Consider the following 72,089-nt stretch of genomic DNA (forward strand, 5'->3'; position numbering starts at 1 on the left):
GCCATTCCAGAGAAATGGCTATCCCAAGAACAACTCGAATGGTGGTGGGCTTAATAACCAGGCTAAAGGTTTAAAAAAATGATATCCTCCTCTTGGTGAAAACCTTTGGCAACAAGGTGAGCTTTGTAGCGAGTGACTGAGCCATCAGGATGATGCTTAATATAGTAAACCTATTTGGATCCAACAATATTGAAGTGGGACTATGGGGGAACAATGTGCCAGGTATAGTTATGGATGAGAGCTTGATATTCCTCCACCATGGCAACCCGCCAATCAGGAGACCGATGAGCCTGTTTAAAGGAGGTGGGTTCTGATTCAAGCAACACAACATTGAAACATGCTAAAGAGATGAGATATAACGTAGATAGGAAGGTTCAGGGTTTAAGGGATTCAGTCATGGACCTATTAACCATGTGATGAACATGATCGATAGAACACGCGAGAGGTTGGACTGGATCAGGAAGAGTTGGCAAAGTGGGAAGGAGTGATTCAGATGAGGTAGTTGAGGTAGGGTGGAGAGTTTGACCAATGGTGGGCATTCCAGACGGAGGACCACTCAGTAGGGTATGGGAGGATAGTTCTGGCATAGGAGTGGGTGGGAGGAGGATCTCTGGCGGATTTGAGGCAGATTCGACTGCATGGGGAAGGGTAGTGGGAGCGGTTCCTATGGTTGAGTGGTCAGACCCAGTAGAAGCAGGGTCAAGAACAACAAGGGCATGAAAGACCCAATGAGAGAGCTCAGCTGGAGAGAGAGACTGGTTGATATTTTGGAATACTCTTTTTAAAACAATTATTTTCAATAAAACTTTGGAAAATCGTCAACCAAAAATATAAAAACCGACTTTCCACAAAGTGGTAAGTACGGGTCGATCCTCAGGGAACAGGAATTAAACACAATATTTCTATAAAATTCAATTTATTAATGCCAAATGTCAACCTACAATTACAAAGTTAATACAACTGCAATTAAACACTAAAAGAAAAGTAAACAAGCAATCAGTCTTCTGCTCCACACCAAGGGTATTTCCGTCGTTTCGCCACTTAAAGAATCTTCTCACTTGGACAATATCCCTGGACACTAAATATGTTTTTCAACCTAAAGATGCAGAAAAATACAAAGTTAGTTTTCTATTCGAATAACGAAAACAATAACTAAGACTAGTTCTAATTTTACGAAAATTGTAAAGCAAATACTATTTATCAAGCAAAAATTAACTAAAATACTAAATTAATGCTAAAATTACTCAATTTAACTCTACTAATGCTGTATGATGATGATGCAACTCCTAAAATGCAGAAACTACTAAAAACAAATCTAAAAGGCCGAAATTAAGAAAATTACGAAACTGCCCCTAACTAGTGTAAAATAGCATTCTGACAGGTTATCGGAAAACCACTGTTTGACAGGGCAAACGAGGTCCGATTTTCCCGAAATTTGTTCTGTTCTGCAACTAACAGATTGAACAAAACGACAGTTTTTACAGAATTGAAAAACAGTATCGGGAACTCCAGATATAAGCGTTTCAAATCTGAGAAAAATCAGGATATCGCCAGTCCTGTAATTTAAAATCCAGAAAAAGCGGTTTTCGCAAAACGCTTAAAAATCAAACCAACTCAACTCCGAATGAGCTGAAATTTGGTCTGCAGTGAAATAACACGTCAATAAAGTGAATAGACGAAATTTTTTTGGAAAACACAGAGTTTATGCACAGAAAATAATGCTAGTGCGATAGGGCAAAAATCTGGTTTTTATTTCAATGCACTATTCACTATATGAATCTATTTTAAACACTATGAACGTAATCTAACTATAATGCAGACTTAAATACTTCTATATGACATAATATATGCTGATATTGACTATGATAAAACTAAATGAGATTTAAATGACAAATGATATGCATTTCATGACTTTGCCTTGAATGAGCTAATGATGTAAATGTCCCTAAAATACTAATGCAAGAAAGTAACTATATGCATAAGACATGCAATACACATAAACTAGATACGACTATGCTAACTAAACTATTAATAAGAAAAAGACATTAACAATAACACATTCAATCAACCAATGATAAAATCTAACTAAAATGATTACATAAATAACTAAACTAACTATTCTAAAGACAAGATGACTGAAATATAAAGGAGAAGAGACCACTAACGACCCATGGGGTGCAGCCCTTGGAATGTGACTATGGTTGACTCAACTAGGCTCTATCTTAACTTAGCTAGGCTCGGGTTTGGCTAAGGTTGACTCGACCTTGGGTTGGACTAGGACTCGACTAGGGCTAGGTTTTGACTTGGTTAGGTTACTAAGACTAGGTTGGACTCAGTTGAGGGTTGACTTAGTCAACGAAGGTTGGTTTAGTCTAGATGGGTTCGGTTTTGAGTTTCCTTAGTCAACTAGGTTCGGTTGACTCCAATGGTCTTGGATTTAGGTTTAGCAAGACTAGGGTGAACTCGGTTTAGGTAGGCTTGAACTAAGTTTGACTCCACTAGGTTTGACTAAGGTTGGGCTTTGGTTTTAGACTTGACCTAAGTGCGGTTTAGGCTTTGACTTGGGCTAGGCTAGGTTTTGACTAGACTCAAAGGGGGTGTAGACGAGGTGTTGACTCGACCTAGGCTCAGTTTGACTAGGTTAGGTCTAGACTAAAGTAGTAACCAAAGTTCACGATTTTAATGGAGGAGGTTGGAAAAAGGAATGTAATAATTACCAATATTCAAACTTTGAAATGCTTTGGATTCTCAAAAATCGCCCCATTTAAAGAGGGGGTTACACTCCTTAATTGCCTTTAATGCCTTTTTGGAAATCTGAAAAGGCCAATCTAGAAATCCACGATTTTTGCTTTTCAAGATGGAATTAAAATGCTTTTAATGCTCTATGGAAATCGTGTAACCTAGATTGGAATTTTGGTTTAATTGCAAAACACTTTCCAAAGTTAAGGAGTAACTCCTTCTTTAATGCACATTCAAAATTCAAATCTTCCTTAAATGCCTCACACGATTTTTGAAGAATATCCTTTTTCCAAAAGCTTTCCAATTTTCAATTACTTTAATTACCTCCCTTCTCAAAAATCGCCAACTTCAATGGATGCTACTTTCTAAACTAATAGACTTAATTATACCTAGGGAACAAAAGAACATAAATGGAAAATCGATTTCCTAGGAGTTAATGCTAACCTAATTCCAAAACTTACCTAAATACAACCCTAAAAACGGCTAAAACAATAAACCCTAATACATTGAATCTAGACACCTCCCTAACTCAACTAATGACCATTAAGACTTTCTAAAAATCGACCAAGAGCTCAAGGAGAGCTCTAATGGCTGCCGCCCACCTTGGGGAAGAAGAAGAACTACACGAAAATAAAAAAAAAAATATAAAATTATAAAATAACGAAAAGCAATAAAACCAAGTAACTACTATTTTGATAAAACTAAGTTAGAAAATACTAAAAATGACTCCTAATTACACAAAGGCTAACAATAACATCACTATGCTGGACTTAAAATCATAAAAAAAATAAAGAAAACTTGATTTTTATAATTTTCAATAATACACTCAAACACCAAAACGAAAAATGATTAAAACAATTAAGTAAATCAATCCTAAAACAATTGAACGACTAACACCAATTTATGCTACTGTTAACACACTAAACACACAGCAAGCAACACAACTTACTACTCTAAACCCCATTTTAACAAAAATATAAAGATCGGCTAGAATATCCCTAGCCGATTTTTTTTCTTTTTTCAAAAATAAAATCAAAACGAAACACACGCACAACCCACTACTTAGAATAAACTAAAATGAAATTTTCGAATGAGATTTTCAGCAACACAATACAAGACACAAGCTGGACAAAACAAAAATAGCAAAACAGAAAAAATATTTTTGTAGAAATCAAGAATCGGCTAGAAAAAGTCTAGCCGATTTTTCTTCTTTTCAAGCAAAAACAACACCCAAACAAACCTAACGACTAAGATGAATCAAAATGAAATTTGTGTCTGAGATTTTCTAAAAAGAAAACACCTATAACACGCTGGAAACAAAAACCCAAATCGACTAGAAAAGCCTCTTGCCGATTTGCACGTTTTAGATAAAAACGATGGAAAAACACAAATCGAATACACAACCAATGAAAGAAAACCTAATCTAACGTGCTGGTCTGTGCACGCATGCTATTCTAAGGTTGAAATAAAAAGAAAAACAAGAAACATACAGAAAATAACAAAACAAAAACCACACACACAAATCGGTTTTATCTAGAAGAGAAGGAAGAAGAAGACCTACCTTTTGGAAGATCCGACGACCGGGGGGTGAAGAAGAGCGGACCGTGGCTGGATGTAGACGTCTTATACAGTTCAAGGATGCTGTACTTCACCAAAAACGGCACCTATTGCAGCTGCTACACGTTGGAGATCCACCGATGATGGCATGTGAGCCGATTCGCGATCGGAGGGTGTAGAAAGCCGGATGGAGGTAGGGCCGGCTCACCTTGGTGGTGTGTTGCGCACTCCCGCCCAAGGTTAATGGTCTCCACCTCTGCTACACCTGCAAAAGTACAGAAAAATGGTGAAAAGACAGCAAGAAATAAGAAAGAAAAGAAAAGAAACCAAAGAAAGCTTGAAAATATGCTTGAAAATCAAGCATAGGTCGATCTTCAATGGCCAACACTTGGGGAAGATGGAGAGGAAGGAGCTGCTGCTGTAGAGTCACTGTAGGGGGCGTCCAAACACAGCCAAAGACCCCTAGGGTTCTTGAAAAAAAACTATTTATAGTTTTGACATTTTTCAGAAAGAGTGTTAAAAAATAAAATATTGCTAGGCGCCACTTTCTGGGGGGTTTTTAGAAAAACTTTTTGAAATGGGTATGGATAGGTGTGTGGGTTGGGTTTTGGGCTTTCTAAGAGTTGATCCAAGGTCCAATTGACCTAATTGGGTCGGATATGGATCCGATCCACCTCGAAATCCGTGCCCAAACACTGAAATAGCCATAACTCTCTCATTTTAACTCCGATTTTTCTGAAATTCGAACCATAGCCCCTTACTATCAAAACACATCTAAACATGGGTTTAAAACCTTAAACTTGATACAAAACGCATGAAAAACTTGTTTACATGATGTGCATTTCATGCATCATCAAATACCCCCATGCTTGAATGTTTGTTAGTCCCTTAACAAACCCTAATCATGATATGCACTGAAGACAAGAAATGCTAAGCATGAATGCATAATACTACCTCACTTTCGTAGGAATCACGGTTGCATTTAGCGTATGCAACAAGCCCTTTAAACCCCTAGCTTACACTAGTGGACGAGTAAGGTCTCGTGAGGGTTTGCAACGATGCTACCCACAAACATCAATAAAATGCAAGGATGATCTTTCAAAAATATTAGGCTCTTAAGAATGCAGTTGTAACAAATATTTCATGTAATTGACATTCTCAAAACAAGTTTAAAAATCTCATGCCTCCACAGTAAAAATTCTTTTCCTTCACTTTTCTAATATTGTAGCTAGTTCATGATTTTTCTCCGAAAGTCAAGTATTCTCATGTTTTACTCATTTATTCTCACTTGTATATTTTCTGCACAGTAATGCACCTATATACTTAAGCAATGAAAATTTTCTCATTCAGCACATTCTTTTTCTTTCATTTTCAACTTTTGATCTCTTGTGCATTCTTCTCATATGAGCACTATTTCGAATAGTCAGTTTTCGTGACCCGTGTAGCAAGCTTTGGGTCAGTGACTCCCAAGTCGGCCGACCTTAGGGCACTAGATACAGAGTATCCCTCGGACTTAATTGCTCGAGTCACTAGACCTTCTATTCTAATAGTTTACGTATAGTCTTCCTCTTGTCATGTGCAATGTCTCTATCTCTTAGGCTTTCTATGCAGTCCATGTAACAAGCTTTCGAACCGGTGGCTCCCAAGTCAGTTGGCTTTGGGGCACCAGGTGTAAAACACCTTTCAGATTCTACTTACTCGAACTACAAAGGCCACAAATATAGACTTAGACAAGAAGATGATCTCCTTCGTTATCCTTTTCGTTAAGACACTCAAACACTTCATCTCGTGTCTGAGTTCCACTACTAGGATTCACGAAGACATCAACAACTAAACGTAGCTCTATTCTTTTAAACTCATTTTTCAAACATATCTTTCCATTGCTTATTTCTTCCTCAAAACATACTGTGCATACTTATACAAAAGTGATTCAAAATTTTCTAACAATCAAATACTATCTTTTCTTTGAATTATCTCATAAACAACTACTACATTTGATTCAGTTCAGAGAAAAAAAAATTTATGGGGCTTAAAAATTTTTAAACTGTTAGATTATGCCAAAAACAATCATATATGCTACACTTTGTTCTTAAATGCCTACTTTGATTACCAGTCATACAAATTTTTTTTTTTTGTGTGTATTTTTTTTTTTTTTTTGCATGCATCTAAACCACCCCCCCATGCTTGAATGACACTGTCTCTAGTGGCATACAAAATGAATAAAAATGTAATGCAAATGCAGACTAAAAGACACTAACAAAAATATGGGAGAAAGGATAGATACAACCTGCTTTGCTCTGAGCTTTTGAAGTTGATTTTCCTCTGATTCTTGAATTCTTTGAAAACTCTTCTCTGTACCTGGTAATTGACACACTAATTGTTAAGTTCATCCTGCATACATCAAAACACAAATTAGCACATGTGAAATGAAATACTAAATAAATAAAAACTCTAAAATGAAAAATAAATAATGTACATATGATACATCCCTCTGGTCGAATCTTCATGCCTTCGTGAGATGCACTATCTCACACTCACCATCCTGTAAGGCATCTGAAATGAATGGCTTCAGTCTTTGCCCATTTACTTTGAATGTACCTTGGGTCATAGGATCGAATAATGTCACTGCTCCATGGGGAAATACTTCTTTTACAATGTATGGACCTGTCCATCTCGATCTTAACTTCCCTGGGAATAAATGTAAACGAGAATTGTATAGCCACACTTTCTGATCTGGCTCAAACACTTTTCTGACAATATACTTATCATGAAATGCTTTAGTGCGAGCTTTGTATAATTTGGCATTCTCATATGCATCATTCCTGAGTTCCTCTAATTCTGAGAGCTGCAGTGCTCTCTCTTTGCCAGCCTGGGTGAGGTCAAAATTCAATTTCTTTATAGCCCAGAACGCTCTATGCTCTAGCTCGACAGGAAGATGGCATGCTTTCCCGAATACAAGGCGATACGGAGACATGCCAATGGGAGTCTTGAATGCAGTTCTATATGCCCAAAGTGCATCATCTAAGCGCTGGGACCAATCCTTGCGGTCCGGACAAACTGTCTTTTCTAAAATTCGCTTAATCTCCCTATTGGACACTTCAACCTGTCCACTAGTCTGCGGATGATATGGAGTGGTGAATCTATGATTGACAGAATATCTTCTCAGCAGAGAAGCTATCTGAACATTTCTAAAATGCTTGCCACCATCGCTAATCATCGCACGTGGCACTCCAAAACGACTGAAAATGTTGTGCTTAATGAACTTAAGCACTACTCTGTGATCATTGGTCTTGGTTGCCACAGCCTCGACCCACTTGGACACATAATCAACCGCCACCAGAATATATAAATTTCCGAATGAGGGCGGAAATGGTCCCATGAAATCAATGCCCCAAACATCAAAAATTTCGACTATCAAAATCGGCAGCAAGGGCATCATGTCCCTCTTGGACATGTTTCCAATCTGCTGACATCGCAGGCATCGCCTACAGAACTCATGAGCGTCCCTGTGGAGTGTGGGCCAATAAAATCCTGACTGCAAAACCTTTGCAGCCGTCTTCCTACTACTAAAATGCCCTCCACAGGCTAACGAATGGGAAAAATTCAAAATGGATTGGTATTCCTCCTCCGGAACGCATCTCCTAATGATCTGATCTGCACAGTATTTGAACAACTCCGGTTCATCCCAATAATAGTGCCTCACCTGAGATAGGAACCTCTCACGCTCATTCTTGTTCCAATGCTCAGGTATCTGCCTCGAAACCAGATAGTTCACAATATCTGCAAACCAGGGTAACTGCGATGTACTGACTGACATGATCTGCTCGTCGGGGAAAGAATCACTGATCGGTCTCTGATCCTGCGTGGTCTCCATGATCAGTCTGGAAAGATGGTCTGCTACTACATTCTCGCTTCCCTTCTTATCTCGAATCTCGAGATCAAACTCCTGTAGTAATAGGACCCAACGAATTAATCTCGGTTTGGTGTCTTTCTTATTCAACAAATATTTCAATGCAGAATGATCAGAATAGACAACCACCTTTGAACCGAGTAAATAGGACCTAAATTTATCCAATGCGAAAACTACCGCAAGTAGTTCCTTCTCTGTCGTAGTATAATTCATCTGTGCATCAGACAGAGTTCTACTCGCATAGTAGATCACATAGGGCTTCTTATCAATGCGTTGTCCTAGAATGGCCCCCATAGCATAATCAGAAGCATCGCACATAATCTCAAATGGGAGAGTCCAATCTGGAGGTCTCAAAATAGGTGCAGTAATCAAGGCCTCTTTGAGAATCTCAAAGGCCTTCATACAATCCTCACCGAAAACAAAGGGCTGGTCTTTCTCCAATAACGTGCAAAGCGGTCGAGAGATTTTGCTGAAATCTTTTATGAACCGCCTGTAAAATCCCGCATGCCCTAAAAATGATCGAATCTGCCTCACAGAGGTGGGTGGAGTCAAACGAGAAATGGATTCCACCTTCGCTCTGTCAACCTCAATACCACGCTTGGACACAATGTGTCCAAGTACAATCCCCTCCTGAACCATAAAATGGCTCTTTTCCCAACTCAGGACGAGATTGGTATCCACACACCTACTCAGTACTCGAGCAAGTTTGTGGAGGCAATCTTCAAAAGAAGAGCCATACACAGAAAAGTCGTCCATAAAAACTTCCATCACATCATCAATCATGTCCGAGAAGATAGCAAGCATGCACCTCTGAAAAGTAGCCGGGGCATTACAAAGCCCAAAAGGCATACGTCTAAATGCGAAGGTGCCATAAGGACATGTAAACGTGGTCTTCTCTTGGTCGTCAGGATGGACAGCTACCTGATTGTATCCTGAATATCCGTCTAGAAAGCAGTAGTAGCTCTGTCCTGCGAGTCGCTCTAAGATCTGATCAATGAATGGCAATGGGAAATGATCTTTCCTAGTTGCCACATTCAACTTCCTATAATCGATGCAGACTCGCCATCCTGTAGTGGTCCTCATCGGAATTTTCTCACCCTTCTCATTCTCAACCACAGTGAGTCCTGACTTCTTTGGCACAACTTGAATCGGACTGACCCACTGACTATCAGAAATAGGGTAAATGATTCCGGCATCCAACCACTTCACCACCTCTTTCTTCACCACTTCCTTCATGTTGGGATTTAGCCTTCTCTGCATATCCCTAAATGGCTTGATTTCCTCATTACAATGGATCCTATGCATGCAGAATGAAGGATCAATCCCCTTTAGATCAGCAACTCCCCATCCAATCGCTGCCTTGTGCTCTCGAAGAATAGTCAGTAATTTTTGTTCCTGCTCCTCAGTGAGCAAGGACGAGATGATCACAGGCAGAGTCTCATCATCTCCGAGGTATGCATACTTGAGTGAATCCGGTAAGGGTTTCAACTCAAGTTTCGGAGGTGACTCGATCGACGATTTGGCGGGGGTCTCCGCAAGTGGTGGAAGAGGTTCCCTGACTGCTCCCCAAGGTGGTCTCTCCGACGACACTCTAGACACATCTACACTATCTACACCGCTATTCTTCTCTATATGGTACAAATCTAAAGAATCCTCAGTAATGTACAACTCGGGCTGCTCCTCCACTAACTCCTGTGCAATGTCTACATGAAAGCAGTCCATGTCTCCTGCTGGTCCCATCGCGGCATTGAAAATATTCAGCTTTACCTTCCTATTGCCGAATGAGAGATCCATGGCTCCGGTCCTACAGTTGATGCACGCATTGGCAGTCGCCAAGAATGGTCTGCCTAAAATAATCGGAGTCTGGTGCTGGCTGTCTACTCCTTCCATATCAAGGATAATGAAATCGACTGGAAAATAAAAGTCATCCACTTTAACTAGCACGTCTTCCAAGACACCTCTCGGTACCTTGACGGAACGATCTGCCAGTTGAAGTGTAATCGGAGTCGATCTCATCTCACCTAGCCCGAAAGAATCAAAGAAATATCCGGGCAGAATGTTCACGCTTGCTCCAAGATCGAGCAATGCGCGTTCTATCCGGATGTTCCCTATAGTACAAGCAATGATAGGGGCTCCAGGGTCCTTGAGCTTTGGTGGTGTCTGATGCTGAAGTACTGAACTCACCTGCTCAGTCAGATGGACCCTGTTAGGAACTCGCTCTCTGGATTTCCTCTTTTGCGTACATAGCTCCTTCAGGAATTTGGCATAAGCCGGCACCTGCTGAATAGCATCGAGCAAAGGTAGGTTGATCTGTACATGCTTGAAGATATCAAGCATGTCCTGGATCTTCGCACCTTGCTTCCCTCTATAACCAGGAGACTCTAATGCTTTGGGATAGGGTGGTGGGGGAATATACTCTGCTGGCTCCTCCTCTTTGCGAGAAGGCTCACTCCTATCCTTCTTCTTCTCTGAGGATAAAGATGATGAAGGTGATGATAGGGATGGGGATGATGATTGAGCCGACGTAGGTGAAACAATGGTCTCTGGCTCCTCTATCTTCTCTCTACTCTCAACGTGATACTCATGTTCACTCCTCAAGGCCATAACTGATTTAGCATGCTGCTGTGTCTCAGTATGAAATAGGCCTCCAGTCATCTGGTCCTTACCCTTCGGGTTCATGACAGCCTGACTCGGCAATGTACCCTCGGGTCTCCTACTAATAGCCTCAGCTAACTGTCCCATTTGCGACTCTAACTTCGCAATGGACTGCGTATGCGAGCTCAAAATCTGGCTACACTTCTCGAAGGCGTTCTGATTAGAGGTTTTCACCTCTTGAAATGCCTGGAGAAGTCTCTCCTCAAAAGATGTCTGCGGGGCAGACTCCTGCTGAATCGGGGAAGGAACTGAAGAAGAAGAAGACTGCGAATAGTTCGGTCTTTGAAATGGCTGAGTAAAAGATGACTGCCGAACTGGCTGAGAGGAAGAAGGCAACTGTATAGAAGACTGTGGATTCTTCCAAGAAAAATTGGGATGGTTACGCCAACCCGGATTATATGTCGATGAAAATGGGTTATTTGGCGGTCTAACGTAACCCTGAGCTGCCTGAACTTGTTCTTGAACAAATTCAGGGTACTGAGCTGCCGAAGGGCACTCAGTGATCTCGTGTGTCGGACTGGCACAAAGAGTACACACCTGCTGTGTAGTGGATGGTCCTGAGAGAAGCTGGTCCAGCTTCTGAGCAATCATGTCTACTTTACACTGCAGTGCAGTAGATGGACCAATCTCAAGAACGCCAGCTTTCTTCTGAATGCTGGGTGTGGCTCTATCAGAATGAGAGCTCGAAGCATGGTGGAGTGAATTCTCGGCCAATGTATCAAATAGCCTCCATGCTTCGTCCTCGCTCTTCAGCATGAATGTCCCACCGCATGAAGAGTCGATCATCTGACGATTCTTGTCAGACAATCCATCATAGAAACTCTGCACCAGTTGCCATTTCGGCACCTGATGATGGGGGCATTTCCTGAGGAGATCCTTCATTCTCTCCCAGGTCTCATGAAAGCGCTCACCATCTAACTCTGAAAAGCTAGTGATGGCTCTACGATATTGGTTCGTGCGACCAATGGGAAAGTATTTCCGAAGAAACTCCTGTTGCAACTGATCCCAGGACTCTATTTCTACAGAATCTAAGGACTTTAGCCAATACTTGGCTTTGTCCTTCAATGAAAAAGGGAATAGAGTCAACCTCAATGCATCATCATCGAAATTCTGTATCTTAACAGTAGAACAGATTTCGAGGAATTCATCTAAGTGTCGGTAGGGATCCTCATGACTAAGGCCATAAAAGGATGGAAGCATTTGAATAATGCTGGCCTTAATCTCATAATGTGGCGCTCCTACATCGGGTCTCCGAATGCAGGATGCCTGAACATAGTCTGTGGAAATGAAGTATTCCCGCAGAGGGCGTGAAAGAACTGGGGGTGGAGGTGGAGGATCCATGTCAGCCATTGTTGCCGAACTTCGATGAGAATGTAAAATTCTCTCTGGGTTGTCAACAAATGGGTGTAATGGGGTTCCTAGACCTCGTCGACCTTGCATACACTGGTACTAAGACCAGATGTAAGCAAACGACCTAACTAAAAAATTAAACTAGCACAGATACTAAAATGTAAATAAGCAAATAACAGTAACTAAAAACAAACAAATATGCTATATAGCTATGTCAGAATTCTATACTAAATAATTAAATACAAAGTAAACTATTCTAAAATGCTAAAACAAATAAATACAGGAAATCACAAACTATGTATTTCTAAAACCCACCTGTCTAATCGCTCCTTGCAGAATGATAATTAAGTGAATCCTAAAAAGAACAATATGTGAATCCTATATTTACTAACTATGTTAATCCTATGTTCACTTACTAATCCTACTAACTAAAAAGAAAACAACTAATTAACTAACTAAAACAAAATAATAATAAATTAAACTCTAAGAAATAAAGTAATTAATTCGCCGTTCCCCGGCAACGGCGCCAAAATTTGGTTGATATTTTGGAATACTCTTTTTAAAACAATTATTTTCAATAAAACTTTGGAAAATCGTCAACCAAAAATATAAAAACCGACTTTCCACAAAGTGGTAAGTACGGGTCGATCCTCAGGGAACAGGAATTAAACACAATATTTCTATAAAATTCAATTTATTAATGCCAAATGTCAACCTACAATTACAAAGTTAATACAACTGCAATTAAACACTAAAAGAAAAGTAAACAAGCAATCAGTCTTCTGCTCCACACCAAGGGTATTTCCGTCGTTTCGCCACTTAAAGAATCTTCTCACTTGGACAATATCCCTGGACACTAAATATGTTTTTCAACCTAAAGATGCAGAAAAATACAAAGTTAGTTTTCTATTCGAATAACGAAAACAATAACTAAGACTAGTTCTAATTTTACGAAAATTGTAAAGCAAATACTATTTATCAAGCAAAAATTAACTAAAATACTAAATTAATGCTAAAATTACTCAATTTAACTCTACTAATGCTGTATGATGATGATGCAACTCCTAAAATGCAGAAACTACTAAAAACAAATCTAAAAGGCCGAAATTAAGAAAATTACGAAACTGCCCCTAACTAGTGTAAAATAGCATTCTGACAGGTTATCGGAAAACCACTGTTTGACAGGGCAAACGAGGTCCGATTTTCCCGAAATTTGTTCTGTTCTGCAACTAACAGATTGAACAAAACGACAGTTTTTACAGAATTGAAAAACAGTATCGGGAACTCCAGATATAAGCGTTTCAAATCTGAGAAAAATCAGGATATCGCCAGTCCTGTAATTTAAAATCCAGAAAAAGCGGTTTTCGCAAAACGCTTAAAAATCAAACCAACTCAACTCCGAATGAGCTGAAATTTGGTCTGCAGTGAAATAACACGTCAATAAAGTGAATAGACGAAATTTTTTTGGAAAACACAGAGTTTATGCACAGAAAATAATGCTAGTGCGATAGGGCAAAAATCTGGTTTTTATTTCAATGCACTATTCACTATATGAATCTATTTTAAACACTATGAACGTAATCTAACTATAATGCAGACTTAAATACTTCTATATGACATAATATATGCTGATATTGACTATGATAAAACTAAATGAGATTTAAATGACAAATGATATGCATTTCATGACTTTGCCTTGAATGAGCTAATGATGTAAATGTCCCTAAAATACTAATGCAAGAAAGTAACTATATGCATAAGACATGCAATACACATAAACTAGATACGACTATGCTAACTAAACTATTAATAAGAAAAAGACATTAACAATAACACATTCAATCAACCAATGATAAAATCTAACTAAAATGATTACATAAATAACTAAACTAACTATTCTAAAGACAAGATGACTGAAATATAAAGGAGAAGAGACCACTAACGACCCATGGGGTGCAGCCCTTGGAATGTGACTATGGTTGACTCAACTAGGCTCTATCTTAACTTAGCTAGGCTCGGGTTTGGCTAAGGTTGACTCGACCTTGGGTTGGACTAGGACTCGACTAGGGCTAGGTTTTGACTTGGTTAGGTTACTAAGACTAGGTTGGACTCAGTTGAGGGTTGACTTAGTCAACGAAGGTTGGTTTAGTCTAGATGGGTTCGGTTTTGAGTTTCCTTAGTCAACTAGGTTCGGTTGACTCCAATGGTCTTGGATTTAGGTTTAGCAAGACTAGGGTGAACTCGGTTTAGGTAGGCTTGAACTAAGTTTGACTCCACTAGGTTTGACTAAGGTTGGGCTTTGGTTTTAGACTTGACCTAAGTGCGGTTTAGGCTTTGACTTGGGCTAGGCTAGGTTTTGACTAGACTCAAAGGGGGTGTAGACGAGGTGTTGACTCGACCTAGGCTCAGTTTGACTAGGTTAGGTCTAGACTAAAGTAGTAACCAAAGTTCACGATTTTAATGGAGGAGGTTGGAAAAAGGAATGTAATAATTACCAATATTCAAACTTTGAAATGCTTTGGATTCTCAAAAATCGCCCCATTTAAAGAGGGGGTTACACTCCTTAATTGCCTTTAATGCCTTTTTGGAAATCTGAAAAGGCCAATCTAGAAATCCACGATTTTTGCTTTTCAAGATGGAATTAAAATGCTTTTAATGCTCTATGGAAATCGTGTAACCTAGATTGGAATTTTGGTTTAATTGCAAAACACTTTCCAAAGTTAAGGAGTAACTCCTTCTTTAATGCACATTCAAAATTCAAATCTTTCTTAAATGCCTCACACGATTTTTGAAGAATATCCTTTTTCCAAAAGCTTTCCAATTTTCAATTACTTTAATTACCTCCCTTCTCAAAAATCGCCAACTTCAATGGATGCTACTTTCTAAACTAATAGACTTAATTATACCTAGGGAACAAAAGAACATAAATGGAAAATCGATTTCCTAGGAGTTAATGCTAACCTAATTCCAAAACTTACCTAAATACAACCCTAAAAACGGCTAAAACAATAAACCCTAATACATTGAATCTAGACACCTCCCTAACTCAACTAATGACCATTAAGACTTTCTAAAAATCGACCAAGAGCTCAAGGAGAGCTCTAATGGCTGCCGCCCACCTTGGGGAAGAAGAAGAACTACACGAAAAAAAAAAAAAATATAAAATTATAAAATAACGAAAAGCAATAAAACCAAGTAACTACTATTTTGATAAAACTAAGTTAGAAAATACTAAAAATGACTCCTAATTACACAAAGGCTAACAATAACATCACTATGCTGGACTTAAAATCATAAAAAAAATAAAGAAAACTTGATTTTTATAATTTTCAATAATACACTCAAACACCAAAACGAAAAATGATTAAAACAATTAAGTAAATCAATCCTAAAACAATTGAACGACTAACACCAATTTATGCTACTGTTAACACACTAAACACACAGCAAGCAACACAACTTACTACTCTAAACCCCATTTTAACAAAAATATAAAGATCGGCTAGAATATCCCTAGCCGATTTTTTTTCTTTTTTCAAAAATAAAATCAAAACGAAACACACGCACAACCCACTACTTAGAATAAACTAAAATGAAATTTTCGAATGAGATTTTCAGCAACACAATACAAGACACAAGCTGGACAAAACAAAAATAGCAAAACAGAAAAAATATTTTTGTAGAAATCAAGAATCGGCTAGAAAAAGTCTAGCCGATTTTTCTTCTTTTCAAGCAAAAACAACACCCAAACAAACCTAACGACTAAGATGAATCAAAATGAAATTTGTGTCTGAGATTTTCTAAAAAGAAAACACCTATAACACGCTGGAAACAAAAACCCAAATCGACTAGAAAAGCCTCTTGCCGATTTGCACGTTTTAGATAAAAACGATGGAAAAACACAAATCGAATACACAACCAATGAAAGAAAACCTAATCTAACGTGCTGGTCTGTGCACGCATGCTATTCTAAGGTTGAAATAAAAAGAAAAACAAGAAACATACAGAAAATAACAAAACAAAAACCACACACACAAATCGGTTTTATCTAGAAGAGAAGGAAGAAGAAGACCTACCTTTTGGAAGATCCGACGACCGGGGGGGTGAAGAAGAGCGGACCGTGGCTGGATGTAGACGTCTTCTACAGTTCAAGGATGCTGTACTTCACCAAAAACGGCACCTATTGCAGCTGCTACACGTTGGAGATCCACCGATGATGGCATGTGAGCCGATTCGCGATCGGAGGGTGTAGAAAGCCGGATGGAGGTAGGGCCGGCTCACCTTGGTGGTGTGTTGCGCACTCCCGCCCAAGGTTAATGGTCTCCACCTCTGCTACACCTGCAAAAGTACAGAAAAATGGTGAAAAGACAGCAAGGAATAAGAAAGAAAAGAAAAGAAACCAAAGAAAGCTTGAAAATATGCTTGAAAATCAAGCATAGGTCGATCTTCAATGGCCAACACTTGGGGAAGATGGAGAGGAAGGAGCTGCTGCTGTAGAGTCACTGTAGGGGGCGTCCAAACACAGCCAAAGACCCCTAGGGTTCTTGAAAAAAAACTATTTATAGTTTTGACATTTTTCAGAAAGAGTGTTAAAAAATAAAATATTGCTAGGCGCCACTTTCTGGGGGGTTTTTAGAAAAACTTTTTGAAATGGGTATGGATAGGTGTGTGGGTTGGGTTTTGGGCTTTCTAAGAGTTGATCCAAGGTCCAATTGACCTAATTGGGTCGGATATGGATCCGATCCACCTCGAAATCCGTGCCCAAACACTGAAATAGCCATAACTCTCTCATTTTAACTCCGATTTTTCTGAAATTCGAACCATAGCCCCTTACTATCAAAACACATCTAAACATGGGTTTAAAACCTTAAACTTGATACAAAACGCATGAAAAACTTGTTTACATGATGTGCATTTCATGCATCATCAGAGACCAAAGAAAATGTGAACTTGTCAAAGTAGACATGCCTAGGGATGTATATGTGATGAGAGCATGGAGCATAACATATGTATCCCTTATGCCGAGAAGCATAGCCGAGGAAAATACAAGGTTTGGTTTTGGGCCAAAACTTAGAATGGTTGTAATGGGTGACAAGAAGATAACATAGAGAACGAAAAACACGAAGATGATGATAGACAAGTAGTTGGTTAACAAACATTTCATATGGGGACTTGCGGTTCAGGACTAGGGTGGGCAACCGGTTGATAACATAGGTAGCTGTACGAAAAGCGTTAAACCAAAACTTGTACACAAGAGAGGCTCAATAGAATAGGCTTAGACCAGTTTCCATGATGTGGCAATGTTTGCGCTCAACTATCCCATTCTGCTCGGGTGTGTGCGGGCATGAAAAGTGATAAAAAATCCCATGAGAATATAAATTTTTTTCAAAGTCATTACTAGTGAATTCACCACCATCATCTAATTGAAAAGCTTTAATAATAAATCCACATTGGTGTTCCACTGAAGATTTAAAATTCTTGAAGCAAATAAACACTTGAGATTTATAGTGCATAGGAAAAAGCCAAGTAAATCGTGTGAAGTCATCCACGATCAAAAGATAATAACGAAAACCTTCATGTGACACCATTGGAGCTGCCCCCCAAACATCGACATGAAACAACTCAAGAGGGTGGGAAGTGGTGGTTTGAGAGTGACCAAAAAGAAGTTTGTGAGGTTTTCTGGATAGGAAACTTTCATAAATCTTTATTTGCTTATCTCGATTAAAAGAAACGACATTTGCAAAATTTAGAAATGAAACTATCTTTTTATTTGCATAGCCCAGCCGTTGATGCCAGAGATAAAATGACACTTTCTTGCCTGCATAGGCTGCCATCATATGAGATTCACTGACTTTCATTGGGTAGAGACCCGCGCTGGTTTTCAATCCTTGGAGATGAATCTTGCCTATTTGTCGATCCTTAACCAAAAATTCAGATGGAATGACTTCGAAAATATAATCATTATCCTCAGCAAACTGACCCATAAATAAGAGATTTTTCGCAATGGTGGAAACATGTAAAACAAATTTCAATTCAAATTTAGAGCTATTAGAAGATAAAACTAAGTCACCTGTGTTCCAAATAGAAATTGTCTTACCATTTTTTACCATGATAGACATGTTGCCTTGATACTGAGATCTATTGGAGAACTGTTGATCATCCATAGTTAGATGGTTTCTTGCACTGGTGTCGGGGTACCAGTAATAATCATTGTTTTGTTGCAAGGACATAGTTGAGAATGCTTTAGGTATATCCCAACAGTTTTTGGCAATATGGCCACATTTTTTACAGTATTGGCAGATCACAAATCATTTTTCAGGATTTTGAGAGCCTTGATTGGTGGTCGACTGCAACTGATTCCATGACGAGCCTCTTCCTTGGCCCCTACCACGGCCACGATAGAACTCATGCCCACGGCCGCATGCTCTAGATACATTGAAAGTTGTGTGGAAACTATCAGAGTGCTTAGGGTGCAACATAAGCACCCATTTTTCTTGATTAATAAGTAGATCATATAGATTTGTGAAATACTGAGCAATCGGTCCAATGGTGATTGAAGTGACAAAACTTTAATACTCGATCATAAGACCGTTAAGTGCTATCTGAACTAGATCACTATCATCAACAAGATGATTTGATGCTGCAAGGGAATCAATGAAAAACTTGATGCGATCCAAGTAGAACATTATCTCCATGTTTTCCTTCTTGATGAAGGTAAGTTCTTTCTTCAAAAGCATAAGTCTGAGAGGCGATTGAGATCCATATGCTTTTTGCAACACAATCTAGGCTTCACGGGCTGTGCTCGTTCGCATGATCTGCCCAAGACCGGGCTCAGATATGGTTGCTTTGATCCAACTAAGGGCTAGCAGATCGGAGTGACACCAAACAAGAAAATCAGAAATTTCTTGCTTACCTCCATCGGTGGTAGTGATAAACTTCTCAGGTTGGAGAGAAGATCCATCCACAAACTTAAGAAGATCTTGATTCAGCATAACATACTTAAGTTGGGACCTCCAAAGGAGATAGTTTTCATGATTTAGCTTGATAGATACCAAGCTTGCGATGGCGTTCCACTGAGTGGCTGGAAAGGTGGATGCCATTGAAAAACATGAGGAATCATTAGAGATGACGAGCTCTGGTACCATGAAAAACAATACAGAAACAATCAAAGTTGTCATTGTTCACTTGTACACTGTGAGACGAGAGTGTTTTGTATATATTAAAAAGGTTGTCGAACATACAATACAGTTTCTAGAGAAACCGATAACAGTAGATAAAGATAACAATAGATGTGGGGTTGCCTTCCCTTATCAGATCTTGCATTGATTTGGATATAATCCATTTGGTGGATTGTTGGACTCTCGGTGTGACCTGGATAAGTAGTCTTAACATTGGTTCTGCCTACCCGCACTGCCCAAGCGAAGCCCAAATGTAGCTTGCCAAACAAAGTTAGCCTATTAAACTATTGCATGTTCTTAGATTTTCTTTCAAGAAGAGAGACTCCAGACATCACAGTTGGCGAGTACAACAACAACAACCTAGTACATTCATGGAAGAATAAAGTGTCTCATGTACTTACTTTGAAAGATTGAATCTGCTCGCTACTAAAACTAAGTCCAACTATCACAAAGTTGAAGAAGGTCAGATTCATTATACCACTAAATGAACTCTAATAGAGGCATTAATACCACTAAGGAAAAAGGGAAAAAAGAGAAAAAGAAGGCTGAAAACTTTTCTTGCAAAGAAACATACTAATTTCAGCAAATCTGGGAACAAAATATGTTGAAACTTGAAACTGCACACTTGCCATGAATTTTGTCTTAGTTCTGACTCCAATTAGTTTTAATTGATTCATACTATCATTATTTATTAAATCCTAATGGAATCAGATACCAATGCAATTTGTGCATATTAGCCATGATGTGATCAATTATAGTTACTAATAAGTGAAGCAACATTATCACCTGATCCAAGAAGAAGGTAGAAACCATCCCTACAAGAATGAACTTAATATTATGAAGTGATGTCTTTGTTTTTTTTAAAATAATTTTGAAAAGATTTTTAAGTGAAAATTCATGAAAGATAGACACCAAAAAAATAAAACCGGCTTGCACGAGTGGTGGAGTTCGGGTCGATCTCAGGGAACGGGGGATACTTTGTATTCAAACACACAACTAAACTACGCTTTATTGCCAAAAATAGAAAAGTACGAAAAAATAAACTACTTAACTATTACATCAAATTTTACCCTACATAGAAGGTTTAAAATGGTTTTATTACAAACCCAAAATTAAATGGAAATTAAATTTCTAATTCTAAAAGAAAAGCAAAAATGTCTTCTGTGCTCATGCCTCATGTCGCATGTCGGATGCGCGCCACCACATGTCTCGCTCACTTGCCTTCACTTTGCGCTTTTCTGCAAGACACAAACACACAAGCAGTGAAAGACGAAAAAAACTAATACTATGCTAAAAATGTAAAATACACAAAAATGTGTGAAATGAAAGATATGCAAAAGATACGCAAGAGTAAAATATGCTAGATAAAAATGCAAATGAAAATACGAACCCTAAAATGCAATGATATGCGAAATAAAATTTAGTAAAAATGAAGTGCCTAAAATGCAAATAACGTAAAAATAAAAATAAAAATAAAAATGCCTAAGATGAAATGGAATTTAAAATGAAAAATGAAGTGCACCCGTGAAAATCAATTGGGCGTGAAAATCAAGTGTCGTGAAGTGCTAATGGAGGCTCAGTCGTGAAACTCACAACAATTGTGAAGTGCCGTGAAAATGAAAGTGACAATCAACTCCAAGCCGTGAAATAGGCTCAACCATGAAATTCACAGAGATTCACGGCAAATGCTTCACCATGAAGTGCTGCTGTGAAATGCAGAGAGCTTCGGCCATGAATGCTCAACCATGAAATGCAGAGAGTTTCAGTTGTGAAATGCAGAGAGCTTCACCCATGAAAGCTCAGTCGTGAAATGCAGAGAGCTTCAGCCATGAAATGCATAGAGCTTCAGCCGTGAAATGCAGAGATGAAAATTAGATGCAGAAGAAATTATAAAATGCGATGCAGATGAGATGATACAATGCAGAGTTAAGAAAGGGGAAATGCATAGGAGTTTCACGGATGAACATGATGCAATGCACAAATGACCGATGCAGAATGCACAGATGATGCAGATAATGAATAAAGGGGAAATAAAATATGCAGAATTGAGAATGAAAATTAGATGAAAATAAAATTGAGAATGCAGAAATGAGAATGTGATATGGAAAATGAAATGAATATGAGATGCAAAATGCAACTATGCAGAGTGAATGCAAATGCACAAATGCGATGTGGTGGAATGAAACAAATGCATAAAAACAAACAGAGGTGATGAGATTAGATGAAATAGATGAAAAGCACGAAATGCCAAGAAATGTTTCATGACACCTGGGAGAAGATGAAAGATCTTTTTCGAAAGTGTCCCCACCACTAAGTGTCCCGTTGGCAACTGGTGCAATATTTTTATGATGGACTGACCGAGAAGAACCATCAAATGGTTGATACTGCCTGTGGGAGCACTTTCATGTTGAAGAGTGAGGATGAGGCATGAGCCTTATTTGAGACCCTGAGCGAGAATTCAATGCATCATGCTTCAACCTCAAGATCAGAGAGGGTTGCACCTACACAAGATGGAGCAAAAAAGGCTGGCATTTATGAGATAGGGACACACCTTGAGTTGCAAAACAAGGTTGACATGTTGACCCATAAATTGGATGAGTTGTCAAATCCCTCACCAGTCGTGCAAGTGTGTATATTGTGTGCTAGCCCAACGCACCATGTGTTTGACTGCCCGCGATGCCACAATACCCAGAGTTTGTTCATGAACAAGCCCAGATGGTGCAAGGTTTCGCTAAACTCGTGCCCAACCCATATTCCAATACTTAAAACCCGGGTTGGTGAAACCATCCCAAATTCTCATGGAAGAATCTACAACATCTTCTTGTACCTTCTCATAACCCACCTAGGCAAGGCGGTTATATGCCTGGTTTTCAGCGATCTAGTTTTCCTTCTGCCCAACCTTCGTTTGGTCAGCCTCCATCCCAAGAGCCTACTTCTAGCAAGTTCTTTGAGCACAAGATGTTACATGCCTTATCGGATCTCAAGGCAAACTTGAGCTCCCACATGCAGTCCATTGCCAAATTAGAGACATAGATGGGATAACTCACCGAGGCACTTAGTAGGCGAAGCGAGGGGACACTGCCTAGTCAATCAGTGGTTAATCCTAGGGGTATGGAGTTGATGTATGGTCTGCACATGACAGGTGTCCATCAAGAGAAGGATCAAGCAATTATAACCCTTAGGAGTGGGAGGCAGTACCAATCGAGGGAGGTTGCAGAAGAAAGTGAGAGATCTAGTGTTGAGCAGTCAGTCTCTACTGTCATACCTCAGGAAAGTGAGAGGGCTCCTCCGTCTAAGCCTTCCAAGTCCTATATACCCAAAGCCCCCTTTCCTGAGATGCTAGAAAAGCCAAAGTCGTTCGACAAGCAGTGGTTGAAGATGTAGGAGATGCTTGAGATTTTTAAGCATGTTTAGATAAACTTCCTCCTGCTTGACGCTATCCAGCAGGTCCCTGGATATGCAAAGTTCCTAAAAGAGCTTTATATGCAGAAATGAAAGTTGCGGACCATTGTGCCAAAGAAGATTTATTTGACTGAGCAGGTGAGTGTAATGCTCAAGCACCAAACTCCACCAAACCTCAAGGACCCAGGGTCTCCTATTATCTCTTGCATCATAGGAAACATTACTGTCGAGCGTGCTTTGCTCGACATAGGGGCAAGTGTGAACATTCTGTCGGGTTTCTTTTATAACGTATTCGGGTTAAAGGAGATGAAGCCGACACCTATGACCCTGCAACTGGCAGACTGATCGATCAAGGTCTCGTGAGGGATTCTTGAGGATGTTCTGGTCAAGGTAGAAGACTTCTACTTCCCTATTGACTTCATTATTTTGGATATAGAGGGTGTGGATAATGTGAGATAGACACCCATTATTTCAGGTTGCTCCTTCCTGGCTACTGCCAACGTGTGCATCAATTGCCACACTGGTGTAATGGATGTCTCGTTTGGTAACAGGAAGATGAGGTTGAATATATTTAATGCAGTAATGGGCCATGTAAGAGCGAATGCTTCTTTTCAGGTCGATTTTGTTCAAGACCTGATGGAAGTAGAGCCAACATGGATGATGAGTGATCCACCTCATGAGGATAATGATGAATCACTCGAGGGGGACAACCTGAGATTGATTTCTATAGGGTCACGTAAACGAACATATATACCACGCAACGTTGTCAGGATCTAGAGGGGTAGAGTTGGAGGTAATGTTATGGACAGGGTCATCGATGATATTATTTTCCTCAAACCTCTCGATTGAGCATGACTTCACGTCCATTGATCTTATGAACGATGAAGGGTCACCCGAAATCCGTCTGGCTGAAGACGTAAAATTTAGCGCTCTATGAGAGACATCCCATATTAGTGTTGTAATATTAGTAGTTTTGCTATTTTTTTTATCATTTTCTTTGTTCATAAGCATGAATGATAGATTGTGTATGCATTATATTTTGTGTATTTTTTATGAGTTATAAACATGGAGACATGTGAAATCTCTGCAGATTCAGTACAATGCAACATCAGGTAAGATTCCACAGTGTGGATCAGGTGACTTCTACTACTTTCCTTCTATTTATGTTGTTATCATGTGCATTCATATAGTTTCATTCAAGCATGGAGGAGTGCCACTGTCATTCAAGCATGGGGAAGGGCGTAGTTTGCACACCCAAATTTTTTTTTTTGTCTGCTTTGCATAATTTAATATTTTTAGAGATTTTTTTTAAGCCCCACAAATTTTTTTCTGACACTGATCTAAAGCAACATGGTTATTTTTGTGGATTTCAAAGAAATGACGATATATGCATATTAGAGTTTATTTTGAATAATAAGTATGAATATGCACTGTTTTATTTTTCAAAAATAAGCAAATGAACAACATTGAAAATAAGAGCTCAAAAAGTGAAAAAGCGCATACGTTTAGTTTTTTCATCTCTTTATATCCTCTAGTAGCTGAGCTAAGACACAAGTTGAAGTGTTTGATTTTCATGTCGAAAAAGATAATGAAGGAAGTCACTTCTTTGTCTAAGTTAATATATGTGGCCTATTTTTTTTTGAACAAGTAGAGCCTGATGGGAGTTTTTACCTGGTGCCCTAAAGTCATCTAGTTTGGGAGCCACCGGCTCGAAAGCCCATTACATGGACTTTATAGAGAGCTTAATAGATGTTGACATTGCACATGACAAGAAGCAATCTATATGCAAAACTATGAAAATTGAAGGTCTAGTGACTTGAGCAATTAAGTCCGAGGGATACTTTGTATCTGGTGCCCTAAGGTCGTCTGGCCTGGGAGTCACCGACCAAAAGCTCGTTACATGGGTCACGGAAACTGAAAATTTGATATAGTGCTCAACAAAAAGAAAGAAAAAGTGTGGCAAATTTGAAAATCTAGAAAAAGAAAAAAAAAAGAAAGAAAAAAAAAGTATAAAAGAAAAAGTTTATAGCTTAAGAATAAGTATTGAGAAAACCTGTGCATAAAACATATAAATGAAGATCTGTAAACAATGACATGCATATATTTGATTTTTTAAGGTAAAAAATGGCTTCAAACCGGTCTCGGAAAGGTCCATATCGGTTCTTGATCCGATTTAGGCCAAAAACTGCCAGGGTCCTGATCTGGTTCTTATTAGATCTGGGTCTGACCCGGTACAAGCTGGACTCGAGTCTGACCCGGTATAAAGTGAATCTCGGTCTGACCCGATATAAACCGAATTCAGGTCTGGCCTGGTAAAAAATGGACTCGATCTTTACTGGATCCAAGTCTGACCCGGTACTAACCGGATCTGGGTCTGACCTGGTACAACTGGATATGGATCTTACCTGGTATAAATTGAATTTGGGTTTGATCCAAAACCAAATGGGTCTGGTTTCGATCCAACTGTGTAGGATCCGAGCTGTCCAGATAAGATCCAAACCCGAATACCTTATGGGTCCGGACCATAACCTGATCCAAAAATGAATCTGGGTCTTCCGAATTAGACCCATACCTGAATACCTAATGGGTCTAGATCCCAACCTGGTCCAAAATATTTTGGATCTTGACCCGGTTCAACCGGATCAGACCAGACCCAACCAAATGGGTTCGACTCCAATCCAACCGGATCAGATCCGATCACTAACTCGAACCCAAATAGATCTGGGTCCCTCTAGGAGATCAGATCCTAAGCTCGATCCAAAATGTTGGTTCTGACCCAGACCTGGACCCGCTACTAAATGGGTTCGGGTCCACAAGATCAGACCTAGACCCGGATGCCTTATGGGTATGGGTCCGATCATGGGACAAAATGGAGGACCGGATCCAAGGTGGATCTGGGCAGACCCGATCCACCCAAATGTGCCAGACCGGGCCTCCATCGGGTCAGAATACCCAGTCTGACCCGGGTCACCCGATTGACTAAAACCTATTAAAACAAGGTTAAGAGTTTTTAGTTTCTGGGACGGTTTCTCAAAAATTGAAAACCACCCACAACAAAGTGATGCCCTCGGTGACCCACGTTGCCCGAGGAAGGTGCATGTCACCCCACGATGATATGTCTATACAGGCACCAGCGCTCTGGCCGATTGGCCACTGGCAATGGCGACCTCGTATCCCCCGCATAAGCTCTGGCGACGATGACTCCATTGGTAGCCCAATGGCTGACGGAGCAGAGGAAGGGGCATGACACTAGCAACAGTGACCCACGTTGCCCAACGGCGACTGCTGCTGCTGGCGGTCTGCCTGTCACGAGCGATCGGCCAAAAAAAATGTCTAGCGATGGCAACGATGTGTAGACCCCAGCCCGACGTTTGAGAAAAGAAAAAAGGGAAAGAAAAGGGGATTTTCAAACCCCTTTTCGACGATGCTCAGACCAGATATATCGAGCCATCTGGCAATGACGGTCGTTGCTCAAAGGAGCCCTAATGCCTCCAGCGACGCTGACAAAGTCGTCGGCGACCGATGACCGCCCGTTCCGGCATATCGCCCACGACGATCAGCCTGATTCCCCGATGAAAGCACACCGGAGAGGGTATAACCCCTCTGCAACCCAACAACCACAAGAGAGTTGAGGGGGTTTCAACCCCAAATCCATACATCGCCGAACAAACGTCGGCAATTCGGCAAAAACTCCCCCCGGCGTCGGCAGACCTCTCTACAACCCGACAGTGCAGGTAATCTTGTGATCCGTTCCTCTATTTTTTTTATTGATTGATGTCGGTGATGGTCGACCGATAACCGACGAGCTACACCGCCCCACGATGATGTTCGATCAGTAACTTGCAACCAGACGACCAACTATTGGCCTACTGCATCCAGTGCCACTGGCGAAATCGTCGGCGGTCCACTGGCTTTTAAAAAACCATTCTGGCGACAAACAAACGAAAAAAATGGATCGGGTCTGTCCAAAAATGTTGTCGCTCCCATAGCGACAATCGCCAGAGTTCAAGCGATTATATGTTGAATACATATGAGTCATGTTGCCCCATGACAACAGGATCAATCTGTTACAATCGCCCCAACCTGCGACTTACCTCACTCAACGACAACAATCGCAACAAATGTCGCAGGCTCGCACGCACCCACGCACAGCAGAATGCATGGTCGTGGGCCCATAACCCAATGTTGGCATTTCCTACATCAACATGCACAGAAAGCGTACCTGCAAGTATATTTGTTGATGCTACAAAGTGTGCGTGTGGGTGCTCGACATTCTTCTCATCCGGTTGGCGCCCACGATGAGCCCAGGCCTTAGGTCGACAGTGATTAGGACCCTGAAATCGCTTAACTGAATGTGGGCTAGGTTAAAGCTGTTACTTACTGTATGGCAATTATTTCACATCATTCATTGCAGTCAACCACCCCTTTATACAGTGGAAGAGACAGCTTCTCTTAAGCCGCCCCTGGTGAAAACCAGAGAGAGAGAGATCCTTGTCAAATAGGGACCTATTTCAGAACCAATCTGATACCCATATGTTCTCGGTGGGTTCAGGTGTACCCTAATGGGTCTGATACATCCCTACGTCCAACCACCAATATACTTATAGGATGCACAGTCTGGGTCGGCATCCACTCTAAGATACTTGGATCAGATACAATGGACATTTTGCACCTAAAAGAAGAAAAAAAGAAAGAGAAAGAAAGAAGAAAAAACCTTCATAATTCCATGACAGAGGACATCGAGCCAAGGCTCTCGTTAACACTAATCCTTTGCATAGAAAGCTGATACAAATCGCCTGTTTGCGCCTGAAATCATGACAATTAAGACTAATTACTTGATTAATCACAGACTTAAGCCAAACAAAAAACAAGATCAAGATTACCGTGAATTCCTCACAGAAGAAGCCTCTAGTCCATACGAGACTCACAGAAGCCAGTGGCATTCGAGGCCGAGCAGGCGGCGATGAATTGGGAATGCAGAGCAGAAAGAGAAGGTGCGAGAAGTCGGTCGCTTTCTTCGTCGCCATCGGTGTAGCTGCTGCAATCTGATCAGAAGGGTTCTCTTTGTTGTTCTCTCTGGATTTTTTTTTTTGAATTTAAAAAGAAAAGCAAGAAATGGAGGAAGAAGAGGAGAGAGAAACGCATGATCAGATATTTTATGGGAAGATGATCGTTTATAGTATTGCCGTTAAGGTTATTTTAGTTATTTAAGGCTTTGGTGACGGTTAGTTCGTTGTTCTATCGGAGAGGGCATTTTTTAAAAAATGATTTTTTCTGAATTGGACCCGGGCGCCAGGATCCAATTGGTTGAACTCGAGAGTGCTAATCCGGGTAATTCCATGTGACCCGAAACTGTTGATGTACTGCGGTGGGCAATGGGCCGGCCGAGTCCGAACCAACCTGTAAATCAGACAGATGACTTGCCTGTTCATGTGCCGCAGCCCGGTCAAATCCAGTCCCATTAAAGAACCAGGGCAAATCCCAGCACGGATTGGTTAAGTATAACTTGGGCACGTTGACTGACCTTCTCATGGGTGTCTGTCTTGGTCAAAACCAGACTGTCAAAGCGTCAGGCCTGGTTGGAGCTTGAATATCCAACCTGAACCAGCCCAAACAATTTGGTCCGTGTAACCCGATGCCCAATACCCCTATGCTGGTCTAAACAAGGGTAATCCTCTGACCCATTTTGGCCCTATAGTTCTTGGATCCACCTAAAACCGGGTCAAGTTAGACAAGCCTTTCAAGAATCAGAACATTACCCTATCCGAGCAATCTGTTAACAGAATCTGGACTCACACAGGTAGATCCAATAAGCTAATCAGTTTAGGTTTCAGACATCTGATTATAAGATTGGACCTGGTCTGGATTTGGGTGTTTACAACCAGACCTGGCTCCCAACAGAGACCTAGCTAAGTTGCATATCTATTGCTTGTAAATTCTGATTCGGATCAAGTTAGCTTTCTTTCATATTATAGTCATATGGGGCCCAGACCAAGCCCACCGAGAGCTGAACTTGGCAAAGTGTGTCTTGAGGTTTGTGTACCTATTAACCAACATCCCTCATAATTTGGAGCAGGGTTAAAGCTGATGAGCAGGGAAACCATGAAGGATTTTAACCAATCGGAGGCTTGTCAATGGGTGGTTGGTGATGAGAGATTTTTCTTTGGCCTACCAAAAAAACAAAGGATAAAAAAGACCTCTATCCAATTTGGAGACTCTTTTTGCTACAGAGTTAGATTCAACCAACGGCAACACCAATGTGTTGATTTTTTTTATTTTTTTTTGAAAGAAAGACCAATGTGATGACTTTATTTTACAAGCTTAACCATCACATATTTTTGATTGGTTACAGAAGATCAAATGACATCATTTTTTATTTTTCACTACTTAGGGATGGGACTACCGGTATATAGGATATTGGATCATAAGACAGGACTTCGACCATCCTATCTTTTGGTTGTCAAGATGGATTTGAAAGGATCCTAACCATAGTTGATCTAAACCAAGGTTGCCATGAAAGGAAATGGAAAGGAGAACAACTAGAAATACATAAACGCAACATGAGCTTATTGAGGTTCATGTGAAATGACAAATGCAATATGTATATCAAAAGGGGGACCATCCAACAAGAGGATTGTTGGTAAATCTACAGCTAGATATGACCTGTCCGGATCCTGCAAACCGGATCTTCCAGAATATGGGTGGCCCACACCTGAAAAGCGGACCTTCCATAATATGAGTGTCGACATCCCCTCCTCCCTAGGGATGGCAGTGGACCGGGGGAAAGCGGGGCCCCACCCTGCCTCACCCCGTTTGGACCGGGGATGAAGGGTATGAAACAGGGATGGAGGCGGGGACGAAGGTTAAAATCCATCCCAGTCCGGGGGTGGAGGCGGGGATGGACGTGCACTTTTCCCCGCCCCGCCCCATCCCCGCCCCATCCCCGCCCCAACCACTTTTCCCCGCAATATCCCCGCCCCGCCTCATCCCCGTTTGAACCGGGGATGGAGGACATGAAACGGGAATGAAGGCGGGGGTGGAGGATAAAATCCATCCCCGCCGGGGATGGAGGCGGGGGTGGAGGATAAAATCTTGAGGCGGGGCGGGGGTGGAGACCTTGTCCCCCGCACCGCCCCACCCCACTGCCATCCCTACTCCTCCCCCACTCAACCTGAGACGTGGTTGTGTTCGTGTTCACCTCTGGGTCCCCTCTTTAGTAATGGAGGCAGCCATACATGGCTCTCCCTAGGTGGACAGAACACGCTCCTGAGTACCGGGCCCGAACACTGGATCTGCTTACCTCAACCTGCCCTGGACACCGGTAGCACTTGCCAACAATGACACACACACAAACACACACATGCACATACACAGGTGGATGCCTAGAACAAAAACCCCGCAAATAAGAGTAGACGGTTTTGTGCCATTGGATCGCGAAGGTCACTTTTTTTTTATCAGCTGCATGTGGTAAGTCCGTGCTTGTTCAACAATTTGGGCATAGGCAGGGTGGTCGTGGGGCACCTAAGACTGGGTGGTCGTGCGGCCCCACCTGGGGTTTTCGGTCGCTTCGGCGAGGGCTCCTCATCATTAAAAGAAGACAGTTGGGCATACGCAGCTACACCCAATCCTGTAATTATTGCCATCATTAGAAATGCAACTATACATATTGCTTTTAAATTGAATATAACTGTCAATGAGAGATGTTAAAAATGATCAATCAGCATCAACTGTAACTCCTAAGCATTTCAGGCTAAAGATCCGGTTTCAATTCCCACTTGAATAATTGTCAATCAGTATATACAAAGGATCTCAATATAAAGCACGCCATAACACATCATTAGTAATGTAGAATCAGGAGGGCAGGAAAAGTGACATAAGAAACGCAAATTGTGGCTACAATCAACTAATGGTGATGCATCAAATGAGTCCAGATTGCAGCAACAAATGAAAATGTAGGACTTCTGCTAAGCCTCAGCCCTTCGCACTAACGCGACAGTTGCTATCCGGCTCCCTTCCAAGCCACCAAAACTCAATGTTGGATATGACATAACATGATTCAGATATCTGAATGGTGAGGGTAGACGCTCACTGCCTTGTGCATCTGATGCCATGGGTGCAACTGGTTTCAGCTGGAAGCTTTCAGCTTCTTGCACCAATTCATCTTTTGCATTGTTACAAGAGGTGATCACCTATAACCACAGTGGAAAACCACGTTTAACCAAACTTGAAGATTGACAGACAGATAAACAACAACAAAAACAATGTTCACAGCAATATCAAACTTTTCATTTTACAAGCATGCCCAGCAGGTAAAGCACGTAGACCATTCCATAAAGAGTCTAGTGGTTAGGGGATCATTGAACCCAGGGCTAGGATTTCATGTGATAAGTTTCAAGCTCCCAAAAAATCTCCATTGCCGCATGTTTGGGTTGAATCATCATGAAAAATGAATCCTGGGACCATCTGAGCCAAGTTCCCCACTTGAGGAAGGGATGACTACAAAGATTCTCAGCTTCCAAATGCACATAAAATATGTAGCTAAGGGCATGCAACATATGGAGGCATTCAGCGAGGTAGAAATAGTACCAATATTCCACCAGGAGCAACCAACTTTGAGACTGATTCCCAATACATAAGACTGCGAAATTGGCAAAATAAAGCATATTAGAGTTGTCACCAATCTTGCACTGCAAAACCCACGTGTTCTATCTACTCTTGAGCTGAGCCTACACCGTTAGGAAGTGCCTGATTGAATTGGGTAAATTCTTTACCCTTTGTTTGTCATTAATAGCCACAACCGTTCATCCTATAAGTTATGCTAATAATTGGTGAAACCTAAGTCAGTGGTATTACTTTGGCAGATTAGACATCGCAATGTTCAATTTGGACTGTGGGGTTTGGACTGTTGGACTTTCATATGTATTTTGCCAAAATGACAATATCCTTCAAAATCAGAATTAGCGTACCTAGAAGGGGTTGACTAGTGTTAAAGCAAGATGATTGTAACGGACGTTGTCCATATACACTATGATACATATCATTACTTTTTAGAAAAACGATATGATACACATTCATATCGCAATACAAGTGTGTATAGTATGTATAGTACGATATGGGCATGTATCGTATGATACAATGTTGGTGCACTTTAAAAAAAGCTGAAAAGTAATTTCGCGTTTTTAGGTTGTAAACACCTCTTGAAGGCCGACTCTTTCATTTGTGTAGAGCCCATTAGAGAAGTATCAACACACTCTAGAAGCCGTGGAAGCGATTTGGGTGTCGATCTGTAAGCAAAGGAGAGGGTTTTTGTGATTTCATCAAGAGTGTAGTTTCACCATTTTTTCATTAAAGGAAGTGGATTAAGATAAAAAAAACCCATATTATTTGCTTCTTATTGAGCTTTTTTGGGGGAAGATGACATCAAATGATGCCGCATGGCAATGGGGCACTTGAGTAATGAGTGAAAACGGATTAAAAATAGAGTGTAAATATTGCCATACTATTTTTTTGAGTAATATCTTTTGATTGAAGCATCATTTAGCCGAAACACGTTAGAATGTTGTCTCTAGCATGTCAAAGAATTTTTTGGAAGCTGTAAAATGATAATGCCAGCAATTACTAACTCGTCTAAGAAAAAAAATTAAGAAAAAGAGATGAGTGAGGCAGAAATGAGGTATGTGCAACCCTGGGAAGATGAAGATGAGCTCCCTACTTCTGATCCTACTGTTAAGTATTCATAAACTTGGTTATTTTATTTTTTGTTCATGTAATATGAAAGTATGAATCTTGTGGCATGTTCTTAATTGCAAGATATTAATATTTTGCATTGTTCTTGTGAGATAGTTTATGATTGATGATATCTTATGTAGCTCATAGGGACATAAATGCTTCATATGTGATTTTATGGTTGCATTTTGTGCATTTTATCATTGTTTCGTGTGTTATGATTTTTTAGAATTTTTGCGATTTTTTTCTGATTTTTTTTTATTTTTTTATTTTTTTCAAAACTTACAATTTTTTACAATATGATACATATCTTATTTTGGGCCGAACCAATAAGACTTACAATAAGATACTTACAACCTGTTGTAACTATTCACATGTATAACAACCATACTCCAATGATTTATTTAAAGCAAACTGAGTATATAGGTGACTTCAGTCCATTTCACAGAAAAGAACCTGCTTTATCTCATCTAAGGTATGCCTCTAAATATTGACAGTAGTTGAACTTCAAAAATCCACAAGTAAACAGGATTTATAAACACATGGAACAAAGTTATTATCTTAGAAACATGAGAACATCATGGGCCTACTAGGCTAAAGATCACATTAAGCCAAGGACAGTCAAATTGACAGATACCAGAGTAGGAAGTGGAAAGAAGCAATGCACGAGAGTGAGTGAGAAACAAGTCTTTAAGATGTGTGAAGTGCAGAGTTTAAGAAGCATAAGGAAAAAACGAACAAGAAGCAAAAATTGAAGTGATTGAAAGTGATATAAAAAGTAAATAAAAATTTGTACATTTGCTTAAATGCATCTTTTCACCCTTTTAGCCAAAAATACTCATCATATATGTAGGTTTGCAATAAAAATAAAACTTTGAGATAAATGTATAATTTTTTTATATCATTATAAGTGTGTTTCATAAATTAATAATCATATTTGAAAAAACAAACTTTTCATTTTGTTAAAGTAAGCTTCTCATAAAGTTTCAGAAGCTTGAAAGAAGATCATGGTTTCACAATTTCAAAGTGAACTTCATGGGAAGCGAGTTTCCAGTAACTATGGTCAAACTATATAATACAACAAGAAAGAAGAAACCACACTGCATTGCAAAGATGAAAATTATATAAAGAGAATCTATAGAAGGGCAATGATACCGTTTGACAGGGCCATCAGGATGCAGCCCAATTACATCCAGTGCTCCTTTATCTGTAACAAGTTGGAATTGCTTCTCCAGTTTGGGCTCAAGAACATCATCAACCTAAAATAAATGAGTTACAAAAGTGATGAACTAATCAGTTTATTTTTGAATACTTAAAAAGCATGGTGTGGTGTGAGTACAATTGCAGTTATAAATGATAGGATCCACTATAGGAATAAACACATCAACATCAAGCATCATAAGACTACAACAAACAACAGTACCAGGCCTTGCTTAACAACACTTAGGCATTGCCAGGAACTAGAAAAGGTGAAAAGGGAAAGGTTAACTGAGTTCTTGCCTGTGTCACTTGGTTCCATTAGACCTTGTCCAGCTTGCCTAGAACCTCTCCCAGTTCCTGTTTATCAGGAATCATCACAGGGCCAGCAGCCAGTGTCTAGGCAGACTAGATCAACAAGGAAATGCCTAGTAACACTTTTCCTAAACATGACCAGGAAATGATGAAATTTATGTGTTGTAATTTTCTTTAGAAATATCCAAGATTGTGTCTGCTGCACAAATGTGTTATAACCTAGGACTCTAGCCCTTTTACTAAGAAAGATGGGGAAGCCCCCAAGAGGAATTATGATGGTGGAAACCACATTAAACAAACAGCAGTGCATAATTGGGTGGCAATATCAGTCTTTAAGACAATGGAGCAAGCAGGCACCTTTTTAAAGTTAATGGTAAATGATGGGATGTAAAACAGGAAACAGGAGAGATGGAAAGCATAATACTTCTGGTATGACATTAACAACAGAAGTGAACATGCAAAAATGCAATGTCAACCAAAGAAAGGATGCAACTAACACATTATAATAAAAACAAAATTTAGCCCATTTAAGCTGGATTATCTAACATTTATGAAGCAGTCTCCATTCTTATTGTAGAAGGGATCAATATTTATCATAACTTCTTCTTCAAAAGTAAGTTGTTGCATAGAATCAGGGAAATTGTTTTCACCAGTAATAGACAAGCAAAAAGTTACACCTCAAAGCATCAAGAATTAGACTAAAGCAGATCATCAAACAAATCTGCACAAAATCAAGAAACAGAGGTACCAAAAACTGGATATTAGGAAAACCATCACGGTCAGCAAGATTTCTTGCAAGCTTAACTGCTCCCTCACTGTAGTCAATCCCAGTCAGATCTGAGAACCTGGACAAGGAAATCAATTGCAAGGTCATTGCCCTTTATATTCTTAAGAAACTAGGGGCCCACCAAACAATAGAATATAAGATCCCAACAAATGAAAAGAGACTAAGACATTATTACAAGTACATAACAGTGAATAAAGTGATCCATGCATAGTGAGACAATAATAGTACATGATGTTGCATATCAACAGTTATTAATTAATCCTAAATATGTGGGGCAACAAAAACTAAATGCAAAAGAAATTAAAAGTGGTACCCTTGCTTCACAAGTTCTTGGAGAAATAAGCCGTTCCCAGTCCCAATATCAAGTACACTCCAACTAGCCAAGACCTTTGAGTCTTCATCACCAGGATTAGATTTGGAGATGATCTCACCACTCAGATCCTTACAATAGACTTGAGAAAAATTAACACAAAGATTCTTTGTCCAAACTGCCATGATTTCCATCACTTCAACACCATACCTACACAAAGATCAGCAAGACATCAAAAGTTTGGTTGCACAATCACAGCAGAGATTCTTAGTAATGAACTCTAGAATATAAAAGAAACTCATACAAACATCAATCCCATTTTCAGTAGCTACTGTAGCTTGAAGCATTATTCTCACATTGAGTGGTTCATGTTCCAAAAATTTCTAGAACCCTATGTTCTCTACTGGAAGCTTCCATTGGCAGAGAGTATCTTCCCTGTCCTATTTTGCAGTTGGTTATTTCTAATTAAGTTGAGTGACATGCTTGAAGTTGCCCATAAATGTTTTTTGGACATAAATTATTACGAGACTTTTATTTGCAGAACACTGCTGAATGGGCTGCTGGAAATTGAAAAGTCATTGGGTTATGGTTTGTTCCATGCTTGATTGGTACTCCTTGATTTGTCTTACTGGATTATTTAGACCTACAATATGTTTAGAAAAGTCTTTCGGCTAATTCATCTCCAGATGATGGTTAAGCACAGCATAGGGATAGTTATTTTCCTTTGCATACTGTAGTTAACCTTTTGAGAGTTGTCCTGGCTGAGCTCATTATTTCAGATGATGTAAATAATGCCAAGTCAAGGTGACATTGAAATTAGTGAAACATAAAGTTTCCTACATAAAATGATTGTTCTGACATAGTGATTATGTAGCCTATGATAGCAGAAAAAATCAAGAGACTAATAAGGAAGTTAAAGAAAGAGAACAGACTGATGAAATATTCGGTATGTCATGTTCCTCATATAACAGCAGTGAGTTTATGATCTGCAGCTTGCCACATGAAAAATGAATTATTGGTAGGAGCTAAAATAAATGAGGTTTCATTTGACCTTACTACATTGCTCAAAATTATGAGAAAATCATCCAATACATATCAGAGGAAGTTCACAACAATTACTGCAACGAGCTCCTCTCATCATTCATCAACATATATTTTTCTCCTTGAATTGTAACTCTCAAATGAGTACTCAGTTCATAAAAAATAGATGAGCATATAAATGAAAAGGAAAGAAAGAGAAACAAGAAGACTCTTTCATGTCCTCTCTCTTATGGCTGTGATAGAATCGCCTACAAATGTCTTTTCTCAAAGTAGAATGAATATATATCATCCAGCACTTTGAATTGACCAGTAGGAAAACGTCTCATCAACCCTTTGACACACCACACTTTCCATATATGCACTTATGGACAAGGTCTGCAATCTGTACATGATGAGCTTGCAAACATGTCTTGGATCAAAATGCGGGTTCCGATTTTCATCAAGATATCCTTATGTTGGAATTGAGTGTGTAAAGCACTAGACCTTAAAAACTCATAACCTAAAATCTGGGAACAAAAGAATGACACAACAGAGTCAAATAATTAAAAATTCAGGTCTTCAACACACGAAGCCAGAAAAATCATCATCATGAGTTGCAGGAGGTCAAAAGAATTAGTTGGTCATAAGGAAGGAAGGTGATCATCATTATCAACAAGCCAAAAGGAACAACCATAGAAAAAAAAGGAAACCCAAAATGGAAAACCTTTGCCTAACACCACCTTCTCAAAATCAGGAACACTAATATGATTTCAGTGAACGAGCTAAATCAAACATAATAATGAAATCAAAGTCCAAATATATGAAAATGCCAATTCTGTAAATGCGCAAAAATGAGATCAATTTAATTATTTTAATCATCAACCACTAAAACAACAAGCTAAATCACCAATCAGTGTAGGATATTGTGCACTAAACAAACCTGTTCAGAAAATGGCAAGAAGAGGTTCCCTATTGCACCAAATTTCAAATCATTATACAAAATAGCAAAACAAGGAAGCAACAAATTCAGAACCATAATTCAAAAGGAAAGTCGAACAAAATAAAAACAAATCAATAAGATCATTTTAATGGAATCTTGATGGTGATGTCAAGACGCTAACCAGACTTCTCCTGCGTGACCATGCTCATGGAAATTCGCAACCTCGTCAGCATATACAGAATCCCAATAACTCTGCAACCCCAGCATGGGATTCTCCGTTTCCGCCTCCCGCTCCTCCTTATCCGAACTGCTCAGAAACATCAAACCATCAAAATAACGAGGAGCAAAAGAATATAAAACAAACTCCGTCATCATGAATTTCTCAAATGCACGTATATCCTCCACGATCACAACAATGTAGCATAAAAAACCAACCAAAAACACAGAAAGAGGAATCACGACCACTACATAAAAAAAAACGTAAACGTGGCCCAAAAATCATAAAAAAAAAAGAAAAAGAAGAGATCAAACCATCAACAATAAAAAAGTAAAAGCAAAAAGACCCCCCGTCACATGAATTTCTCATAAGATCTTCCATGATCACACCAATATGGGACAAAAAAACCCCAAAACCCATGAACGAGCGAATCATAGCCCCTACAGAAAACCAAAATAACCACCAAAAACGTAAATTTCTCCTCAAAACCATGAAAAAACGCAAAAATATCAGATATTGAGGATCACCCATTTCAAAACTCATATGAAAATTCTCGAATAACAAAGCAAAAAATCATGAAAAAAAAGAAAATTTCGTGCAAACAGGGAGAAAGACGAGCTCTTCGGCGAAGAGAAAGAGGTAGGGAGAGAGGAAAGGGAAATGAATGAACACTGAGAAGGAATCCGTCCTTCACCTGTAGTCGGAAGCGGTCGGGAAGGTGCCGCCGGCGGAGAGGGCTTCGGAGGCGTCGACGTGCCGCTGCTCGTCGTCGAGCGTGCTCCCGTAGTCGCTCTTTATCGACCACGAGTCGGCCGCCACAGACCGGTCGTCGTCGGAGAACAGGTCGGAGACCGTAGGGAATCGAGCCTGCACCGGATCGGCATCCTCTGGTGGCCACCTGATTCCGGCCATCTCGGTCGTTCTCCGGTCGCCGGCAAAACGAGAGAGAGAGAGAGAGAGATGTCTGTTAACACCGTTTCGGTTGTCCTTTTCACTTTTGCCAAATATGCAGGAAGGCATAAACATAAATGCCTTTCATAGATGAATATATTACTATGGTGACATTTCCCATTTTATGAGTTGTATTTTGTGTTAAGCTCTTTCCCACGTATAGCCACGTGTAGAAGTATCCATACTTGGATCGATGGATCAGTTTTTGCTCCGAATTTCGATGACCTATTAGTAGGGGCACAATTTACAAACAGGTTAGAATTATATTCTGGCAGGATGGTATTTCTGAACCTGAATCTAAATGTTAGGCAGTAACTCAGGACCTTAATCCAGATACAAGCCAGATCCAATGTAGTGGAGTTGGATCCAGATGCAAAATTCAAATGATAATACTAGATCCAATCACAGAAAGGTTGTAAACAAGGGTTTTACATATAACAATGAAAAAAGTACAAATGGATCGGATTTGATCTGGATGTAACGTAGATTTGCCAGAAAGCATAGACAGAAGTAGAATCAGAATCCAAAAAGTTCCGATGTAAGTCTAATGCTGGAACAAGTAGATGTTTACATCTTATTTTAAGATCCACATCATGTAACAGTATGTTGGATTTGAAGACTTGGTACTGATTTACGAAATGGGTTGGCTTTGGTTTTGGATTCCCACACACCGGAAGAAAAGTTGCTAGATGTAAAACTGCATTGGATAATGGTGAATAGCTAGCTGGATCTGGTATAGTGAAAAGTTCTTCGATCCATATCAAATATCTGGGTTTGGATAAAACCTACGTCCAACCTGAATCCAATCTTCTTGCGAAAACCGTTTTTACGTTTTTGTACACACGGCGTCTTTCAATCCATGGCTTGATTATTGGATACATACATATTTTTTTAACAAGTGCAGGCTACAACAGTAAAATAAAGATTCTAGAACAAAACAAACATTTTTAAAGTTTGCCTTTTAATTTCACCGTGAAAAAAGGAAAGGTTTTAACTATAGAAAAACAAAAAAACAAAAAAAACAAACGGATAGAATCCTACTTTTTTTATCCCTTAAAAATAGGATAAAAATCGTTACAAAAGAGATATTTAATATAAAGACAAGAGCTAATGTCGTTATTACATAAAGCATGTTTAACGTTTTTTAAATTTTTAATAAAAAATGCATCAACTTTAATCAGTTAGGAGCCCATAAGGGCTCCATTTATCTGGTAGGAGCCACTGATTAGCGTCACCAAGTTGAAGAGGCATTACGAGTTCGAAACCCAGGAATTCACGTCCCTCACCGCGAGCGAGGCCTCAAGTTGGGTGGGTTTATTACTCGAATGAGCTCGCGAGTCCACATAGTGGTTTACCATGTAATACAGCAGGAGCAGGAGCAATGCATGTTTAGGTTCACAAGATCCAATTAGATATGTTTTTATAGCTTTGAATTTTCTTGTATTTGGATCTTTGTAATTGATATTGGATCCAAATAATTGATTCATATCCCAATTTAGTATCTCATTAGGATTAGTATGCTTCTTATTTGATATTGTTCTAAAATAAGTAGGTTAGACGTGTAAGGATTGAGATTGTTCTCCTATAAATAATAGACATATCTAGGGTTTATTTACAGTTGAGATGAAATCGAGAATTGTTAATTTCCTGTTATTTCAATTATTTCATGTTTACTAACTTCTTGTAATTTCCTTGAATTCTTTGGATCCAAAAATATTAATAAGTGTAGGATAAGAATCTTATGATTTCTGTTTCTCATCATCATATAGCAATAAACCTAAAAAATGATTAGATCGATGTGTGAAGATAGAGTGCAAATGGATCAGACTCAGTCTTATTATTCTCAATTATGAATCTTAGAATAAGAACGAATATACATGCGAATAGATTTGGATCTGTGGTTGCTATTTCCAGATTCATTAGGAGTAATGCTTTCTATTATATCTGAATCAAGTCTGTTCTCTTTAAACTTCTGTAGACGTAAAACCATCGTTTCCTGTCCTTTTCTTATAATACCAGATCCAATTTTTAACATACAATATTTGGATCTAGATTCTACTGTACTGCATCAGATCTAGTTCGGATTCAGATTAAGATTCAAATTGGGAGTTGCTACTTTGAATTTGGTTTCAGATTTTGATCTACATGATTAGGTCCATATCCAACCCGTTTGGGTTTAGCTAGGTCCAGTTCAAACATGAAGAACCTATGCTCGAACAAGTTCTGATTTTGATGGACTGCTCCAAATGGCTATAAAGAGATTCAAACTTGACCATGAACATGCATTGTCTGTCTCAGTTGGATCTTGGGTTCAGTGTGGGGGTGAGTTATAGACAGCTAGACCAGGTCCAACCCAAATATCAATTGGATGCTAGTGACCAGGATAACTCCATTGGATTAACCCAAGATGGTCACAAAGTTCAATTACGTCATATTGAAAATGCTCTAATTTTGCTAAATAATCATGTTTGGAAAAGAATCAGTCATTTTCAATTGCCACGTGGCAAAAGTTTTTTGTTTTTTGATAGGCAAGCTGCAGACAACCCTCATGTGATTCGAAGTCGAGATTCCTCGATTATGATACTTGCTCGTGTGACCTAACCATCCAGTTATATATCTTATTTCACTCCCCACTCTGCACTTCCTTATGGAGCTTGCTAGGATCGCATTGAGGTGCGCAGTAGTTGAAGGAGAGAGAATAGACAGGGTTTCCTTTTTGGTAGACGGATTGCTTCTGGGGGTTTTACCACTGTTGAGAAGTATCTCAGATCGATCTACGTTATAGATGTGAAAAGCCCTCTTATAAGAGGGCAGTTGGTGGGTTCTCCTCCTCCCCTGGGTAGTTGTTGCTCAACAATCTCATCACGCTTAGAGGGAAAAACCGTCTTGACCATAATTTCGGTGTGCAAGCAATTTTTGAACTGCATTTGGTGGGGATCCTATGTGATAAGGTGAGAGCGGGCGCACCTCTGATCTTATCGCATGAGACCTATTTGAAATTTGCATAGCCACCTGGATCCGAATCTTATCCAAATCCAACATCTCTCACTTTGCCATTCATACCGAATCATGACGTTGGATTTCTCTTCCAACTATAAGAGTTTTACAGAGACATCAATAATATAACAACAAATAGTTTGCTAGTAACCATTTATCTAGATGTTTCACTTAGACATACCTCATTACCATACCGCATACATGTTTTGAAAATAATTCTTCTAATATGCTTTTTGTTAAAAGATCAACAATCATATCAGAGGTAGGTAAGTAACTTACTGTAATTTCATTCTTTTCCATCACGTCATGAATATAATGATATTTTACTATTATGCATTTACTTTTAGAGTTATTTGCTCAAATCTTCATAAAAGTGATCGGTGCTTAATTATCAGAGTGAATTTGTACTAGCCCATTGGTTATATCCTGCTTCAAATCACTTATGAAGCAACTTATCCAAATGATAAAAGTAGCAATAGCATTGCAAGCAACATACTCAGCTTCTTGAGTATATATGCTGAGCTATACAACCTTGTTTCTTATAAATCCAAGAGCTTCAAAGAAAAAAATATATCTAGAAGTGAATTTATTATCATCTCTGCTGCCTGCAAAATCAACATCAGAATATCCAGTCAGTTTCAAAGTATCCTTTTGAAAATATAATTACAAGTTCTTAGTCCCTTTCAAATATCGAAATATTCTCTTCACTACTTATTAGTAAGGCCAATAAGGATTAAGCTGGTATCGACTGATGAGATCAACAATAAACTGATATCATGTCTCGTGCATAACATAGCATACATCAAGCTTCCAATAGTTTTTGCACATTCAACATTTATTGTCCTTCATCCAGACAATCATTCTTGCTTAATTTTACACTTTTTACCACATGTGTTCTAACAAGCTTGCAATCATTCATTGTAAACTTTTTAAGTATATAATTAATATACCTTTCTTGACTCAAGCTCAAAAGTTTAGAATTTTTATTTTGAGTGATTTTAATTCTAAGAATATATGATGCTTCTCCCATGTCTTTCATCTCGAATTAAAAATTTAACCATAACTTGGTTTTGACAATCATGTCATTATCGTTTCTAGTCAAGAGAATGTCATCTACATACGGTGAGATAATTGAGAATTTACTCCGACTTTTCCAAACATAAACATAGTGGTCAAATCTATTTGCTACAAATCTCAATGAAATAATTGCATTATGAAACTTTAAGTATCACTGACGTGGTGATTACTTGAGTCCGTATAAATTTTTTTTAACCTATACACTTTATCCTCTTGGCCTTTAATAATATAGTCTTTAGGCTATTTCATAAAAATGATTTTCTTAAATTCACCATTTAAGAATGCAGTTTTAATATCCATCTGATGTAAATCTAAATCATAGTGAGGTATGATAGCCAAGACCATCCTTATAGAGACAAATTTTGCAATTGGGGAATAGGTATCAACATAGTGTACCCCCTCTTTTTGAGAAAAACCTTTATCTACCAACCTAACTTTAAATTTAGGTGTACTTCTATCAGACTTGAATTTCTTCTTCAATATCCATTTGCATCCAATAACTTTTCTTTACTTAGGTAAATCAGTAAATCCCCAGACTTGGTTCTTCTCAATAGACTTAATTTTCTCGTCCATAGCTTTTATCCAGTATGTGGATTCAAGTGATTTTATTGACTCATTATATGACATGTTATCTTTCATGTCATCAAGATCTATCAAATAACATAGTTCCTTTGACAAATAAACATAATAGTCATCAAGATATGAAAGAAAAACCCTTTACCCTTTACGACCAACATGAGTGATGTAAAGAAGACTGATCACTGACAATTGGTTCACTGTTACCTAATTGTTCTTAATTACTGACAATTGATTCATCATTACCTAACTATTCTAGTAAATCATTAGAATCATAGATGAGATCAAATGAATCATCTACATTTGAGCAATGAATTATTGGTTTCATGTTTTGATCTTCCAAGAATATGTCTCTACTTTCAATTAAACTCTTATCAGGATAGAATAATCTATAACTTTTGGATCCTTTTGGATATCTAATAAAGGTATATCTTATGAATTTGCTATCTAGTTTATCCCTAGATCGATCCATAACTTTTATATGGGCTACTGAACTCCATCTTTGAAGATGAATTAAGTCTAGATCGATCAGTATTTAATTTAATTTGACAAGTTTCTTCATTTTATTTAGATTAATATGTCCTAATCTTTGGTGCTAAACATTTACATCTACATTAAAGACATTATCAATATAAGTAGAAGTAGATGCAATTTTATTTAAAATAGAAACATTCAGTTTAAACAACCCATGGTCTTTGTCAAAAACCCTACCTAACATAACTCGACCATGTTTTCTCACAGTGACCTTTCCTGTAAAAAAACTTAACTTCAAAACCTTTATTACTTAGGGTTGGAATAAACACCAAATTTTATCGCATGGATGGTACATAAAAAACATCAGTCAACAAAATATTATTTAAAGGTGTTTCTATGTGGTAAGTTCCAACACCCATAACATCAGAATAGATATTGTTTCCCATGTACACTTGATGTTTCCCAGGTTTATACTCAGTCATATCCACCACACCTTTCTTGGTCTTGGTTGTATGTCGTGTTACTCCAAAATCCATCCACCATTCAGAAAGCTCCCGGTCTACATATGAACAATCCGATATCATGCAGACTATATCATGCCTCCCCTGTTGCCCGCTAGATTTGTTATCCCTGTTATTATTTTGGTTATGGCGACTTCAACAATCTCGCTTGAAACATTCAGGTTTTTTACACTTGAAACACTTCCTCTAGAAGGCAATTCCATGTGGCTTGCAGAATGTTGAACCCCTTTTCTTATTAATTTTGCCAAAAAATTTAAATGACTTTCTTTTAAATTGCGAGTGTCTAGAGGGACCACGACTATTGTTAGAAGTATCTCTAGCAAAATGTAACCCATTCTTCTTATCCTACAACATGTGTTGTTGCTCAATTTTCAATTGACCAGATAATTCATCAAGTGTCAAGTTCTTGAAGTTCAACCTAAGAGCAATGGCGATTGTCCTCAATAAAGGAGGTAGACTGTGCAAGATAGTTTATATCTGCATACGATCTGAGATTACATTCCAAACAATGGCTAAGTCTTTAACCATTATAAGCATCTTGTTGACATGATCAACTACATCATCATTGCAATAAGGTGAAAATGGGCCCACCTCTGATCTTATCGCATGAGACCTATTTGAAATTTGCATGGCCACCTGAATCTGGATCCATCACTCCCTACCTCTCACTCTCTCTAAACCTAACACTACAAGAATTCTGCAGATTAGAGACAAACGCTATCCATCACTAATCCATCATAAATCCATCGCTAATCTATTTAGCGATGGATTGGCGATGGCTTAGTGATGGATAGCGTCTGTTACAATTTTCTAGTCGCTAATTAACGACAGATACAATTTGTCGCTACTTTTGTTGCTAATTAGCGATAAATTAGCGAATGTCATGCTTTATTGTTAAATAAGGACTGATTTAGTTTCACGACAGATATATATCTGTCACTAATTCCTCGCTAAAATTTAATGATAAATATGTATCCGTCTATAATATCACTCGCCAATTTAACAACATATTCGCGATGGATTACATTCCATTGCAAAACATTAGTTGATTCAGTTTTTAAGATAGATAAATATTCATCCTTAATCCATTGCTAAATTGGCGATGGATAATATCCGTCGCTAATCCATCATAAAATTAAAAAAAAAATGTTTGAAATATAAATATCAAGAAAAAAATTTCTCGTTATACAATTTATATAACCTGCATATAAAAAATAAAGTACACATAAAAAATATACATACAAAGCAGGTGAAACAAATTTAACACAAGTTATAAGTAAAACAAATTTTACAACTCACTCACCAAGTTCTAATTACTTACAAGTGAACATATACAAAGAGTTTTGTTTGAAACAACAAGTACGTGAAACAAATTCAACACATGAATCTAATCCTCGCCAAGATTCAAAGCATCATCCACTTCATTGTCTCGATCTACCCCTTCATCCATGCATCAATCAACTATTCTATGTTGATCATCTCTAGCATACTACAAAAGAACCGAAATGTTAGTATTGATAAACAAAATATAATGAAATAAATTATATGCAATGCACCTAATGAAAGATAATCAATGCAACATGGCTGAATGACACATAGACTAGCAATAAAGTGAAGGACATTAACAGAATTCAGATATGTGTTCAAAGGCTGACAAAAAAAAAATCATAATGATACAATCATGCGAATATGTGTTCTAAGTTTGTCAAAAAAAATGTCATAGTGTTTCAAGCATGCATATATGGTTTATAAGGTTGTCAAATAAATATATTATGTATCACAATCATGCATATATGTGTTATAAGGCAGTAAAAAAACTTTCATAGTGATGAAATCATGCTTATATGTGTTCTAAGGTTGTCAAAAAATTGTCATAGTGATTCAATCATGCATATATGTGTTATAAGGCAGTAAAAAAAAATTATAGTGATGAAATCATGCTTATATGTGTTCTAAGGTTGTAAAAAAACTTTCATAGTGATTCAATCATGCATATATGTATTCTAAGGTTGTCAAAAAACTTTCATAGTGATTTAATCAAGCATATATATAATATAAGACAGTCAAAAAACTTTCATAGTGATGAAATCATGCTTATATGTGTTCTAAGGTTGTCAAAAAACTTTCATAGTGATTCAATTATGCATATATATGTTATAAGACAGTCAAAAAACTTTCATAGTGATGAAATCATGCTTATATGTGTTCTAAGGTTGTCAAAAAACTTTTATAGTGATTCAATCATGCATATATGTGTTATAAGGCAATAACAAAACTTTCATAGTGATGAAATCATGCTTATATGTGTTCTAAGGTCGTCCAAAAAAAATAGCATAGTGATTCAAGCATGCATATATGGTTTATAAGGTTGTCAAATAAATGTGTTATGTATCACAATCATGCATATATGTGTCATAAGGCAGTTAAGAAACTTTCATAGTGATGAAATCACGCTTATATGTGTTCTAAGGTTGTCAAAAAACTTTCATAGAGATCCAATCATGCATATATGTGTTAAAAGGCAATAAAAAATTTTCATAGTGATGAAATCATGCTTATATGTGTTCTAAGGTTGTTAAAAAACTTTTATAGTTATTCAATCATGCGTATATGTGTCATAAGGCAGCAAAAAAACATTCATAGTGATTCAATCATGCTCATATATGTTCTAAGGTTGTCAAAAAACCTTCATAGTGATTCAATCATGCATATGTGTTATAAGGCAGTCAAAAAATTCATAGTGATTCAATCATGCATATATGTGTTATAAGGCAGTCAAAAAATTCATAGTGATGAAATCATGCTTATATGTGTACTTAGGTTGACAAAAAACTTTTATAGCGATTCAATCATGCATATATGTGTTATAAGGCAGTCAAAAAATTCATAGTGATGAAATCATGCTTATATGTGTTCTTAGGTTGTCGAAAAACTTTTATAGTGATTCAATCATGCATATATGTGTTCTAAGTTTGTCAAAAAACTTTCATAGTGATTTAATCCTGCATATATGTGTTAGAAGGCTGTCAAATTTTTTTATAGTAATGAAATCATGCTTATATGTGTTCTAAGGTTGTCAAAAAACTTTCTTAGTGATTCAATCATGCATATATGTGTTATAAGGCAGTAAAAAATTTCATAATGATAAAACTTTCATAGTAATGAAATCATGCTTATATGTGTTATAAGGCAGTCAAAAAAATTCATAGTGATGAAATCATGCTTATGTGTGTTCTAAGGTTGTCAAAAAACTTTTATAGTGATTCAATCATGCATATATGTATTATAAGGCAGTTAAAAAACTTTTATAGTGATAAAATCATGCTCATATATATTCTAAGTTTGTCAAAAAACTTTTATAGTGATTTAATCATGCATATATGTGTTATAAGGCAGTCAAAAAATTTCATAGTAATGAAATCATGCTTATATGTGTTATAAAGTTGTCAAAAAACTTTCATAGTGATTCAATCATGCATATATGTGTTATAAGGCAGTCAAAAAAATTTATAGTGATGAAATCATGCTTATATGTGTCATAAGGTTGTCAAAAAACTTTCATAGTGATTCAATCATGCATATATGTGTTACAAGGCAATAAAAAAACTTTCATAGTGATGAAATTATGCTTATATGTGTTCAAAGGTCATCAAAAAAATGTCATAGTGATTCAAGCATGCATATATGGTTTATAAGGCTGTCAAATAAATGTGTTATGTATCACAATTATGCATATATGTGTTATAAGACAGTAAAAAAACTTTCATAGTGATGAAATCATGCTTATATGTGTTCTAAGGTTGTCAAAAAACTTTTATAGATATTCAATCATGCATATATGTGTTAAAAGGCAGTCAAAAAATTTCATAGTAATGAAATCATGCTTATTTGTGTTCTAAGGTTGTAAAAAAACTTTCATAGTGATTCAATCATGTGTATATGTGTTATAAGGCAGTAAAACAACTTTCATTCTGATTCAATAATGCTCATATGTGTTCTAAGGTTGTCAAAAAACATTCATAGTGATTCAATCATGCATATATGTATTCTAAGGTTGTCAAAAAACTTTCATAGTGATTTAATCAAGCATATATATAATATAAGGCAGTCAAAAAAATTCTTAGTGATGAAATCATGCTTATATGTGTTCTTAGGTTGTGAAAAACTTTCATAGTGATTCAATCATGCATATATGTGTTTTAACGTTGTCAAAAAACTTTCATAGTGATTTAATCCTATAAATATGTGTTATAATGCAGTCAAAAAAATTTATTGTAATGAAATCATGCTTATATGTGTTCTAAGGTTGTCAAAAAACTTTCATAGTGGTTCAATCATGCATATATGTGTTATAAGACAGTCAAAAAATTCTATAGTGATTTAATCATGCATATATGTGTTCTAAAGTTGTCAAAAATATTTCATTGTAATAAAATCATGCTTATATGTGTTCTAAGGTTGTCAGAAAACTTTCATAGTGATTCAATCATGCATATGTGTTATAAAACAGTCAAAAAATTTTATAGTGATGAAATCATGTTTATATGTATTATAAGGTTGTCAAAAAACCTTCATAGTGATTCAATCTTGCATATATGTGTTATGAGGCAATAAAAGAACTTTCATAGTGATGAAATCATGCTCATTTGGGTTCTAAGGTTGTCAAAAAACTTTTATTGTGATTCAATTGTGCATATATGTGTTATAAGGCAGTCAAAAAATTTTATAGTAATGAAAACATGTTTATATGTGGTATAAGATTGTCAAAAAAATTTCATAGTGATTCAATCAAGCATATATGTGTTATAAAACAGTCAACAAATTTCATAGTGGTGAAATCATGCTTATAGATTTTCTAAGGTTGTCAAAAAACTTTCATAGTGATTCAATCATGCATATATGTGTTCTAAGGTTCTCAAAAAACTTTTATAGCGATTCAATCATGCATATATGTGTTATAAGGCAGTAAAAAACTTTCATACTGATGAAATCATGCTTGTATGTGTTCTAAGGTTGTCAGAAAACTTTCATAGTGATTAAATCATGCATATATGTGTTATAAAGCAGTAAAAAAATTTCATAGTGATGAAATCATGTTTATATGTATTCTAAGGTTGTCAAAAAACCATCAAAGTGATTCAATCATGCATATATGTGTTATAAGGCAGTCAAAAAACTTTCATAGTGATGAAATCATGCTCATTTGGGTTCTAAGGTTGTCAAAAACCTTTTATTGTGATTCAATTGTGCATATATGTGTCATAAGGCAGTCAAAATTTTTATAGTAATGAAATCATGCTTATGTGTGGTATAAGATTGTCAAAAAACTTTCATAGTGATTCAATCATGCATATATGTGTTATAAGACAGTTAACAAATTTCATAGTGGTGAAATCATGCTTATATATTTTCTAAGGTTGTCAAAAAACTTTCATAGTGATTTAATCAGTCATATATGTGTTCTAAGGTTCTCAAAAAACATTTATAGCGATTCAATCATGCATATTTGTGTTATAAGGCAGTAAAAAAACTTTCATAGTGATGAAATCATGCTTATATGTGTTTTAAGGTTGTCAAAAAACTTTCATAGTGATTCAATCATGCATATATGTGTTATAAGGCAGTCAAAAAATTTCATAATGATGAAATCATGCTTATGTGTGTTATAAGTTTGTCAAAAAACTTTCATAGTGATTTAATCATGCATATATGTGTTATAAGGCAATAAAAAAAATTCATAGTAATGAAATCATGCTTGTTTGTTTTCTAAGGTCATCAAAAAAATGTCATAGTGATTCAGACATGCATATATGGTTTATAAGGTTGTCAATTAAAGATGTTATTTATCACAATCATGCATATATATTATAAGACAATAAAAAAACTTTCATAGTGATGAAATCATGCTTATTTGTGTTCTAAGGTTGTTAAAAAAGTTTTATAGTGACTCAATCATGCATATGTGTGTTAAAAGGCAGTCATAAGGTTTCATAGTGATGAAATGATGCTTATATATGTTCTAAGGTTGTCAAAAAACTTTCATAGTGATTCAATCATGCGTATATGTGTTATAAGGCAGTAAAAAAACTTTCATAGTGATTCAATCTTGCTCATAAGTGTTCTAAGGTTGTAAAAAAACTTTCATAGTGATTCAATCAAGCATGTGTGTTATAAGGCAGTCAAAAAATTTCATAGTGATTCAATAATCCATATATGCCTTATAAGGCAGTCAAAAAAATATCATAGTGATGAAATCAAGCTTATATGTGTTCTTAGGTTGTCAACAAACTTTTATAGTGATTCAATCATGCATATATGTGTTCTAAGGTTGTCAAAAAATATTCATAGTGATTTAATCTTGCATATATGTGTTATAAGGTAGTCACAATTTTTTATAGTAATGAAATCGTGCTTATAAATGTTCTAAGGTTGTCAAAAAACTTTCATAGTGATTCAATCATGCATATATGCTTTATAAGGCAGTAAAAAAAAATCATAGTGATAAAACTTTCATAGTAATGAAAACATGCTTATATGTCTTATAAGGTAGTAAAAAAAAATCATAGTGATGAAATCATGCTTATGTGTGTTTTAAGGTTGTCAAAAAAGTTTTTTATAGTGATTCAATCATACATATATGTATTATAAGGCAGTCAAAAAACTTTTATAGTGATGAAATCATGCTTATATGTGTTCTAAGTTTGTCAAAAAACTTTTATAATGATTTAATCATGCATATATGTGTTATAAAGCAGTCAAGAAATTTCATAGTAATGAAATCATGCTTATGTGTTATAAGGTTGTCAAAAAACTTTCAGAGTGATTCAATCACGCATATATGTGTTATAAGGCAGTCAAAAAAATTTATAGTGATGAAATTATGCTTATACGTGTTATAAGGTAGTCAAAAAACTTTCTTAGTGATTCAATCATGCATATATGTGTTCTAAGGTTGTCAAACAACTTTCATAGTGATTCAGTCATGCATATATGTGTTATAAGGCAATCAAAAAACTTTCATAGTGATGAAATCATGCTTATATGTGCTCTAAGGTTGTCAAAACACTTTCATAGTGATTCAATCATGCATATATGTGTTCTAAGACAATCAAAAAATTTTATAGTGATGAAATCATGCTGATATGTGTTATAAGGTTATCAAAAAACTTTCATAGAGATTCAATCATGCATATATGTGTATAAGGCAATAAAAAAACTTTCATAGTGATGAAACCATGCTTATATGTGTTCTAAGATTGTCAAAAAAATGTCATAGTGATTCGAGCATGCATATATGGTCTATAAGGCTGTCAAATAAATATATTATGTATCACGATCATGCATATATGTGTTATAGGGCAGTCAAAAAACTTTCATAGTGATGAAATCATACTTATATGTGTTATAAGGTTGTCAAAAAACTTTCATAGTGATTCAATCATGCATATGTGTGTTAAAAGGCGGTCAAAAAATTTCATAGTGATGAAATCATACTTATATGTATTCTAAGGTTGTAAAAAAACTTTCATAGTAATTCAATCATGCGTATATGTGTTATAAGGCAGTAAAAAAAAATTCATAGTAATGAAATCATGCTCATATGTGTTCTAAGGTTGTCAAAAAACTTTCATAGTGATTTAATCATGCATATATGTGTTATAACTCAGTCAAAAAATTTTATAGTGATTTAATCATGCATATATGTGTTATAAGAAAGTGAAAAATTTTTATTGTGATGAAATCATGCTTATATGTGTTCTTAGGTGGTCAAAAAACTTTCATAGTGGTTCAATCATGTATATATGTGTTATAAGGCAGTCAAAAAATTTTATAGTGATGAAATCATCATTATATGTGTTCTAAGGTTGTCAAAAAACTTTCATAGTGATTCAATCATGCTTATATGTGTTATAAAGCAGCAAAAAACTTTTATAGTGATTCAATCATGCATATATATGTTCTAAGGTGGTCAAAAAAATTTCATAGTGATCCAATCATGCATATATGTGTTATAAGGCAATCAAAAAATTTTATAGTAATGAAATCATGCTTATATTTGTTATAAGGTTATCAATTTTTTTTATTGTGATTCAATCATGCATATATGTGTTATAAGGCAATCAAAAAAATTCATAGTGATGAAATCATGCTTATATATGTTCTAAGGTTGTCAAAAAATTTTCATAGTGATTTAATCATGCATATATGTGTTACAAGGCAGTCAAAAAACTTTCATAGTGATTCAATCATGCATATATATGTTCTAAGGTTGTAAAAAAGCTTTCATAGTGATTCAATCATGCATATATGTGTTATAAGGCAGTCAAAAAATTTCATAGTAATGAAATCATGCTTATATTTGTTATAAGATTGCCAAAAAACTTTCATAGTGATTCAATCATGCATATATGTGTTATAAGGCAGTTAAAAAACTTTCATAGTAATGAAATCATGCTTATATGTGTTCTAAGGTTGTTAAAAAACTTTCATAGTGATTCAATCATGCTTATATATGTTCTAAGGTTGTCAAAAAACTTTCCTAGTGATTCAATCATGCATATATGTGTTCTAAGATTGTCAAAAAACTTTCATAGTGATTCAATCATGCATATATGTGTTATAAGGCAGTCAAAAAAATTTATAGTGATGAAATCATGCTTATATGTGTTCTAAGGTTGTAAAAAAAAAACCATAGTGATGAAATAATGCTTATATGTATTCTAAGGGTGTCATAGAAATTTTATAGTGATTCAATCATGCATATATGTGTTGTAAGGTTGTCAAAAAAAATCACAATGATTCAATCATGCATATATGTTTTCTATGACTGTCTTAAAAATTGTATAGTGATTCAATCATGCATATATGTGTTCTAAAGGTGTCAAAAAAATTCATAGTGATTCAATCATGCATATATGTATTCAATCATGCATATACTAGCTTGAAATCTTACGACATGAAACAAATGATATGAAACTTTATACCTGATGGGCGTCAAAGCTCATGTTGAATGCATACAAAGTTTGTCTGTCCCAAAAAAAATTACACAACTCATTATGGACAAGGTTGAGAATGACTTCATGTAAAAAGTCACACATTGTCTCCTGCAGAAGCTGGCTGACACCATCTCAAGAAATTGCAGGGTCAATCGGACAATGGGAGTTGATGTTGGAGGGAGAACTCTGAGAGCCCTGACTGTAGGAGACAATGACTAGTGTGGTGTTCATGTTACTCCCAAACTTGAACACACGACCCTTTTTGGCTTCACCGGTTGTCGTCACCCATGCTGCAGGATCAAAAGGCGGATGCTGAGTGGAGTCATCGTCATATCGCTCTATCATCTGTTGCTTGTATGACTCCTACAAAGTAATGATTATAGTATAAATTAATAATTAAGAATTATAATGTATATGATAATGTAATTCATGATAACTTGTATATTACAATATTTATTAATACAATAAATACATACCATTGTCGCTCTCATTTTCTCTGATACGAACTCTCCTGTGCTCTTACGTCTATGTGTTTCAACAAACACATCCTTGTATGGCACAATGCCACCTTTTTCTGCTTTCTGCAAGATTAAATGATAAAAAAATCAATTAAAAAGTATGCAAAAATACTTATAAATTTGATAATATATATATATATATATATATATTGATGAGTTACCATTTTCTTTTGGTGGCTCCCAAAAGTTCTAGATCCACTTATGTGTAGATGAACATCGGGCATCTTCGCTCAATTTTGTGCAGCCTTTGCTGAGCGGTTTTGAAATTCATGACTCATCCACTTGTCGCACATTGCATCCCAATAATCTGTCATGATAGTAGAAGGGTCATGGCCCTTCCACTGCAGTGGATCATCTATCCCACCAGCGGCTTGTATTACTGCAGTCTTCATATTGTGCAACATGTCGGCAAATCGACTGACAGTCACCTTCTGCCATACTAGCTTCACGTCTTGCTCCTTCTTCGCAGTCGCGAAGCAATTCAAAGCCTATAAATAATTTCAAAAAAGTTAGTACATATGACTATAACAAAAAATTAAATATGAAACGCATTAGCTATGATAAACGATTGTATATCATGAATGAGGACCATAATCTGTCCAACACCTCCTTTGGATACTATTTTTATTGAGCGACCGGTCCTAAAAGATGCTGAACTAGTGACTTCTCAATTTCTCGTATTACTTCTTGTGGCTCAAACCTCGCGCTACATATGAATTGGTACACATTAACAATTGACTCTTGATATATACTATTTATAAGATAAGTATTGGACAAGTGACAATAAAATACTTACGTTTAACTATTGATATACACTATTTAAATAAGTCATCGTGTGTCAGACTAAGAAGACCTTGCATCCGGTGTTATCTCATGATGTGTATGAGTAGTTGGTGTAGGTGGGTCATGTACAGATGAAACATCATCTACAGAACAATGAGTTAGAAATTCACACAATGCACATTTAAACTAATCAAGTATACAATTATTTAAATGATATACCTATCGAAGCATTATGTGAAGACGAATGCTGAGACTGACTATCACTGAGCTGGGATCCTATAAAGACGATTAACAAGTAACAATTTTTATATCAACATATAAGCAAAAATATAATGAATGCCTATATTTAAATATAACACAAAGACATCTACCTAATGATGTCCCTTAGCCTCTACTTGGTCTTCGACCACTGGGTGCTCGACCACTGTGACCTCCACGAACCATATTCTAACAAATAAAAATATTTGGATCAGTTACATAACTCTTGATCTTAACATAGACATGACATATGCATGAAATATAAAGATTTAAAGGTCCTACATGAATCAGTTTTATAACTATGCATGAACTGTGCATGTACATGCTAAGTATGCATGTAATGTAACATGATGTGCAATTCCATGAACATGGATACAGAATCAAATAAAAACTAACTTCATGTAAATATGGATACAGTTACATCAAACATGACAATACATTCAAATCATTGATATCACAACAATGTCAAACATGTACCTGCAGTAAACACACTCCAATATCCCGCTAACTACAACCATGACTAGCATGGTCTCCGAACTATAAAAATAAGAGCATATGAGTAAGTGATGTGGTATGTATTATAAGATGTATTGCACTAGCTTGATTATTCTTCCTCATCACTTGTTTGACTTTCATATTCTTCTTCTTTCTCCTCCTCTTCGTCTTCTTCTTATCCACTTGGTATATCATTTGAATCACATTCTTCTACGCGTGTGTCATTGGACAATGAAAATGTAACATGCAGGTAATGTGTGACATCGTGACCATAAGAGAAGTCATACATATCATTTGATTGATAGTAATTACTATCTTCAATAATCTTGTCTTCCTGTAACTGATCATACTTGGGGTATAGTTTAGACTTCACCTTGCAAACTGCCCACCATTCATTTTTATCTAACTTTCTTGTATTCGGATATGAAGTATAGTAAACTTGTTGAGCTTATGATGCTAATATGAATGATTCATATGTTCCAAACCTTGATTTATGATTCACCTCTATAATGCCTGAGGGTTTGTCGACTCTTGTTGTTATGGGATCAAACCAATGACACTTGAATAAAGTTACCCGTGTTATTTATGCCTCAGTAAGTCAACTCTATTATTTCTTCTATAACACCGCAATAGTCAAGTTCATTTTCATCGTAACTGCTACCCTTGACACATACGTCACTATTCATTATTGACTTGTTTATACTGTAGTCTTTTGTATGAAATTGCTAATCATTTATGATGTACTTGTTGTAACATATGCCATTATTCTTTTCTTTTACATATTACTTTTAAATCCATACGAGCCTTTAGATTATCCTTCATTTTCTTTTTGACATTCATTACCGTATTGAACACATTATCAAACATATTTTTCTCCACATGCATCACATCCAAATTATGTCGTATCAATAAGGTCGACCAATATGGTAGTTTCAAAATATAGATTTCTTTGTTCAATTGTGATCCTTCTCAAATCCAAGGAAGGGCGTCGCACTATGGGCATCCGTCAGTCCATATGGAAAGAATCACCATTGTCTTAAGATCTCAATGCTAGACAATCATGTAGGTGGACCTTCTATTTCAGTTGTGCCTACTCGAAACATGTTCCTTTATTGTTGGAATGGATGATTGATGGGTAGAAATCGACGGTGACAATCAAACCAACACGACTTTCTTCCAAGCGTCAATCTAAAAGATTTTATATCTTCCATGCAGTACGGACATGCCAACCTCTCATGTGTGCTCCAACTAGATAGCATACCATATGCAGGGAGTCACTAATTATCTATAGAACATCAGCCTTCATAATAAAGTTTTGTTTTTTATGAGCATCGTACATGAGAATATCATCATCCCATAATATTTTTAGTTTATCAATCAATGACCTTAAATATATATCAAGATTTTGGTCCGGAGACGTCAGACCATGGATCAATAGAGACAAGAAAAGATTTTGACGCTTCATACATAAGCTTGAAGGAAGGTTGTATGGGGTAACAAATATCAGCCAACATGAGTATGAGGTTGATCTACCCTCAAATGGATTAAATTCATCTGTACATAAACCGAGCCTAATATTTCTCACTTTCATTGCGAAGGTCTGATGAGTACGATCAAAGTGCTTCTAAGATTCTGCGTCAACAGGATGTGCGATCTTGTCTTCATCACGTCAAACTTTATTTGCATGCCATCTCATATGTTTAGTTGTCCTCGAAGACATATACAATCTTTGCAATCTAGGGGTGAGAGGAAAGTAGCAGAGTGACTTGTATGACACTTCTTTTGACCTCGTGCTGGCATTGCCTCTTATCTTTGGCTTGAACCGAGGATGCCTATATGATGGACATGATCTGCTATTTTCTTAATCTTTAAAATACAACATGCAGTGATTTTGACAAACATCTATTTTTTGATACCCCATACCTAGAGCGTTGACCATAACCTTCACACGGTTAAAATTTTGTGACAATTTCTCATTTTTTGGCAACATACTCTTCACAATAGAGCACAAATGGTCAAAACATGATTGACTCAAATTATACTCTGACTTCAAATTTAGTAGTTGAAGAACTGCGGACAAGATAGTGTGACTCTCGCAACCATTCCACAATGGCTCATCAACATCTCTAAGTAAGTCATAAAATCTACTAGCTACATCGTTTGCTGCTTTTTCCTCTACCCTAGTTGGTACATCACTAGGACCCATAGCAAAACCCAGTTCTGGTCCTGCGACATCAAATATCAAATCCACATATGGATAATCGTGTACCACATCCACCCATACGTCAAAATTATTCTAAAATTCTTCATCATGAAGCATCCAATTTTGATAACCACTCACAAAACCCTTCTTATATAGGTGATGTCTAACGTCATGAGGTTCTACAAATCGATTATTCTTATACATCGTGCAAGGGCACCTGATCCGACCGGTGAGATCCACTATACTGACACTTAACGTTGCAAATTCAATAAAACTGTCAACACCATTCATATATTCAAGCGACACCTCATTATCAACTATCCTACAATACATTCATTCACGGTTTGCAGCCATTTTATCCTATGATGTTACGAATATTATCCTAACCAGTTAAAAGTGAATCATAAGAATGCTATGTGGTTTACAAATCTGTTAGAAATTCTTGTTTGGTGATTGTTGGTGAGCAGTTTTTTTGTTTCAATTAATGCATAAATTTTCTTTTCCTCTCTACCACAAACATGCTTAACATAAAATGCAATTCCATAAACTATTATGCATGCATTCATAATTTAATATTTTTGTGTGTAATACCATCACATCATATTTATACACATCATAAGGATATTTAGAAATATGAAATCATATTCACAAACACGATACATTCAATTTAAGCATGTTTTCATTATACAATTTTACATGGAATGCATAATCAAATCCAAAATAACTTTATGCAAGCATGGATAGTCATGTCAAACATTGCAATACATTTAATCATTCATATCATAATAATGTCAAACATGTACCTACAACAAACACACTCCAATATCCTGCTAACTACTACCATGCCTAGCATGAAATTCAAACTACACAAATAAGAGCTTTTTTATTCTCATATATTCAAATCATGCTCAGCATGATCTCCAAACTTGAGCAAAACAATCCTAGATATCTACAACTAAGTGAGTGTGTGAGAAGAAAAATATTGCATTCAAGAAAGTAAATAACATGTGATGTGCTTGTATCACTTACTCACCACAGGTATTTACCCGATTTGCATGCTTTTGCATTTGCAATTTTCTTCTTTCTTTTTGCATGGCATTTTAAGCCGCATGTGATGCTTAGCATTAAGCATCGTGTATTTTGCTCTGCTACGCACTTACAATGACAAAGATTGTCGGCCAAAGACAAAGACATGGGCAAGGGGCTTCGCCCTGTTTTGCCTTACGAAAGAAGAACACGACAGGGGGTAGAGCTCCATCCCCCTATCGATAGAAGAACCACTCAGGTAGGGGCTTCGCCCTCCCTGCTCGACGGGAAACGACAACAACAGATAGGCAGATCCCTTGTCGGCCGAAGAAACAAAGTGGATAGGGGCGGAGGGGCTCTGCCCTCTGTCGACTGAAAGAACCAAGGATAGGGGGATCCGCCCCTTGCTGACCGAATGAAAACAAAGAAGAAACGAGGTAGGAGCCGAACCCCTCCCTTGTAACCCAAGCAACAAGGAGGGGGTCTCGACCCCTCCCTTACGAAAAATGACAAACGAGAGGGGTCTGAGCCCCTCCCTCAAAATCAAAGAAAATAAAGACATAAAGAACAAAGAGGGGATTGTGTCCCCTCCCTTACGAAGAAGGAGAAACAGGAGGAGTCTAAGCCCCTCCCTCAAAACCAAGAAAAAGAAGACAGGGAGGGAACTCGACCCCTCTCTGGCAAAAAAGAAGTAACGGGTGGGGCAAGGTCCTTGCCCCCGCCTGTTGAAAACACCTAGGCAGTAGGGGCAAAGCCCCTGCCGGACGAAAAGAACGAGGCAGGGGCCCAAAGATCTTGTTGAAAACTTTGTCACAGGCGGTAGGAGGTGTCTCCCCTGCCGACCTGTCAGAAAAACTGGCAGGGGCTTTAGCCCCTGCCGGTCGGCTATGGTTTGCCGACAGGGAAGAATGACAGGCCCATGCCGGTCGACAAAAAAGAAAGAGAAGGAGAAGAAGAAGTAGTAGCAGAAGAAGAAGACATAGGAGAAAGAGAAAGGGGGTGAGAGGTTACCTAAAAAGGGGTTGACGAGAGGGAGACCACCAACGTCAGGTACAAGTGATAGACGAGGTGAGTGAGGGTTCGACTATGAGAGTCGAGCGAGGGAGAGGGTTCGAGGTCCGATCAAAGGAGAGAACTCAATGGTCGGCGGTCGATCAAGGGAGAGGGTTCGACGATGTCAAAAGGTGAGTGACGGTTTGGGGTCGGTGGTCGGCGGTGGCACATGGTAGCGAAAAAGATGGAGTGAGGGAAGAAGGAGGAGGTGAAGGAGAGAACTCAGGCGGCGGGTGGCGACTGCATGCAAGGGATGAAAAAGAAAGGGGCTCGCATTAGGATTTTACGGAAAAAATTAGCGATGAAATAATTTTGTCTCAAAATCCATCGCCAATTAACGACGAAAGAATTTTATCGTTCATCCATCGCGAAGTTGCGATGGAGTTTGAGACAGAATTTTTTTGTCGCTAATCCATCGTTAATTAGCGACATATTTTGAGACAGAATTTTCTGTCGCTAATTCCACAACTAATTCCAATTTTAAGGACGACTAGTTTTCTCTAGCTAATCCGTCACAAATTTGCGATAAATTATTTCTGTTGCAAATTAACGTTTTTCTTGTAGTGTAAATACTTTGATTAGATCTGTAAATTAATGATATGGTTTTGGGTTAGATATCAGATTGATGTAAATCTATCAGTTTGATCATATTTAATAAAGAAATCTCATTGTTATAAGGTTAAAAAACAATGTTTTTTTTTAATATTGAAAGAAACCACCTATATAGGTTGTTTGGTGATGGATTATCCATGGTCACATGCCCAAGGGAGGATCAGGTGCAATGTGATTGCACACTCTTAGTGTGCTGCTGCACCTGATCACCCTCTATCTTTGGAATACAGCCTGTCAGCTGTGGGGCCCAAGCCATGATGGAGGATGATCAGGTGCAGCAGCACACTAAAATTGTGCAATTACATTGCACCTGATCCTCCCCCGATGTGCGATTGGGGACCTCAACTATTCCTTCACTAACGGCTCATTGTAGATGTAAAACCTAACCTATACCATGCCCTGCCAACTGGGAACGTCTTAAAAATAATCCAACCACACAAGAGGAAGGCTTTTAACGTGGTTCGGTGCGGCAAGCACCTACATCCACGGACACCACTCAATTAGTGAGAGAGTGGGCCTTTTCCACACACACACACACACACACACACATATATATATATATATATATATATATATATATATATATATATTAATTACATTACATTAGGAGTTTACATATTTTTTATTAACTCCTAATGTAGGGTAAACGGATGAGGGTAGACTCATCCAGCCGATCCTCTTGGGTCTCTACGACCTTCTTTATTTGCTCTATCCTTTCTTTCATTTGGATAGAATTTCCTTGATCCTAGAATTCTACTCTTGAAACCTCCCTTACGCATTCTATCTTATTCTTTATCCACATCCTCACGCACTCTATCCTCTCCACGTGCTTTATCCATCCAGCTCGTGAGATCTTTTGAAGCTTCTGGAACCTCATTTGCTGGATTCTGTATCTTTTGGATCTGGATCTTGGTGCTATCACGTCTCCCCCTGGTTTGACCTTGGGGCCGGTGAGGGATTCACACCCTACATATCAAACTCGCAATATCTTTCAACTTGGAATGCCTAAAACAAACCCACCAAGCCAGGTGTGTGCACCTCTCATGGGTGATAATATTTGTTAAATTATGACAGCAAACTTTTTGGATTCTAAAGGACACATGTTGAGTGAATGAAACTAAGTGCCAACCTTATAGAATAATGGTGAAAAGACAACTAAAGATATTATAGTGATAGAAAGTCAAACAACAGATAGAAGAAGACATTGAGTATGATAATCTTGAAGTTGGAATTCCAAAAAGCAACAGAAGATACAACAGTATGCACTAAAGGGACTATTTACAGTTTTAGAATATCTCTCTTCAATAGAGGTCGGCTGGAATCAGGATCTATAGAGAAAACAAAGATAAGAGAAAGAAGATTTTTTTTTTATTCAATCAATTGTGATAAAGGTTATATAGGTTAAAATTGTAAGATTTTAGTTAATGGTCAACATGGCCAAACTGAACATCTAGGTCGATCCAACTACATTTGCACCTCAAGCGCCTTTTATCCATGTATGCACCAGCATGCAAGTTAGTATCTCTTTTCATCCTCATTTCAACAGAAGCGTCCTTTAAAATTTGTGATTAATTGAGAAAATGAATTAGTCAATCTAGCCAAGCCAACTGCAAAACAAGTAATCAGCACACGCGTTAAATCACAATTAATAAGGAGAATAGTATACTTTAAATTGCTAAAAGTCTTCAGGTCTTCACAACCACAAACATCTATAAACTACAACCAATGAATATTCAGGGCAAATGGTCTGAGACTGAACATTTCAAAACTATTTCAACTTAATTATAATGCCATAATGACAAGATGGTCGGATCTGGTTCTGGTGTTCTCAATCCAAATCCAATAAAATCCCTAACCTGTTAAATGTAAAACTAGTTCCCTCACAAAGTAAAAAGCTGATTAGATTTCTTCCTTCTGCCCGAATCAATACAAACCATGCCAGAGTAGATTGGAGTTGGTAAGATCTACATCTGAACTTGTACGTATCCTTCATTCATCTGCTACGCCCAGGCTGTTTGGCAGCATATGAACGCTAGTACACAGTTTTGTCTGTCGCCAATCATGTAATTACATGTGGTTTGCTAGCTTGGGAATCTCCAAAAGTGAGCACCCAACATAGAACCCAGAGAGAGCAATTGGGTCTGATCCTTGTCAAAGATGGACCTTTTTCAGATCTAACGTAGCTAGGTCCATGTTCAAGGGGTCAGGTTTTTGCCTGGTCCGGCCTGACAAGAGAGAGAGAGAGAGAGAGAGAGAGAGAGAGAGAGAGAGAGAGAGGTGCTAAAGTTTGTGCTTTTTATATAGACAACGCTACGTTGAACAGATTGTTTCTTCATTTATAGTCTCTAGCAAAAGGCAGGGCTATCCTTTTTTCTTTTTGGGGGGAGAAAGAATAAGTGCTAAATATTTTTGCTTCTACATGTTGACAATTTATATTCTGCTATGTTGAACGGGTGGTTTCTTCATGTATTGTCTCTAACAATGGCTTCCTAGACCTGGACACATTCAACCTTCTCTTGAACTGATTGAGAGAAGGATCTTCCACATCTTCCAAACTAAGCCTAGGCAGAGTCTCCTCCCCTGGGCTCGGACCAACCGGCTCCGGCAAGATCCTTGCACCTCCATCAGAAGAATTCTTCATTTCATTGTTAGCCCTCATGAACAACCCAGCCATGTCGGCCTGACTCACGATCGAATTCACCCGCGACATCGGAAACATGATGTAGACATTACCCATCTCTAGTTCTTCATCGGCCAACAGCGGCGAAAACTGCCTTCCGATCTGCAGGGACTGCAAGCTCACCACGAAGTGGTTCGGGTATTCTAGCATCAACTCAGCTGCGTTGACCGGGCCGTCAACCTGGCTGACATCGCCAGTAGTGCTTAAGATGACTTTCACGGCTGAGTTCCGGCAAGGGGTGTTTGGGGATAGAGCACAGGACATGTAGTTTCCCATGGTAGTTGATAATTGAGTTGCAGTGAAAGACTTGTTTGGTTGGGCTTAAATAAGAGAGGAAGGAAGATCCCAGCTGTTGTTGAATAAGGTCGTCAAAGTAGAAGTTACGCGTTGTAGAGAATAAAAAGAGATGATATAATTAATGTGATTGTGAGTGTGTACAAGGTCAAAGTATAGGAGCCCCCCATATTCAATAAACAGAGGGAAACTTCCAAGAATTTACAAAAGAAAGAGTCAAGTGTATTATTTTTTTGTTTTTGAAATTGATCACTTATTAACTACGCTTCTCTACATGTTATTGTCACCAATTTACCTTATATATTAAGTCATAAATCTTAAGAAATATTGTACTTATGAGTTAAGAACTCTGGAAGATAAGATTAGACCTCCAAATTGCGAATGTCTTCTAAATTTAGTAAAAGGGTATTAGACGTAGTCTGCAAACTCTGCAAGACTTGGTTAACGACACAAGTATGACGTTAAAGCACCTAGAATCTAAGATTTGACTTCTAATAAATGGCTAAACAATATGCTAAATTAGTGGGTTTAACAAAGCCTTTTTGTTGAGGGTCCCCTTGAAAAACCTTTGGATTTGGTCTTAGTATATACCTCCTGATCAAGCTAACAGAGAAGTCAAAAACACAGAAAATTTTGCAACCGAGATGTGACTTTCAAGTGGAAAAGTATTCCAAATTTGCTAGTAACAATTGACAGAAATTAAATAAATAACTATAAATAATTAACCACCAATCTCAATCTCAGAACTCCTTTATAAATCTCTACAACCACTATTATAGGAAAAAAAATATATAATTCAAATATGGATCTAAAATAAACTAAGCCCAAATAGAAAAATCCAGATATCCGAAGGAATACTTTAGACCTGGTTGCATCTATCTCTCTCAATCTGCGTCACATTGTTTGTTTTGAGGGCTAAGAGCATATCGTAACTAGCAGGACTTGAAGGTGAACACCATTTAATTACTAATGAAAATGATGGGAACCCTTAAAATTTTATTATTCTTCTTTTTTTGTATATTACATGAAGAAACGTTCAAGATTAGAGACCTGGTCAAGCTGGTCTTAGCTTGCTCTATTTACAGTTGCCATCCTGAGAGTATAAAACCAGTGTCTAAAAACTCGTTGACTTGGTTCGGATTGCCCATTTACTGGGTCAACCTAGTGGTCATACTCGTCTAGAGCAAAAACTTGTTCAAACTCGGTTGAATAGTCTAGAACAAAATTATTGAAGATCTTAAAGTTCAATTCAGTTTCTTATTAGTAAATGACTACTTGCGGCTTAGTTGTAAATTAGGATGATATTTTTTATTTATTTAGTGACTTTAGAATTAATCATGGCCTTTTATAGTTTTTGTGCATTTATTTGATTAACATACATTATTTTTATATAAAATCAAAAGTTAACAAAACATGGGCGAGTCGGCGAGTTTACCTGCCTGAGTCATGAGTCACTATTGGATGAGTCTAGCTATTCCCGAGTCACTGGGTTTTCAAATCATGTATAAAAATTCATGGTCATCCCCTCGATGCCCAAGGAGCCTCAGGAGAGTGCCCACACAGAAATTCGAACTTGGAGTATGAGGAAAGACCCCTGTTCACAAGCCCGAGGCTATGTGGGCAACCCCTTAGAGTCCAAGTACTTAAAGTTGGCCTCATCTGATCCATGCCAAAATATACACTGGACATGACCATTTGTTAAGCCCAGTTTTCATTGGTCATGATGAAGATGGATTTAAAACCATCAGGCGCTAGTACAGGCCTCCATTGATAAAACCACTGAGGTCCATTACATGGTCAAGATAATAAGCACTCACTCTTGGATCATAGTTGTTTGATGTAAAATATAAGTTTTTTTTGAAGTTTGAAAATTTGGTACATTGTAGGCTGTTGATTTTTTCAATCCTCATAATATCTTATATATACTGAGAGTTCGGTTTCTAGTAAATTTAATATGTAGATTACATCATCTGAAAAAAAAAAAGTAGAAAAAAATAAAATTGCTAGAATCCAAGATCCCGTGGTGACCATCATGACTACTTGATTAAAATTCAACGTTTTTTCAAAGCACTGGGTGATAAATGTATCAATATAATATCTGGATAAAATATAACATTATGGCCATCTAAAATCAAGTAGAATTAAGTGAGTTTAAACATAATAATAGGTTGGTATTAGTAGTTAGAATTAATTGAGTTTAAGCACAATAATAGGTTGGTATTAGTAGTTTTTCTTTTCATATATATATATATATTGTTATTATTTACTGACATAACAGATGCTAACGTGTGGACTATATCCTTTCTTTTTCTTTTGCAGAAACAGAGAGTTCACATTATTGATTGTGTACGCTAACGCGAGAGATGAAGCTGGAGCGCATAAACATTGCCATGGCTGTTCTTCTTTCATATGCGTATACTGAATCATCCCATGTGCTAACATACACTTTACTTTTTTTTTTTTGCTTTTTAATGTACGAATTGATTTTATAAATAAATAAATAAATAAAATATTTTAAAACACCGACTCTGAATATTCGACTGGATCCAGTATTAATGGAGTCTGATGAATGGTGACTGGACTTTGGTCTGTGCCATACTGTGCTTAAAAAAACAAAATTGCAATCATTTTTAGGGATAAAAACAAGTGTCTGACACGGATCTAGTTGGGGTTGATCCAGGTTGGCATCTGACTCAACCAATGCCCGTACGTTGGAAACTGTTAATTAGCTGGTCAGCAATTTCATCTCTAAACCATATGCATTCATATTAAACTGGTTATCTTTGAATGCTGTTTGGATGCACCCACTTTCCCTTTCCCTTTTTTTTCTCTTTATGGGGCATTTGCATGTCACTGCTGTGGAAATGAAATAGGACCCCCCACGGGACCGTTTTCATGGGAAAAACTCACCTCCAGAATGTAAAATGACATGCCCGTTTTGGGTTTTCTGCAGAAGAAACACAGGCTTCTGTTGCCTGTGCTGTTTAGTGTGGGCCCCACGAAAATGCATGTCTGTCAATGCATTTCCATGAAAAATGACTCACTTTCCGTGATACACAAACGCACCTTTAAGCTTTGTTTGGGAGCGGATGTTGGGAGCCATGGAGTTAGCCGCGATGAAATCGGCGAATCTGAAAACAAAGTCCCACCCATTTATATCACCATCGCCCTTCCCAACGACGCTTACATCTCCATCTCTCCTCTCAAAACGGTGACTCCAATCGACAGAGGTGCTTGCGAATCCCATCTCACCACTCCCAACTCCGGCTCCCAAACAGAGCCTTAATAACAGGGAGAAGTCATGACTTTGGTATGCATGCCCTGTTATGAGCTAAGAGGTGCCATGTTGACTATGGTCCTGTTTATTATCCATTGTATGAAACTTCATAAAGACTCTCACTTGTCCATAAGTTTCTTATCAACTTTGACCTTGCAGCAAGAGACGTGTACCCTCGTTGTCGACCAGGCGACATCCTTTAACTCGGATGACTTATGCTTACCCACCTAGCCAGTTGTGAGGAGGCAGCAACCACTTATCTGGAAAACGTTGGATTTCAGAATTTTGAAATTGGAGGCCATAATTCAAGTTACCAACTTAGCCTAATCTTTTGTATAAGCGGTTGTATCCGAACACACCGCTTATATAGTGTTGTTTATGTTTTAAATACATGTCAAAGTATTAGATTTAAATTAAATGTTGGTTAAATCAATGTTTTCTGTATCAGAATCGGACCTGTATTGTTTGGCCAACGATTCAGGTGAATCTGCTTGTCTTGTAGGAGCGGCTAGTGCACGTTACCTTGTTTTGGGGACGTTGCAGGTTCAAAACCCAATGGTATTATTGTATAACTGGTAGGGATCTGCCTAACCCCAGATTGCCTTTCAAAAAAAATATATTCAGGTGAATCAGTTAAAAAATAATTAACACGTGTTAAAGTCATTATAATAATATTACAAATTTAATTTTAAGCTACTTTTACATTTATTAAAAATAGTTTATTCTTGTCAGTATTGTATCGATTTTCTGGTGATGCTATACGTATCGGCCGATTCAGGCTGATACGCACCTATACGTACTAACAACACTGGGTTAAATATTTACCTAAAAAGGGCAAGTTGGATGAAGTAGGATCTGGAAATTGGGTCATATATGACTGTAGCCTACAAGGCACGTCCATATAAAAAAAAATCAACCAAGGGGGGCTCTCGATGGTTGATAAGAGCTGTCAGTGCAGGTCTCATTGTGGTGGAAGTTGCAGGTTCAAACGCAGTGGTACATTGAATAACAACTGGTGGGGTCTGCCTAACATTGGGCTTGGCTTTCAAATAAAAAAGATTCAGGAAATCGGCCAAAATGGAATAAAATTAAAACGAATTATTTTGACTAACTTATTTATAGTTTTATTTTTTTAAAAGCTTTGAAAATCAGAAAAAACAAAAATATATTTAAAACTAAAAAAATTACATAAATAAAGTAAATGATGGCTTATAGGTCCAATAAAATTTTAAAATATGCATTTAATATGCCTAAAGGATATATTAGACAAAAAAATATCATTAAAAAATAAATAAAATATAGAAACACAGTCCGATTTTCAAGAAAACCGATAAAAGGCAAGCTGATTTGATTCTGACAACTAGGGCTGGTAAACGAGATGAACGAACCGAACATGGCATGTTAGGGCTTGGCTCATTTACTAGTGGATTGAGCTCGTGGCTCAGCTTGTGTTCATGTTTATCCGAGTCGAGATCAATCTCGGCTTGTCCCTGAATGAGACAAGCTGACACTAAGAATTCTGCAGATTAGCAACGGATGCTATCCGACGATAATCCATCACAAATCCATCGCTAATCCGTTTAGCGATGGATTGACGATGACTTAGCGATGGATAACATCCATCACAATTTTCTAGTCGCTAATTAGCGACATAACTGATCTTCTGTACTTTCATCACTAATTCACGATGGATTAGCGAATGTCATGATCCGTTGCTAAATAAGAACTGATTTGATTTTGCGATAGATACACATCCATCGATAATCCATCACTAAAATTTAACGATGGATACGTATCCGTTGCTAAATTTCATCACCAATTTATCGACGGATTATATTTCATCGCAAAACATCGACTAATACAGTTTTTGAGACAAATAAATATTCGTCCCTAATCCGTCGCTAAATTCACGATGGATATTATTCGTTGCTAATCCGTCATAAATTTTTAAAAAAATAAAAAAAAAATTTATTTGAAATATAAATATTGAGAAAAATTTCTCGTTATACAATTTATATAACCTGTGTATAAAAAAAAAGTACACATAAAAAATGCACATACAAAGCAGGTGAAACAAATTTAACACAAGTTATAAGTGAAATAAATTTAACAACCTACTATAATCCTCGCCAAGTTCTAATTAGTTACAAGTGAACATATACAAAGAGTTTTGTTTGAAACAACAAGTGCGTGAAACAAATTCAACACATGAATCTAATCATCGTCAAGATTCAGAGCATCATCCTCTTCATTGTCTCAATCTGCCTCTTCATCCATGCCTCCATCAGCTCCTCTATGATGATCATCTCCAGCATCCTACAAGAGAACCGAAATGTTAGTATTGATAAACAAAATATAATGAAATAAATTATATGCAATGCACCTAATCTAAGGCAATCAAAGTAACATGGTTGAATGACACATAAACTAGCAAAAAAGTGAATGACATTAACAGAATTCAGATATGTGTTCTAAGGCTGACAAAAAAAATTCATAGTGATTCAATCATGCAGCTATGTGTTCTAAGGTTGTCAAAAAAATGTCATAGTGATTCAAGCATGCATATATGGTTTATAAGATTATCAAATAAATGTGTTATGTATCAAAATCATGCATATATGTGTTATAAGGCAGTTAAAAAACTTTCATAGTGATGAAATCATGCTTATATGTGTTCCAAGGTTGTCAAAAAACTTTCACAGTGATTTAATCATGTATATATGTGTTATAAGGTAATCAAAAAAATTTATAGTGATGAAATCATGCTTATATGTGTTCTAAGGTTGTCAAAAAACTTTCATAGTAATTCAATCATGCATATATGTGTTATAAGGCAGTAAAAAAACTTTGATAGTGATGAAATCATGCTTATATATGTTCTAAGGTTGTCAAAAAACTTTCATAGTAATTCAATCATGCATATATATGTTATAAGGTAATAAAAAAACTTTTATAGTGATAAAATCATGCTTATATGTGTTCTAAGGTTGTCAAAAATTTTTTATAGTGATTCAATCATGCATACATGTGTTCTAATGCTATCAATAAAAAATCATAGTGATTAAATCAATGATATATGTATTCAATCATGCATATACTAGCTTGAAATCTAACGACATAAAATAAATGACATAAAACTTTATACCTGATAGACACCAGAGCTCATGTTGAATGTAGACGAAGTTCCCCTGTCCCGAAAAAAGTTGCACAACTCATTATGGACAATGTTGAGAATGACTTCATATACAAAGTCGTGCATTGTGTTTCGAAGAAGTTGGCGGATACCATCCCAAGAAACAACAGGGCCAATCAGACGGTGGGAGTTGATGCTTGAAGGAGAACTCTGAGAGCCCTACTTGCAGGAGACAACGACTGGTATGGTGTTCATGTTACTCGCAAACCCGAACACACAACCATTTTTGGGTTCACCAGTTGCAGTCACCCATGCTGTAGGATCAAAATGCGGATGCTGAGTGGAGTCATCGCCATATTGCTCTATTATCTGTTACTCGTATGACTCCTACAAAGTAATGATTACAGTATAAATTAATAATTAAGAATTATAATGTTTATGATAATATAATTCATGGTAATTTGTATATTATAATGTTTATTAATACAATAAATATATACCATTGTCGCTCTTGCCTTCTCTGATACAAACTCTCCCGTGCTCTTACCTTTATGTGTTTCAACAAACGCACCCTTATAAGGTGCAATGCCTCCTTTTTTGACTTTCTGCAAGGTTAAATGATAAAAAAATCAATTAAAAAGTATATAAAAATACTTATAAATTTGATAATATATATATATATATATTAATTTATTTATTTATTTATGAGTTACCATTTTCTTCTGGTGGCTCCCAAAAGTCTTAGATCCACCTGTGTGTAGATGGGCATCAAGCATCTTCGTTCGGTTTTGTGCAACCTTTGCTGAGTGGTTTCAAAATTCATGGTTGACTCACTTGTCGCACATTGCATCCCAATAATGTGTCCTGATTGTAGAAGGGTCATGTCGCTTTCACTGCAGTGGATCATCTATCCCACCAGCTGCTTTTATTGTTGCAATCTTCATATTATGCAACATGTCGGCAAATCGACTAACAACCATCTTCTGCCACACTAGCCTCATATTCTACTCCTCCTTCGGAGTCGTGAAGCGATTCAAAGTATATAAATAATTTTAGAAAGTTAGTACACATGACTATAACAAAAAAATAAATATGAAACACATTAACTATGATAAACGATTGTATACCATGAATGAGGAACATAATCTTTGCAACACCTCCTTCAGGTACTCTTTTCATTGAGTGACCGCTCTTGGAAGATGCTAAACTAGTGACTTCTTAATTTTTTATATTACTTCTTGTAGCTCGAACCTCGCGCTGAACATGAATTGATACACATTAACAATCGACTATCGATATACACTATTTATAAGATAAGTATTGAATAAGTGACAATGTAATACTTATGATTGATTATCGATATACACTATTTGAATGAGTCATCATGTGTCAGACTAAGAAGACCATGCATCTGGCATTGTTTCGTGATATGTATGAGTAGCTGGTGTAAGTGGATCATGTGCAAAACACCCTCTACAAAACAATGAGTTAGAAATTCACATAATACATATATAAACTAATCAAGTATATAATTATTTTAATAATATACCTATTGAAGCATTACGTGGAGATGAAGGCTGAGATTAGCTATCACTGAGCTGGGATCCTATAAAGACGATTAACAAGTAACAATTTTTATATCAACATATAAGCAAAAACATAATGAATTCCTATATTTAAATATAGCATAAAGACATCTACCTAATGATGTCCCATGACCTCCAGTTGGTCTTCGATCACTGAGTGCTCGACCAATATGACCTCCATGAACCATATTCTAACAAATAAAAATGTTATTTGGATCAATTACATAACTCTTGATCTTAGCATGGACATGACATATGCATGAAATGTAAAGATTTAAGGGTCCTACATGAATCAGTTTTATAACTATGCATGAACTGTGCATGTACATGCTAAGTATGCATGAAATGTAACATGATATGCAATTCCATGAACATGGATACATAATCAAATCGAAAATAACTTTATACAAGCATATATACAGTTACATCAAACATGATAATACATTCAAATCATTGATATCACAATAATGTCAAGCATGTACCTGCAATAAACACACTCCAATATCCTGCTAACTACAACCATGACTAGCATGGTCTCCAAACTACAAACATAAGAGCATATGAGAAAGTGATATGATATGTATTACAAGATGTATTTCACTAGCTTGAGTATGCTTCTTCATCACTTGTTTGACTTTCATATTCTTCTTCTTCCTCCTCTTCCTCTTCGTCATCTTTGCCTTCTTCTTTATTGAGCACCCATCAACTTGGTATATCATTTGGATCACATTCTTCTATACGTGTGTCATTAGACAATGGAGATGTGACATGCAAATTATGTGTGACATCATGACCATAAGAGAAGTTTTACATATCATCTGATTAATAGTAATCACCCTCTTCAATAATCTTGTCTTCTTGTAACTGATCATACTCGGGGTATAATTTAAACTTCACCTTGTAAACTGCCCACCATTCATCTCTATCTGACTTTCTTGTATTCGGATATGAAGTATAGTAAACTTGTTGAGCTTGCGATGCTAATATGAATGGTTCATATGTTCCAAACCTTGATTTATGATTCACCTTTATAATGCCTGAGGCTTTGTCGACTCTTGTTGTTGTGGGATCAAACCAATGACACTTGAATAAAGTTACCCGTGTTATTTATGCCTAAGTAAGTCAACTCTATTATTTCTTCTATAACACCATAGTAGTCAAATTCATTTTCATCGTAACTGTTACCCATGACACACACGCCACTATTCATCATTAACTTGTTTACACCGTAGTCTTTTCTATGGAATCAATAACCATTTACGATGTACTCGTTGTA

At 37.2% G+C, this 72,089-nt stretch overlaps 2 protein-coding genes and 1 non-coding gene across 3 annotated transcripts; 1 reads left to right on the forward strand and 2 right to left on the reverse strand.

The window, feature by feature from the left end:
- The first annotated feature begins 11,705 nt into the window (after nt 1–11,705).
- LOC149832139 (small nucleolar RNA R71) lies at nt 11,706–11,808 on the forward strand. Its single transcript, XR_016433433.1, has one exon. It is a non-coding gene; the product is annotated as a small nucleolar RNA R71 (small nucleolar RNA).
- Nucleotides 11,809–30,534: 18,726 nt separating this feature from the next.
- On the reverse strand, nt 30,535–38,277 carry LOC149832140 (uncharacterized). The gene is made up of 7 exons (XM_090012363.1): nt 37,998–38,277; nt 37,268–37,393; nt 35,130–35,336; nt 34,778–34,874; nt 33,673–33,776; nt 31,378–31,429; nt 30,535–30,980 (listed from the first exon to the last, which is right to left on the reverse strand). The coding sequence occupies exons 1-7, from the start codon at nt 38,213–38,215 to the stop codon at nt 30,756–30,758; spliced, it is 1,029 nt and encodes a 342-aa protein (XP_089868489.1). The 5' UTR covers nt 38,216–38,277; the 3' UTR covers nt 30,535–30,755.
- Nucleotides 38,278–62,243: 23,966 nt separating this feature from the next.
- On the reverse strand, nt 62,244–62,791 carry LOC149832141 (uncharacterized). Its single transcript, XM_090012364.1, has one exon. The coding sequence runs from the start codon at nt 62,785–62,787 to the stop codon at nt 62,284–62,286; it is 504 nt and encodes a 167-aa protein (XP_089868490.1). The 5' UTR covers nt 62,788–62,791; the 3' UTR covers nt 62,244–62,283.
- Between the last annotated feature and the right edge of the window lie 9,298 nt (nt 62,792–72,089).

Source organism: Nuphar pumila, chromosome 7 (assembly GCF_984573655.1).
Source record: "Nuphar pumila chromosome 7, dmNupPumi1.hap1.1, whole genome shotgun sequence".
NCBI classification, from domain to species: domain Eukaryota; kingdom Viridiplantae; phylum Streptophyta; class Magnoliopsida; order Nymphaeales; family Nymphaeaceae; genus Nuphar; species Nuphar pumila.

What these genes read in the sequence shown, in the direction of transcription:
- LOC149832141 (XM_090012364.1), bottom strand. Translation starts at nt 62,787, where the DNA reads ATGTCCTGTGCTCTATCCCCAAACACCCCTTGCCGGAACTCAGCCGTG.
- LOC149832140 (XM_090012363.1), bottom strand. Translation starts at nt 38,215, where the DNA reads ATGGCCGGAATCAGGTGGCCACCAGAGGATGCCGATCCGGTGCAGGCT. An exon ending in CCGACCGCTTCCGACTACAG is followed by an intron (nt 37,394 to 37,997) that starts GTGAAGGACGGA and finishes GTTTCTGAGCAG; the next exon opens with TTCGGATAAGGAGGAGCGGG. An exon ending in CAAGAACTTGTGAAGCAAGG is followed by an intron (nt 34,875 to 35,129) that starts GTACCACTTTTA and finishes TTCCTTGTCCAG; the next exon opens with GTTCTCAGATCTGACTGGGA.